Source organism: Panthera onca, chromosome B3 (assembly GCF_046562875.1).
Source record: "Panthera onca isolate mPanOnc1 chromosome B3, mPanOnc1 haplotype 2, whole genome shotgun sequence".
Classification (NCBI taxonomy): Eukaryota; Metazoa; Chordata; class Mammalia; order Carnivora; family Felidae; genus Panthera; species Panthera onca.
The window spans coordinates 147,822,376-147,894,464 of record NC_138344.1 but is presented as its reverse complement, the minus strand read 5'-3'; the positions used below and the strand labels follow the sequence as shown (position 1 = coordinate 147,894,464).

At 41.2% G+C, this 72,089-nt stretch overlaps 1 pseudogene; it reads left to right on the top strand.

The window, feature by feature from the left end:
* Positions 1-21,675: 21,675 nt before the first annotated feature.
* LOC145715523 (immunoglobulin heavy variable 3-74 pseudogene) lies at positions 21,676-63,292 on the top strand (annotated as a pseudogene).
* The last annotated feature ends 8,797 nt before the right edge of the window (positions 63,293-72,089 follow it).

The following is a 72,089-nucleotide window of genomic DNA, read 5'->3' as shown; positions in this document are numbered from 1 at the left end:
ATTGACCCTGAAGATGGTGCTACAATTTATGCACAGAAGTTCCAGGGCAGACTCACTCTGACGGCAGACACATCCACAAACACAGCCTACATGGAGCCAAGCAGTCTGAGGTCTGCAGACAGAGCCATGTATTACTGTGCAAGGACACAGTGAGGCGTTGTCAGTGTGAGCCCAGACACAAACCGCCCTGTAGAAGAAGATCAGGACCACCAGGGTGTGCACACTATGCACGATTCTGTTTGTGGTCCCAGGAGAAGGTGCAGATAGAGGTTGCTGGAAGGTTTTATGCCATGGCCTGGGGATTCCTCTCCATATAGCATTTTCCCCCAACAAGCCTCTCTGGACACATGATTCTGTGATTACATACTTTTGTCTGGTTTACAAGTTTGTTTGACTAAGAAAACTATACTTACATGAACAAGAGATAGAGTCTCTTACAATTGCTTACCCTTGTACCAAATATCAATGGTTTACACATATCCTGAAGCACATCAACTGAACATTTACAGGAGTCCCAGGTGTGCTCACGTTGCAGCTGGGACCACAGGATCCCATAGCTCCTCGTTATCGTCACCATGCTCTTGTCCCAGTCAAACACCATGACACTTCATTCATGTCACTTTGGTTCTCAGGACTTTATATGTGTTACAACTTTCTTCAAATACTTGAAACTACAAGAGAAAAAGCATCTACATGTATTAGTCAGGATAATCCTGAGGAACAGAACACATAGCACATTGGCTTACATGACTAAATAGGCTGAGATGTCCCATGATATACTATCACATTCTGGATACCCAGTAAAGTCAGTGGTGTAATTCTCATCTGACCCCAAACTAGTGTCAAGTCTGAGAACATGGGGACCTGATGGTTTAACTTTCATTCCAAGGGCAAGAGGAAGCCAATGTTACAGCTCAAGCAGGCACACAAGAAGTAAAAATGAGAGAATTTGCTTCACTTTTATTTTTATTCTATTCATAACCTTAATGGATTGGGTGATGCCCACTTACCAAGACACCATGGATGCAAATATCAATCTCTTCTTCAAACAACATCACAGACAACCACAGAAAAAATGTTTAATCTAGACACCCATGAACCGGTAAAGATGACACATAAAGTTAATCAGGACATGTCAACCTCCTGTAAACATGGGAATCCACATGCATCTCTTAAATAACACTGATTCTGCATATAAAGAAAATACCAGAGTCATAATTTCACCTTAGATGATACAAGTGTCTTGCATACAACCATAAATACACTATCCCCTTCCCCAGAAGAGGACGTGAAGCTCATGTGTGGTGTTTGTTCTTCTCCCAAGTAACCCATAACTAAAATAAAATGATGCAAAATTAAGAATTCTTACATACAATCATATAAAGTAAGTATATCTTATGTTACTTGGCAAAGAAAACATAGAGGGGAAAAAAAGACAACACAAACATAGTCACAGCTACTGTCCTCATTTCTGTAACCATACAAGAATGAAAACTTGTATTTATAACTACCTTCTTCCTCTACCGAGTATGTATTCTCTTCGCTGTCATCAAGGACCTCAAGTTGATACAGTCCATTACCTGGATGGATGACCAACACCTTCATTCCTGAAGGATCATAACTTGGCCTCATCTTTACAAGCTATTGTCACTTAGTGAGGTAATCATGTTTTCAGAAGGAAATTTCTGTACTCTGTAAAGCCAACTGGCTCAGGGTGGTGTAGAACATGGTAATACTGGTGATTTCCACCTAAAGTGGTGCCTGAAAAATCACACAGAACGACGTGGGAACCATGCTCAAGTTTTTTATTACCCTGTCAACTAATTGCGGGACTCTCCCTATGAAGCCATATGGGCAGATTTAGAGAGAGAAGACAGTGTAGAAGGACTGGGGACCACGGGCACTTGAGGAACTACTTCATGTAACTTTCTTGTGTTTTCAGGATCTCTTCAGACTCTGTCACTTCTTCCAGTTGATGATGGAGTGTGACTATGCATACTTCAGATTATGGCTCAGTTAATCTAATAACATCCCCCCTTAAATATAGACAGTTCAGGATGCCTGGTAACCTAGTGACTGAAGCTTAAACCTATAGTTTCCAGGATCAGGCCAACTATTTCTTAAAAGCCATGATCTGCAGTGAATGATAAGGACTTACTGAAAAATGTTTAGGTCCAACACGGATAATTACCTCTATGGGCCTACCAGAGCTCTTAAAAAAGCATGTGAATCCCAAATAAGAGAGGTGAATAGGAATGTGCTGAGCATCACCTCCCCTACATCCTCCAAGTCCATAATGGTGGCTGTAATCTATGCAGTTTCTCCAGGAATATGGTTAAATAGTGAATGTACTAGTCTCATTAAAGAGGCAAATGTTCTATATAAATATATTTATCCTGATGAAAATAGCATGGCACGTCTTTCTATAATGTGTAATTTAAAAATACTGACAATACCAAATGTCCAGCAAGATGTAGGACAACTATAATTCTCATTCATTTCCAGCTGAAATTTCACCTGGGGAAAAATATACATACGTAGACGATATGATAGTAGAGCCTGAAAAGTCCCAGGGTCTGTCCTCTACAAGCTGGAGCCACAGGAAACATGGTGGAGCAAATTTTTAGGAGTCTGACAGGCTGAGGACCAAAAGAACACATGATGTATTACTCAGTCCAAGAAAAAGAGAAAATAAGATGATATGACCAGCTAAAGCAATGAGGTGGAAAAAAAGGAGAGGGGGTTAATTCCTCCTTCCTCTGCCTTTTCAGGCTCTCAGTGACTTGGATGCTGCTCACCTTCATTGGGGATGGAAGTCTGCTTCACTAAGTCCTTGGATCCCAATGGCAATCTCAACTATGAAATCTCTACTCCTATGGAGAGCCATGGCTTCGGTGCAAAGCAAGTAGACCTCAGCTGTGTCTGTGAGTGCACGTGCCTCTGTACCTGGGAGAAATTGGGTTTCTCTGTCAACTCAGGTTTCTGATGAGTACAAAAAAAATGTGTCTCATTTTTTAATAACCTCCATATTTTCTGCTTACAAAGATAGTTTGATAAAATCCTTATGCTTTATATGTTCAAGCTCAGACTTGAAGTCTGGTATTTTATTTCAGAATATTCTCAATTATTTTTCCTCTTATTCTGATCCAATGGACCTATGTACTCAATTGTTATTTTAGTGTGCAACATCCATTGATATTATATAATTATCATATTATTTTGCAGTAAGTGAGGGTTGGCATTTGAAATCCTACCCACAATCTCGTTTGCAAGTGGCTTAGAGAGGAAAGTACAGGCAATGGGACACGGAATTCAAACTGGGAGTCTGGGATACTCCCAAGACAAGAACTGCATGAACATTTTTAACACCGCTCTATGTCTCAGTGCAGTGGACATGGGTGCATTTTCGATGGTGTTGATGCACATGATCTCTTCAAGGATGGAAACTGCTGAATCTGGAGACAGAAGTCCTGTGCTCATTTTGCAGGGTCATATGGACTGATCTGAGTAAAGCAAATATCGAAGTTGATCAGAAGTGCAACTTAAAATTGAATTCCTCCATCTGGGCATTTTCTCTAAGTCTGTGCCTTCACCTGTGTGTTAGAAAATTCTGCTTTGTTTCCTGCTCCTGAAAGAAATGGCTTTTTGAGGAAGAGTTAATAAAGTGTCCAGGGCTGGTGCTTCAGGGAGTGTCTCAGGGTGTTAAATTTTCGCTGTTCTTTCCTTCAGACCAGTTATCATCAGAGGCTCTCCTTGCCTACAGAAAGCAGTGTTTTGTTCTTAGCCAGAATGTGGTGTGACTTCACTAGGTGTTCTCTGCTCTTTCTTGTTAAATTAGACTGACACCACCTCTACCAGAACTGAAGCCCTGCACACTCTCTTGTCAGGAGATGTGCTGTGGGCAGGTGTACAGCCACTCTGGAAAATAGTACGGAAATACCTCAAAAGCTCAAATTAAAACTGCACTGGATTTAGCTGTCACATTGCTGAACATTTAAAAAAGAATGGAAAAATGATAATTCAAAGGTATTAATGGATTCCGATGAGTATAGCAGCATGATATACAAGAGCAAAAATAACCCATATATATGATGGAATGGAATATTACTCAGGCTTAAAAAAGAATGAAATCTTTCCATTTACAATGGTGTAGGTGGAACTGAAGAGCTTTATACTAAGTGAAACAAGTTGTTCAGGAAAAGACAAACACCATATGATTTCACTCATTGTGGAATTCCAGAAAGAAAACAAATGAGCAGAGCGAGTACAAAAAGACAGAGAGACCATGAAACAGACTCATAACTATAGAGGACAAGCTTATGGTTACCAGAGGGAAGGTGGATAAGGAATGAAAGAAATAGGTGATGGGGATTAAGGAGTCCACTAGTGATGAACACCAGGTGTTGTATGGGAGCGTTGAATCACTGTTTCATACAACTAAAACTAATATTACATTGTATCTTAAATAACTGGAATGTAAATTTAAAAATTTTAAAAAGGACTGCAAAGGGGCGCCTGGGTGGCTTGGTCGGTTAAGCGTCCAACTTCGGCTCAGGTCATGATCTCACGGTCCGTGAGTTCGAGCCCCGCGTCGGGATCTGGGCTGACAGCTCAGAGCCTGGAGCCTGTTTCAGATTCTGTGTCTCCCTCTCTCTCTGCCCCTCCCCTGTTCATGCTCTGTCTCTGTCTCAAAAATAAATAAACGTTAAAAAAATTTTTTAAAAAAAGGACTGCAAGCTTAAACCACTTTCATTGTCTTAAACTACACAGCGTCACAGTGAAAGATTTTTCTAGTTTAAAATTCTTTTTTACTGTTTATCTATTTTTTGACAAGGAGAGAGAGAGAGTTCAAATAGGGGAGGGGCTGAGAGAGAGAGGGACACAGAGCATCAGAAGCATGCTCCAGACTCCAAGCTGCCAGCACAGAGCACAATGTGGGGCTTGAACCCACGAATCGTGTGGTCATGTCCTGAGCCGAAGTCAGACATTTAACTGACTGAGCCACTCAGGCACCCCAGAAGATTTTTCTATTAAATAAAGCTGATATCATTCAGGGGTTACTAATTACCACATCCATGAAACCGGATAGTTACTAAACTATCAATAATGGAAATTCTTTGCCTTGTAGTCTATAAGGTGACTGAGAATGTGAAATATAACAAATCCTTAGATTTTTAAGGTTTTTACAGCTTGTTTTGTATGGTTTGGGAGTAGATTGCCCATTTTTAAATTCCCCTTTTCCACTATTTATTTGCTTTATCTTAAGTTTTGCTGAACTGGCCTTTTCTTTATTTTCTATGTGAGGGGAAAAAGAATATAAAATTGTAATCATTAAAATATTATATTTATCACAACTCAAATTAATTAAATCAGTAACACCAAGAAACTCATGAAAGGTTCAGATGGTATCCTATGAGGAGCAGAGCTAAGGTACGTTCCTGAGGCACTGAGCCAGTGTGCCTCAGAGCACACTGTGCTTTCTCTTCTATGAAAGAGACATGATGCTTACTGCACATAATAATGGGTGGAAGCAGCAGAGGAATGACTAAGTGATATAGAAGATAAAATTATGGAAAATAAGGAATCAGAAAAGAGAGGGTAAACTAACTTCTTGAGTTATGGATGTAGACTTGGAGAACTCAGCCACTCTGTACAGTGTAGTAAAATTCCTTTCATAGGAGTCCCAAAAGAAGAGAGGGAAAAAGGGACAGAAGGTTTATTTGTGCAAATTGTAGCTGAAAGTTGCCCTAACCCAAGGAAGGAAATGAGCATCCAAATCCAGAAGGCACAGAGAACTCCTAACAAAATCAACAAAAGCAAGCCATTACCAAGATAAATCATAGAAAAATGACATAATATAAAGATAAAGGAAAAATCCTAAAAGCAGCAAGAGAAAAGAAGTCCCTAAGAAGGGAAGGCAAATAAGGTTAGTTCCATTCACAGAAACTTACCAAGAGAGAAGGGAGTGTCATCATACATTCAATGTGCTGAATGGGAAAAAATAGGCAAGCAAAAATACTGTATCCAGGACGTTTGTCATTGAGAAGAAGGAGAGATAAAGAGCTTCCCAGACAAACAAAATCTAAAGGAGTCTGTGACCCCTAATCCAACCCTGCAAGAAATACTAAAGGAGACTCTTTGAGTGGGAAGGAAAGACCAAAAGCAACAAACACTAGAAAGGAACAGAGAAAATCTCCAGAAGAAAAAATTACTTTACAGAAACATTGTGATAACACAATTACACTAATATCACATCTTTCAGTAATCACTGTGAATGTAAATGAACTAAAAAGTCCAGTCAAAAGACACAGGGTATCAGAATGGATTAAAAAAACAAGATCCATGTATATTCTGCCTGTAAAAGACTCCTTTGAGACCTAGAGATACCTGTTGATTGAAAGTGAGGGGTTGCAGAACAATTTATCATGCTACTGGACATAAAAAGAAAGCGATAGTACCATATTCATATCAGGAAACCTAGATTTAAAATACAAAGACTGCAAAAAGAGATGATGAAGGGCATAATATCATAAAGTGGTCTATCCAACAAGAAGCACTAACAAGTGTAAATATTTATGACCACAAATTGGGGCACTGAAATATGTAAAGCAATTAATGACATAAAAAAACTCATTGATAATAATACACTAGTAGTAGGGGACTTTCACACCCCACTTACAACAATGAACAGATCGTGCAAGAAGAAAATCAAGAAGGAAAAAATGGCTTTGAATGACACACATCCAGATGGACTTAACAGATATATTCAAAACATTCCATCTTAAAGCAGCAGGATACATTCTTGTCGAGTGCGCATGGAACATTCTCCAGAATAGATCACACACTGGGTCATAAATCAGCCCCTACAAGTACAAAAAGATTGAGACTATGGCATGCATATTTTCAGATCAGAACACTATGAAACTTGGAGTCGACCACAAGGAAAAATTTGGAAACACCACTGATAGTTGGAGTAAAAGACCATTGTACTGGAGAATAAAGCGGTTAACCAGGAAACTAAAGAAGAAATAAAAATACATGGAAGCAAATGAAAATGTTAGCGTTGACGGTCCAAATCCTGTGGGATGCAGCAAAAGCAGATTTAAGATGGAAGTATATAGCAGTACAGGCCTAACACGATAAAAATAAAATTTTAAACACACAACCACTTTACACCTAAAGAAGCTAGAAAAGGAAGAGCAAATGAAGCCTAAAGTCAGACAAGGAGAGTAAACAATCATAGAGTACCTATAAATGGCATAGAGAGAAACAAAAACAGTAGAACAGATCAATGAAACTTTTAGGTTGCTTTCTGAAAGAATGAATAAAATTGAAGTTCCGGGGCCAGATAATTCAAACAGAAAAGAAAAAGGACCCAAAGAGACAAAATCATGAATTTTGGGACAGATCACAACCAACACCAGAAATACAATCAATTATAAGAGAATATTATGAAAAACCATATAGCAACCAATTAGGCCGTCTGGAAAAAATGAATAAATTCCTAGAAACATGTAAACTACCAAAATTTCAACAGGAAGAATTAGAAAAGGAGACTTACAGAGCAATTGCCCAGGTGAACATGGATGCAAAAATTATCAACAACATACTTACAACTTGAATCCAACAGTACATTAAAAGAATCATTTACCAGGATGAAGTCGGATTTATTCCTGGGGTGCAAGGATGGATCAATATTAACAATCAATCAAAGTTATACACCATATCAATAATAGGATAAGACCCAAATGATCCTTTCAATAAATGCAGAGAAGCATTTGATAAACTACACTATCTTTTCTTGATAAAAACCATCAAGCAAGTAAAGATAGATGGAAAATTCTTCAACAACATAAAGGCCATATACAAAACACGCACTGTTAACATCATCCTCAATGGGGAAACACTGAGTGCTCTCCACATATGGTCAGGAACATGACAGGGATATCCACTGTCACTAATTTTGTTCAAAGTAGTACTAGAAGGCTTAGCCTCTGCAATCAAACAATGAAAAGAAATAAAAGGCATAGACATTTGAAATGAATAAGTCAAACTTTCACTCTTTGTAGATTACATGATACTCTATGGGGAAAATCCAAAAGATTCCACTAAAAGAACTCTAGGGCTGATACAAAATTCAGAAAAGTTGTAGGATACAAAGACACATCAAGTAACTGGCACTATTTCCATACACCAAACATGAAGCAGAAAAGAGAGGCATTAAGGAATCAGTCCCATTTACAATTGCACCAAAAATCATAACATACCTAGGAATAAACCTAACCAAAGATGTTAAAGATCTGTATGCTAAAACTATAGAAAGCATATGAAGCAAATTACACAAGACACAAAGGAAGAGCATTCCATGGTCATGGATTGGGAAACAAATATTGTTCAAATATCAGTACTACCCAAAGCAATCTACACATTCAATGTGATCCTTACCAAAATAACACCTGCATTCTTCACAGAGAAAGAACAAAGAATTTTAAAATTTGTATAAAACCAGAAAATTCCGAATAGGCAGAGCAATGTTGAAAAAGAAATCCAAAGCTGGAGACATCACAATTCTAGACTTCAAGCTGTATTACGAAGCTGTAATCATCAAGAAAGCATGGTACTGGCACAAAAATAGACATATACATGAATGGGACAGAGTAGAGAACCAGATTTTCTGAACAGTCTGTTCAGAAAATGGTTCTGGGAAAACTGGATAGTAACATGAGGAAGGTTGAATCTGGAACACTTGCCTACAACAAACACAAAAATATATTCAAAATGGATGAAAAACCTAAATGTAAGACCAAAAAACATCAACATCTATAAGAGAAAACAGGCAGAAACCTCTTTGACCTCTACCTTGGCAACTTCTTAATAGACATGCCTCTAGAGGCAAGGAAAACAAAAGCAAAAAATGAACTATTGGGACCTCATCAAGATAAAAAGCTTCTGCACAGCGAAGGAAACAATCAACAACACTAAGTGGCAACTGACAGAGGAGTGAATATATTTTAAAATGACATACGCGGTAAAATTTAGTATCCAAAATCTATAAGAACTTGACAAACCCAGAAGAACAAATATCCAGTGAATGGTCAAAAGACATGAGCAGACACTTTTCCAAAGAAAACATCTGGATGGCTAAGAGACACATGAAAAGATGCTCAACATCACTCATCATTGGGGAAATACAATTCAAAACCATGATAAGATACCACCTCACACCTGTCAGAATGACTAAAATGAACAATTCAGGAAAGAACAGATATTGCCAAGGATGTGGAGAAAGAGGAATCCTCCTATACTCTTGGTGGGAACGCAAAGTGGTTTGACCACACTGGAGAAGAGTTTAAAAATTTAAAATAGAATTACCTTATGTCCCACAAATCTCTCTACAAGGTATATACACAACGGATACAAAAATTCGGATTCAAATGGTTAAACGGGTGATGGCGATTATGTAGGTCACTTGTTGTGATGCGCACTGGGTGTTTTTTTTTTTTTTCAATATATGAAATTTATTGTCAAATTCGTTTCCATACAACACTCAGTGCTCATCCCAAAAGGTGCCCTCCTCAATACCCATCACCCACCCTAACCTCCCTCCCACACCCCATCAACCCTCAGTTTGTTCTCAGTTTTTAAGAGTCTCTTATGCATTGGCTCTCTCCCACTCTAACTTCTATTTTTTCCTTCCACTCCCCCATGGGTTTCTGTTAAATTTCTCAGGATCCACATAAGAGTGAAAACATATGTATCTGTCTTTCTCTGTATGGCTTATTTCACTTAGCATAAACCTCTCCAGTTCCATCCATGTTGCTACAAAGGGCCATATTTCATTCTTTCTCATTGCCACGTAGTACTCCATTGTGTATATAAACCACAATTTCTTTATCCATTCATCAGTTGATAGACATTTAGGCTCTTTCCCTAATTTGGCTATTGTTGAGAGTGCTGATACAAACATTGGGGTACAAGTGCCCCTATGCATCAGTACTCCTGCATCCCTTGGGTAAATTCCTAGCAGTGCTACTGCTGGGTCATAGGGTAGGTCTATTTTTATTTTTTGAGGAACCTCCACACTGTTTTCCAGAGTGGCTGCACCAATTTGCATTCCCACCAAAAGTGCAAGAGGGTTCCCGTTTCTCCTCATCCTCTCCAGCATCTATAGTCTCCTGATTTGTTCATTTTGGCCACTCTGACTGGCGTGAGGTGATATCTGAGTGTGGTTTTGATTTGTATTTCCCTGATGAGGAGCGATGTTGAGGATCTTTTCATGTGCCTGTTGGCCATCCGGATGTCTTCTTAGAGAAGTGTCTATTCATGTTTTCTGCCCATTTCTTCACTGGGTTATCTGTTTTTCAGGTGTGGAGTTTGGTGAGCTCTTTATATATTTTGGATACTAGCCCTTTGTCTGATATGTCATTTGCAAATATCTTTTCCCATTCCGTTGGTTGCCTTTTAGTTTTGTTGGTTGTTTCCTTTGCTGTGCAGAAGCTTTTTATCTTCATAAGGTCCCAGTAGTTCATTTTTGCTTTTAATTCCCTTGCCTTTGGGGATGTGTCGAGTAAGAAACTGCTACGGCTGAGGTCAGAGAGGTCTTTTCCTGTTTTCTCCTCTAGGGTTTTAATGGTTTCCTGTCTCACATTCAGGTCCTTTATCCATTTTGAGTTTACTTTTGTAAATGGTGTAAGTGGTCTAGTTTCAATCTTCTGTATGTTGCTGTCCAGGTCTCCCAGCACCATTTGCTAAAGAGACTGTCTTTTTCCATTGGATGTTCTTTCCTGCTTTGTCAAAGATTAGTTGGGCATATGTTTCTGGGTCTAGTACTGGGGTTTCTCTTCTATTCCATTGGTCTATGTGTCTGTTTTTGTGCCAATACCATGCTGTCTTGATGATTACAGCTTTGTAGTAGAAGCTAAAGTCTGGGATTGTGATGCCTCCTGCTTTGGTCTTCTTCTTCAAAATTACTTTGGCCATTCGGGGCCTTTCGTGGTTCCATATAAATTTTAGGATTGCTTGTTCTAGTTTCGAGAAGAATGCTGATGCAATTTTGATTGGGATTGCATTGAATGTGTAGATTGCTTTGGGTAGTATTGACATTTTGACAATATTTATTCCTCCAATCCATGAGCACAGAATGCTTTTCCATTTCTTTATATCTTCTTCAATTTCCTTCATAAGCTTTCTATAGTTTTCAGCATACAGATCTTTTACATCTTTGGTTAGTTTTATCCCTAGGTATTTTATGCTTCTTGGCGCAATTGTGAATGGGATCAGTTTCTTTATTTGTCTTTCTGTTGCTTCATTATTAGTGTATAAGAATGCAACTGACTTCTGTACATTTATTTTCTATCCTGCAACTTTGTTAAATTCAAGTATCAGTTCTAGCAGTCTTCTGGTGGAGTCTATCGGATTTTCCATGTATAATATCATGTGTTCTGCAAAAGTGAAAGCTTAACTTCATCTTTGCCAATTTTGATGCCTTTGATTTCCTTTTGTCGTCTGATTGCTGATCCTAGAACTTCCAACACTGTGTTAAACAACAGCAGTGAGAGTGTGCATACCTGTCGTGTTCCTGATCTCAGGGAAAAAGCTCTCAGTTTTTCCCCATTGAGGATAATGTTAGCTGTGGACATTTCATAAATGGCTTTTAAGATCTTTAAGTATGTTCCTTCTATCCCGACTTTCTCGAGGGTTTTTATTAAGAAACGTTGCTGGATTTTGTCAAAGGCCTTTTCTGCATCGATTGACAGGATCATATGGTTCTTATCTTTACTTTTATTAATGTGATGTATCACATTGATTGATTTGCGAATGTTGACCCAGCCCTGCAGCCCAGGAATGAATCCCACTTGATCATGGTGAATAATTCTTTTTATATGCTGTTGAATTTGATTTGCTAGTATCTTATTGAGAATTTTTGCATCCATGTTCATCAGGGATATTGGCCTGTAGTTCTCTTGTTTTACTGGGTCTCTGGTTTAGGAATCAAAGTAATACTGGCTTCATAGAATGAGTCTGGAAGTTTTCCTTCCCTTTCTATTTTTTGAAATAACTTGAGAAGGATAGGTATTATCTCTGCTTTAAACGTCTGGTAGAACTCCCCTGGGAAGCCATCGGGTCCTGGACTCTTCTTTGTTGGGAGATTTTTGATGACTGATTCAATTTCTTCGCTGGTTATGGGTCGTTCAAGCTTTCTATTTCCTCCTGATTGAGTTTTGGAAGCGTGTGTGGCTGTTTAGGGATTTGTCCCATTCTTTCAGGTTGTCCAGTTTGTTGGCATATAATTTTTCATAGAATTCCCTGATAGTTGCTTGTATCTCTGAGGGATTAGTTGTAATAATTCCATTTTCATTCATGATGTTGTCTATTTGGGTCCTCTCCCTTTTCTTTTTGAGAAGCCTGGCTAGAGGTTTATCAATTTTGTTTATTTTTTCAAAAAAACCAACTCTTGGTTTCGTTGATCGGTTCTACAGTTTTTTTAGATTCTATATTGTTTATTTCTGCTCTGATCTTTATTATTTCTCTTCTGCTGGGTCTAGGCTGTATTTTCTGTTCTGCTTCTATTTCCTTTATGTGTGCTGTTAGATTTTGTATTGGGGAGTTTTCTTGTTTCTTGAGATAGGCCTGGATTGCAATGTATTTTCCTCTCAGGACTGCCTTCACTGCATCCCAAAGCGTTTGGATTGTTGTATTTTCATTTTCATTTGTTTCCATATATTTTTTTTATTTCTTCTCTAATTGCCTGGATGACCCATTCATTCTTTAGTAGGGTTTTCTTTAACCTCCATGCTTTTGGAGGTTTTTCAGACTTTTTCCTGTGGTTGATTTCAAGCTTCATAGCATTGTGGTCTGAAAGTATGCATGGTATGATTTCAATTCTTCTATACTTATGAAGGGCTGTTTTGTGACCCAGTATGTGATCTATCTTGGAGATGGTTCCATGTGCACTCAAGAAGAAAGTATATTCTGTTGATTTGGGATGCAGAGTTCTAAATATATCTGTCAAGTCTATCGTATCCAATGTATCATTCAGGGCCCTTGTTTCTTTATTGACCGTGTGTCTAGATGATCTATCCATTTCTGTAAGTGGAGTGTTAAAGTTCCCTGCATTTGCCACATTCTTATCAGTAAGGTTGCTTATGTTTGTGAGTAATTGTTTTATATATTTGGGGGCTCCTGTATTTGGTGCATAGACATTTATAATTGTTAGCTCTTCCTGATGGATAGACCCTCTGATTATTATATAATGCCCTTCTTCTTCTCTTGTTACAGCCTTTAATTTAAAGTCTAGATTGTCTGATATAAGTATGGCTACTCCAGCTTTCTTTTGACTTCCAGTGGCATGATAAATTGTTCTCCATCCCCTCACTCTCAATCTGAAGGTATCTTCAGGTCTAAAATGAGTCTCTTGTAGACAGAAAATAGATGGGTCTTGTTTTTTTATCCATTCTGATACCCTATGTCTTCTGGTTGGCACATTTAGTCCATTTACTTTCAGTGTTATTATAGAAAGATATGGGTTTAGAGTCATTGTGATGTCCATAGGTTTCATGCTTGTAGTGATGTCTCTGGTACTTTGTCTCACAGGATCCCCCTCAGGATCTCTTGTAGGGCTGGTTTAGTGGTGACGAATTCCTTCAGTTTTTGTTTGTTTGGGAAGACCTTTATCTCTCCTTCTATTCTAAATGACAGACTTGCTGGATAAAGGATTCTCGGCTGCATATTTTTTCTGTTCATCACATGGAAAATCTCCTGCCATTCCTTTCTGGCCTGCCAAGTTTTAGTGGAGAGATCGGTCACGAGTCTTATAGGTCTCCCTTTATATGTTAGAGCACGTTTATCCCTAGCTGCTTTCAGAATTTTCTCTTTATCTTTGTATGTTGCCAGTTTCACTATGATATGTCATGCAGAAGATCGATTCAAGTTACATCTGAAGGGAGTTCTCTGTGCCTCTTGGATTTCAATGCCTTTTTCCTTCCCCAGATCAGGGACGTTCTCAGCTATTATTTCTTCAAGTATACCTTCAGCACCTTTACCTCTCTTTTCCTCCTCTGGAATACCAATTACGTGTATATTATTTCTCATTAGTGCATCACTTAGTTCTCTAATTTTCCCCTCATACTCCTGGATTTTTTTATCACTCTTTTTCTCAGCTTCTTCTTTTTCCATAATTTTATCTTCTGGTTCACCTATTCTCTCCTCTGCCTCTTCAATTTGAGCCGTAGTTGACTTCATTTTATTTTGCATCTCGTTGATAGCAATTTTTAGCTCCTCCTGGCTGTTCCTTAGTCCCTTGATCTCTGTAGCAAGAGATTCTCTGCTGTCCTTTATACTGTTTCCAAGCCCAGTGATTAATTTTATGACTACTATTCTAAATTCACTTTCTGTTATATTGTTTAAATCATTTTTGATCAGTTTGTTAGCTGTTGTTATTTCCTGGACATTTTTCTGAGGGGAATTCTTACGTTTCGTCATTTTGGATAGTCCCTGGAGTGGTGCAGGGCTGCTGGGCACTTCCCCTGTGCTGTCTTGAATAACTCGCATTGGTGGGCAGGGCTGCAGTCAGACCTGATGTCTGCCTACAGCCCACCGCTGGGGCCACAGTCAGACTGGTGTGTGCCTTCTCTTCCCCTCTCCTAGGGGCGGGATTCACTGTGGGGTGGCGTGGCCCGTCTGGGCTACTTGCACACTGCCAGGCTTGTGGTGCCTGGGATCTGGTATATTAGCTGTGGTGGATCAGCAAGGTACACAGGGGTGGGAGGGGCAGGATCAGCTCACTTTTCCTTCAGAGATCTGCTTTGGGAGGGGCCCTGAGGCACCAGGAGGGAGTCAGACTCACCGGAGGGACAGATGCTCAGAAGCACAGCATTGGGTGTTTGCGCGGTACAAGCAAGTTCCCTGCCAGGAACTAGTTCCCTTTGGGATTTTTGCTGGGGGATGGGCGAGGGAGATGGCGCTGGCGAGCGCCTTTGTTCCCCGCCAAGCTGAGCTCTGTGGTCTGGGGCTCAACAACTCTCCCTCCCGTTGTCCTCCAGCCCTCCTGTTCTCCGAGCATAGCTGTTAGCTTATAACCTGCCAGATGTCAAGTCCCGCTTGCTGTCGGAACACACTCCCTCTGGCCCCTCTGCTTTTGCAAGCCAAACTCGGGGGCTCTGCTTGGCTGGCGGGTGTCCACCCCGGCTCCCTCCCGCCAGTCCGTGGAGCGTGCACCACCTCTCCACCCTTCCTACCCTCTTCCGTGGGACTCTCGTCTGCGCTTGGCTCTGGAGACTCCATTCTGCTAGTCTTCTGGAGGTTTTCTTGGTTATTTAGGCAGGTGTAGGTGGAATCTAAGTGATCAGCAGGATGCGCGGTGAGCCCAGCGTCCTCCTATGCAGCCATCTTCCCAGGATCCCGCACTGGGTGTTAATGTATGTGATGAATCACTAAAATTTATTTCTGAAACTAAAACTACACTACATGTTAACTAACAAAGATGTAAATAAATACAATCTTCAGATATTAAAACACAGGGGGAGAAAAAGGAAAGGGACAAATTTTGTTACACATGGTCATAAATAATGGGATCTAGGGCAGTGAGTCTAACTACTTGCATTTACCCATTTTATCCCTAACTGGTAGTGGACATTAATTAACAAACATACTCATGATTCCCAATGTTGGTGCCACGTGAGTTGGAATTCAAACCCCAGCTGCCCTTCCCAGCTCCTCTGTGACCACATCTCATGGGCAGTCTGTCTAGACAGCTGGCATCTATGTATTGCCTGTGTGTAGACGTTCTTGCTCCTGGAACAGGCCCATTCACCCAGGTCTGCTGGGTACTCAGAAAGCACAGACTAGTGTCAGCTGGCATTCCTTGTACTTCCCATTCCTCACTAGGGAACAAGCTCAGCCTTGAGGATGCATGGTTACCATGTGCTGTTCCACTGGTCTACACCACCTGACACCACCCATGTATTCAAGTACTTGCTTCTGAAGGGAATTTTCAAACATATGACAATTTCACTAGTGATTTACACCAAAAAATAATTGGAACCAAGTGCAGGCACAATATCGGATTTTAGCAGCATGATAAGGGGAACTTTGCTTTCATTCTTAGAAGACAGAGAAGAGGTTTATACCAGAGACAAGGTCACAAGGACCCATCCTCCGAGAACCAGCAGAGGACCATTGCCTTACTGAGAGAGGGTACATTTCACATACAATAGGAGCTGTGAATGTATAACATCTGGAAGGAGTGACCTCAGAGGGTGGAGGGGCCACAGGGGTGGACGGAACTTCACTTTACCCTCAGGTGAGGGACATCCCGAGTCATGTCACTTGTCCACAATACTGTCAGCTTAGGGTGGCTATGGTTCTGGTCTTACATCCCAGAGCCCAGTTTGTAGGGCTGCCTCCGACCTCCACTGGCTAGTGTCCAACATAGTCCAATCAAGGCTGCAGAAAACAGGATGTATGTCAGCCCCAGAAGTCCTCTCTTAATGGCATTGACTCCTTTATGTGTCTATCCTTGCTGTTATCTGTCTTTCTTCATGTTTCATTCCTTACTGTTTCTCTTCACATCACAGCATTTTGGGGACATCCATGCATATCCACCTGGGTTCGGTTAGACACTCAGATCCAGAGGGAGACTTGAACTTCATGCAAGAAAGTGTCTGTGCCTGGTGATGAGGGGTTTCATCCCACAATTCTCAAGGTATTCCCTCCCACAGATGTGCTGTCTTCAGGACGCACTCATTCATCTTCAGTTCTGAGATGGACATTTTGTGACTGCCCATCTGTGTCCTGAACTGCATCCCCAGACTCATACACATGGCAGTAATATCAATGTCTCAAAATTAATCTAATGTGAGAAGTCCCTTTGGCCACATAAGTTATTCTACACAGGTTCAAGAATGACATAGACGAACACAGTCCACACTGATATCAGGGAAAGTTCACCTCCATCCCACGTGACACTCACATTACCACACCCCCAAATCCTCCAATATGTCAAATCATTACATATTAAGTCAAGTCCAAAACGTGCCTAAATTTCACTACATCAAAAAACCCAAATCTAACCATGTAGCTTGGGTAGGGTGAGACCGTGGTACCTTCCATCCTGGGGTGAAACCCTCTCCATCAGCCGAACTGCATTTGTAGAAAACCATTTTTGTTCTTCTGAATGCTTCTGCATGGTAACCATAACATAACAGGTACTGACATTCCTATGCCAGAAGAAATACAGTGTAATTTAGAAGTGCATCACCAACAAGAAACAATTTGATTATCAATCTGGGGAAACCCGTTAGGTTCAAAGACAGAATGCTCTGAATCTCAGACTCCAACTTGTCTCTGGGATTGACACTTCCTTTTTTCTTAAAGGTGGTGCATGTCTAAAGCTGAGCACATTTATCCCAGTTTCATGAAAGTAGAATTTCTGAGCCCAAAACTCTTTCTTTTGTTCTCTCGATTATCAAATGAAAAGTTCTTCTGACTCTTGACAGCTGATAAGGATGACTATTCAAGATTGTTGCTCACCAATGATTAAAGGAAATATAACTATATATTTATAGGCAAGGAGCAGAGTGAGGGGTTCAAAGATGGGAAATATGTAGGAGGAGGCATCCTGTGAACAGAAGGGTCTGCAGTGCTCATGATGGAAGGGTCTCACCCTTGCATGTTGCATAAATGGGGAGGGGAATAAAGGAGTCACTGTATCTCTCCAGGGGTCTCTGAAACAACAGGAGCACGGGGACCACTAGGGGGCAATCACAACCACCAGGTGGAACTCAGAAACCAGGGAGCTCATGATCCAGGACAAGAGATTGGTTGAAGGCTGGTCTCCTCTGGAGGGTTTTCATCCAGGCTCTTCACACTGCTTCTGAAATGAATACCGCAAAGAGTTTGTAAAAGCTGTGGAAACACACAAGTGTCCTCCCTGTTTGGAATAAACCATGATAACAGGAATACACAAACTTTCCCAGGGTCAGGCACTGGGATAAATATATCCTTGATCATTCTCACATTAACAAGAGTTTAGAAGAAGAATAATCTCCATTTAATAGAATAAGAAATATTTTTAATTAACATCACCCTTCCTGATCTCAGATGTTTTGCCTTCAACATATTTTAATACTAACCTGCACAATGGTGGTATACTGATTCTTACCTCAAGTGTTTGGGTGCATATGTGAAAGTAAGGATTATCATGGGTACTTATAATCACTCCATCAAAATCACAAATTAATAAATCACAATGTCCTGAAAGATTGTGACATCAAACACTGCCCCATCCCTTACACCTGCCAAGGGTCACTGGCTTCTTGAGGATTCTATTGCAAAATTTACTATATTGTCAAAGGACATCTGTATGCTGATTAAACCCTCCCATCCCTGAAACTGTAACTGGGAGAAGAGCCCCAGCCCCTAAGTGTTCACATTCAGTGATCAGAAAAGAACACAGACATCTCACCATGGAGTTTGGGTTCACTTTGGTTTTCCGTGGTTCTATTTTAAACAGTAATTCATGATGAACAAGAAACACAGACTATGTTAGTGCATATGAGAGAAACAGTGGATGTGTGACATTTTCCTGACTTGTATCTGTAGATTTCTTGTGTGACGTGCAGATGGTGGAGTCTGGGGGAGACCTGATGAAGCCTGGCAGGGGAGGGTGTCCCTGAGACTCTCCTGTGAAGTCTCTAGATTCACCTTCAGTAGCTAATTGATGAGGTGGGTTTGCCAGACTCCAGGGAAGGGGCTGAATGGGGGTCTACATATCTGTATGGTATAAGATAAGGACCAAATGTCATTATTTTACTCACTGGAATTCAAAACCATTTGTGAAAGAGGCCATTTTTTCGCTAATTTTAATTCTATGAAATCTCATGGAGGATTTGCTGACTGCATCCAGACACATTTCACTCTGGTCTCTGTAATCTGCTCCACTGGTCTGTGTGTCTGACTCTGTGCCAGCAGAACAGTGTTATAGACAATGCACCTCTGCAATATACTTAGAAAGAAGGATGTGTGCTGTCTCCAGGTTTGTTCTTCTTTCTCAGGATTGTTTTCTCACTTCTGTGTGCTTTGTGGTACCATATAAATAAGAATTTCCCAGATACATTCATTGGCATTTTTATTAACTCAACTAATATTAGAAAGTACTAAATTTATATTACCAATAAAAATGTGTATAAAAATATTACTGCACCTGCAAAAAAAAAAAAAGAAATTATTAGAACAGATAAAAGGAATAAAGAGTGTAATAATAAAAAAAATTAACAAATTGAAATTGATATCTGGAAAGCTAAATGCAATTGAAAAAGCATCTCTACTAGTAAAATGGTAAAACTCAAACAAATACAATCAGAATTAAGGAGGGGACATAACTGATACCAAAGAAGTGAAAACAATAACAGAAAATTCCTAGATAATTATAGACCCATTATTAGAAAACTAAGGGCAACTACGCAATTTCTAGAGTTATACAATCCATAAGACTGTACATGAAGAAATAGAAAATTAACAGAATGAAAACAAATAAAATTCAATCTATAATCTAATCATACCCCATCCCAAAAGAAAAAAGTCAGCTTACTAACAGAGGGCTTTATCTATGAATTGTATCAAAATATAAAGGAGATTTAATGCCAATACCTCCCAGACTCTTACCAAACACTGAAAAGAAAGGAATATGCCTCAATTCATCTACAAGACCACCTTACTATGCTGCAAAATCGAATGACACCGTAAGAAGAGAAACTAAAGGCCAATATCTCAGATGGACATACATGCAAAACTCCTAGCATAGTGAATGCAACAGCACAATGAAAGGGTCATATGTGACAATGCAGTCACATCTGTTGATCATCTATATCATCATCTATTGATACATATAAAACTAGACAAAATTCAACAAATTTTCATTATTAAAAAATCTTAGCAACTGAGGGAAAGAAAGAAATAACCTCCATAAAATCGTGGCCATAGATGAAAAGCCCACAACTGACAGCATATTTAACAGTGAAAAACTGAAGCTTTTCCTGTCACATTAGGAGCCGGGCAAGGATGCTCATTCCCAACATAGGTATTCCACATGGTAACATGAAGACCAGTAAAATATGGCACCCAATGTATGTCATCTTGTCACGTTGCTTATTTGGAGGAAAGTCACTTGAGTAACAGCTAGTCTAAGGAAACTGTGACCCTCCTTTGTCCCCTTGAAAGCAGGAAATAAATCTCCCCTGGGAAACTTCCTTCCCCTTTACCAGAATGGGAGAATGATCCTTAGCACCAGAAATGGGAACTTAGCACCAAGAAGGCTGTGCAAACAAGCCTTGTTAATTCCTCACTAATTGACTTGCCCAAACCCAAATCTCTGTCTTGTTAACTCTTTGCAAATCCATTGCTTTTTATTCTAAAAGGCGCAAGTGCCAACTACTTTCTTCATTATCTGGGTGTCATATTATTAGGAAGCTTGTGCACATGCAAAATGAAATTTATTCTCTTCTGTAGATCTGTCTTATGTCAAATGAATCCTTAGACCAGACAAAGAACACAGAAGCAAAGAAGGAAAAACTTTCTGCTCCTACAAGTTGAAGATGTACCCATAAAAATTAGGTAAGAAAATGAAATGAAGACATGTAAATCAGTAAGAAGAAAATTATTTGTTTGAGAATCACACGAACTTACATATAGTGAAACCTTAGAAACTCCACAAAAAAAGTATTAGAACTAATAAACTCAGGAAAAGTTCAGGACACAAATCAACATACAAAAATATGTTATATTTCCACACACCAAAAACATAGTACATGAAAAAAAATAACAAAATCACACAATTGAAAATGGCACAGAATGGAGCACCTGTGTGGCTCAATCCATTAAGTGCTTACTGTTGATTTTGGCTCGGGTCATGATCTCATGGTTCCTGAGTTTAATTCTGAGGCAGGGTCTGCAATGATTGTGCAGAGCCTGCTTGGGATTCTCAGTCCCCTTCTCTCTCTCTCTGATCTCTCTCTCCTTCTCTCTGTCACACAAAAATAAACACACATTAAAATTCTATGGCACAAAATAAAGTGTTTAGGATTAAATTTCACTAAAAAGTAAAATAGCATATCAAACATGACGTGCTGGGTGAAAGACATGTAAAATGGCAAACACAGATGAAAAGATACCTGTGTTCACAGACTAGAATTATTTATACTATCACAGCACCTTCTGCAAGAAATCATCTAGAAGTGCCTCTCAAACACTGGTTTTAAATTTGAAGCAAATCTGGGGCGCCTGGGTGGCTCAGTCGGTTGAGCGGCCGACTTCGGCTCAGGTCATGATCTCACGGTCCGTGAGTTCGAGCCCCGCGTCGGGCTCTGTGCTGACCGCTCAGAGCCTGGAGCCTGTTTCAGATTCTGTGTCTCCCTCTCTCTCTGACCCTCCCCCGTTCATGCTCTCTCTCTGTCTCAAAAATAAATAAATGTTAAAAAAAAAAAATTAAAAAAAAATAAATAAATTTGAAGCAAATCTAAGTCTGGAGCCTGATATATAGTCATAGGATATGCAAATAGGGCGCTCCCTGTGCTGATTAAACCAGTCCAGCTCCATCCCTGCAGCTGGGAGAGGAGCCCCAGCCCCGGGAGTCCCAGGTGTTCCCATTCTGTGACCTGGACAGAACACAGACACCTCACCATGGAGTTTCTGCTTGCCTGGGTTTTCCTGGTTGCCCTTTTAAGAGGTAATTCATGGTGAACAAGAGACACTGAGTATATGAGTGGATATGAGGGAGACCAGTGGATGTATGACAGTTTCCTGATGAAGATGTCTTGTGTCTGCAGGTGTCCAGTGTGACGTGCAGCTGGTGGAGTCTGGAGGGGACCTGGTGAAGCCTGGAGGGTCTCTGAGACTCACATGTGTGGCCTCTGGATTCACCTTCAGTAGCAACAGCATGAACTGGGTCCGCCAGGCTCCAGGAAAGGGGCTGCAATGGGTCGCATATATTAATACTGATGGATGTAGCACAAGCTACGCAGACTCCGTGAAGGGCCGATTCACCATCTCCAGAGACAAATCCAAGAACACGCTTTATCTGCAGATGAACAACCTGAAGACTGAGGACACGGCCACATATTACTGTGCAAGACACACGGTGAGGGGACCTCACTGGGAGCCCAGACACAAACCTCCCTGCAGGAGGGGATCAGCACCACCAGGGGGTGCACACTATGCACAATTCTGGTTTGTGTTCCCAGGAGCAGGTGCAGATGGAGGTTACAGGCAGATTTCCTGTCAGGGTCTGGGGCTTCCTCTCCACACAGCAGTTTCCCCAGGGAGCCTCCTTGGACACAGGATTCTGTGTTTACCTACTAACTCTCTGAATTAGCAACTGTGTTGTCATAGGAAAACTACCCTAACATGCACAAAAACACAGTTGTTTGCATTGCTTACTCCTGTCCCTCAATATGAGTGAATTGCAGATATCCTGAGGCACAACAGCTGAACCTTTACAGGAGGCCCAGATGCACTCCCTGTGCAGCCAGGACCACAAGTTCCCCATACCTTCACCGAGCCCTTGTCCCAATCAAACAACCTGATACTTCCCTCCTGACACTTGCTACTCAGGACTTTAAATGAGCTACAGCTTTATTCAATTCCTCTCAACAAGAGTTAAATCATCTCCATGTATTAGTCAGGATTTTCCTGAGTAACAGAACCAAATCACATTGGTTTCCATGACTAAATAGGTCGTGAAGTCCCATGATCCAGGATTTCCTGGAGACTCAGGAAAACCAGTGGTGTAATTCTCATCTGATTCTGAACTAGTGTCTAGTCTCAGAAGATGGAGACCTGATGATATAACTCTGAGAACAAGGGCCAGAGGGGACCACTCTTCCAGTTAAAACAAGCACATGGGAAGTAAAAATGAGGGAATTCTTCCTTCCTCTGCATCGTATTCTACTAAGAACTATAATGGAATGGGTGATGCCGAGGCAGAAAGAAACCATGGATGGAAATGTGAATCTCTTCTGGAAACACATCACAGACATACACGGAAACAGTGGTTAATCTGGGCACCCATGACGCAGTCAAAATGACACATAAAGGTAATCAGACAATTCAACCTCCTGTAAATGTGGAGTTCAAAGACTAAATATTTAGAAGACCATGCCAGCACTGAGGTGGAGACTGGTGGGCAGGGCAGTGCTCCTGTGAAGAAGGAGGGCAGAGGCCCATGGGTGCACTGTGGTCAAAGGATCTCCTGGATCGCATGGGGAGAGACAGTCCCCTTCTGTGAGTGCATTTGGGAGAGGGGGCATTGCTTCTCATGGGACACAAGAGCTGACAGGTACCATTGCACTGCCCTGGTCATTAGCATTGGAGCCTCTGCTGAGAGCAGCTAACTGGACGCTGCCTTCTTGTTATTCCTCACCATGAACTCCAAGACCCTAGTGTTCATGTAACTGCCCTTCTGGGATAACCAGCTCCAGGCACAGCACAGTGAAACCCTCTCCTAGAGGATCAGTGGGGTCCCTGTCATATTGAGTTCATACAGTTTGGAGTTTCAAACCCAGCTAGAGCTCCTGAGATAAAACATAAGAGCCCTGTGCCACCAGGTGGGCCAATGGTTTGGACAAGGACAGGGTGAAGGCTGTGTTCTGATGGAAGCCTGGGACCCACGAGTACAGATCATTCTCTCTGTGTGAGGGCTTCCTGAACAGGGGCGGCTGGGAACTCCAACGCATGGACTAGAGTGGAAGCTGATGCCAATATTTCCTCCCACCAATCATCATGGACAGAGTTCAGTGAACAGCACAGCACCCCTAGCAGAAGCTGAGCCACTGACACCAAGATCCACCCCCCTTCCCTTCCTCAGGTGCTTCCTTACTAGGGAAAGAGTGCCCAGAACCCAGACCAGCACCGCGCCCCTCCCCTCAAAGACCACTATATACCCCCACAGGCACCAAGTCTACTGACTATATAGTGAGGCAAACCTTCACCTCTAGGGGATATAGGAATTAGCCTCTTTTAACAGGCAGAACAAACTCACCTAGTTAAAACTCACAACATTATGGACAAAGTTGAAAAACTCACCACTAGAGGCAAGGAGAAACTCTGGAGAGGTCTGACCTGAGGGACAGAGCAGCCAATACATGACAGCACAGAGCCCACAGCACATGCAAGAAATGCTTCCAGAAAAGACAGGTCCTCAACAGTATGTAAACATTTCTCAATAAAGACACTACTCTAGAAGCAGAAAACATAACAGGATTTTCTGAAAACTTAAGAAAGCAGAAACATAGAAATACAGAGTGATGGAAGAATTCATTCCAAAAGAAAAACGATAAAACGTCATTGCCAGGTATATAATTAAAACACATATAACGAATATGCCTCAAACACAATTTTTTAAAACTATCATAAGTAAACAAAAATTTAAAAAATATCATAAGTAAACAGAATTTTTTAAAAAATCATCATAAGGATACTAGCTGCGTTTGAAGAAAGCATACAAGACAGGAGGATACCCTGTCTGCATATAGAAAAGACTTAAAAACTTCTCAGGCTGAAACTTTACAAATGCTAGAAGCGAGATGTGAAACTGATTGTATATAATGACCTCAGGTGGAAAGAAGCAGATGAATGAGTAAGTGACATAGAAGATAAAATTATGGGGGAAATGAAACAGGAAAGAAGAGGAAATTTAAATATTGCATCACAAACTTATACTGACAGAACTGAGCAACTCCATAAAGTGTAATAAAATTCTTTTCAAAGGAGTCCCAGAGGAAGACAAGAGGGAGAAAAAAGGGGAGAAGTTTTATCTGAATGCATTATAGTGGAAAACGTCAACAAACCGGGAAGGAAATAGTCATCCACATTTATGAGTCACAGAGAACTCCCATTAAAATAAAAACAAAGTAGCCAACACGGAGACATATCACAGTAAACTTAGCAAAATATACATATAAAGAAAAACACTAAAAGCAGCAAGTCAAAAGAAGTCTCTAACTAAAACGGGAAGACATAAAAGATTATGGCAGATGTCTCCACAGAAACCCGCAGGCAAGAAAGGAGTGGCATGATATCCTAAACATGCCCAATTCAAAAATGATGCAGCCAAGAATACTTACCCATCAAGGCTCTCATTCAGATACAAGGAGAGATAGAATTTCCCAAACAAAAACCGAAAGAGTTCGTGACCTCTAAACCAGCCCTTTGAGAAATATTAAATGGGACTCTTTGAGTGGGATAGGAAGACAAAAGAAACAAAGACTAGAAATAAGCAGAGAAAATCTCCAGAAACAGTGTCTTTAGAGGTAACACAATGGCAGTAAGTTTATATCTATCAATAATCACTGTGAATGTAAAAGGGCAACATGTTCCAATCAAAAGACATAGGAAAAGAGAATGGATAAAAAAATACAAGACCTTCTATGCACTGCATGCAATAGACTCATCTTCAACCCAAGCACCAGTAGATTGAATTTGAGGGGAGAGACAGCAATTTATCATGCTAACGGACGTCAAAAGAAAGTTGTAGTAACATACACGTATGACACTAACTAGATTTTAACCAAAATCTGTTACAAGAGATGAGGAAGGCAGTATATCATCATAAACTGGTCTATCCAACGAGAAGATGTAAAGATTTAAATCTTTATATGCTAAAATTTTAACCAGTGATATATATAAATCAGTTAATAATAAACATAAACTAATTGATAATAATACAATAATAACAATAATAAAAATAGAGAACTTTAACACTCCACTTACAACAATGGACACATCATCTAAGCTGAAAATCAATAAGGAAACAAAGGCTTAGGAAGACACACTGGACCAAATGGGCTTAACAGATATATTCAGAACATTCCATTCTAAACAAAAGAATATACATTCCTTTTGAGTGCACATAGAACATTCCCCAGAACAGATCACATTCTATGTCACAAATCAGTCCTGCACAAGACAAAAAGACTGACATAATACCAAGGATTTTTTCATACCAGGACACTATGAAACTTGAAGTCAACCACAAGAAATCCTTCGGCAACACCACTAATACATGAAGTTAAATACATTGTAGTAAAGAATGTATGAGATTTTCAGGAAATTAAGGAAACAGTAAAAAAATACATGGAAGCAAATGAAAACGGAAACATGCCAGTGTCACACCATCTGGATGCAGCAAAAGTGGTTGGAAGAGGGAAATATATAGCAATACAAGCCAAACTCAAGAAAGAAGAAAAATCTCAAACACACAACCATGTTACACCTAAACGAGCTAGGAAATGAACAGAAAATGAACCCTGAAGCCAGCAGAAGGTAAATAAAGAAGACTAGACCAGAAATAAATGATAAAGAAGCAAACAAACAAAAACAGTACAACAGATCAATAAAACTATAAGCTGGTTTTTGGAAGAATAAAAATGATAAACCGAGGCCATACTTAGCAAAAGCAAAAGAGAAAGGACTAAGTAAATATTTTTAATATGAAATGTATTGTCAAATTGGTTTCCATACAACACCCAGTGCTCATCCCAACAGGTGCCTTCCTCAATACCCATCACCCACCCACCCCTCTCTCCCAACCCCCCATAAACCCTCATTTGTTCTCAGTTTTTAGGAGTCTCTTATGTTTTGGATCCCTCCCTAACCATTTTTTTCCTTCCCCTCTCCCATGGTCTTCTGTTAACTTTCTCAGGATCCACATAAGAATGAAAACATATGGAATCTTTCCTTCTCTGTATGACTTATTTCACTTAGCATAACACTCCTGATTCCATCCACGTTGCTACAAAAGGCCATATTTCATTCGTTCTCATTGCCACGTAGTATTCCATTGTGTATATAAACCACAATTTCTTTATCCATTTGTCAGTTGATGGACATTTAGGCTCTTTCCATAATTTAACTATTGTTGAGAGTGCTGCTATAAACATTGGGGTACAAGTGTCCCTATGCATCAGTACTCCTGTATCCCTTGGGTAAATTCCTAGCAGTGCTATTGCTGGGTCATAGGGTAGGTCTATTTTTAATTTTTTGAGGAACCTCCACACTGTTTTCCATAGTGGCTGCACCAGTTTGCATTCCCACCAACATTGCAAGAGGGTTCCCGTTTCTCCACATCCTCCCCAGCATCTATGGTCTCCTGTTTTGTTCATTTTAGCCACTTTGACTGGCATGAGGTGATATCTGAGTGTGGTTTTGATTTGTATTTCCTGATGAGGAGCAACGTTGAGCATCTTTTCATGTGCCTGATGGTCATCTGGATGTCTTTAGAGAAGTATCTATTCATGTTTTCTGCCCATTTCTTCACTGGGTTATTTGTGTTTTGGGTGTGGAGTTTGGTGAGCTCTTTATAGATTTTGAATACTAGCCCTTTGTCTGATATGTCTCTTGCAAATATCTTTTCCCATTCCGTTGGTTGCCTTTTAGTTTTGTTGGTTGTTTCCTTTGCTGTGCAGAAGCTTTTTATCTTCATGAAGTCCCAATAGTTCATTTTTGCCTTTAATTCCCTTGCCTTTGGGGATGTGTCAAGTAAGAAATTGCTGCGGCTGAGGTCAGAGAGGTTTTTCCCTGCTTTCTTCCATAGGGTTTTGATGATTTCCTGTCTCACACTCAGGTCCTTTATCCATTTTGAGTTTGCTTTTGTGAATGGTGTAAGAAAGTGGTCTCGTTTCATCCTTCTGCAAGTTGCTGTCCAGTTCTCCCAGCACCATTTGTTAAAGAGACTGTCTTTTTTCCATTGGATATTCCTTCCTGATTTGCCAAAGATTAGTTGGCCATACTTTTGTGGGTCTAGTTCTGGGGTTTCTATTCTATTCCATTGGTCTATGTGTCTATTTTTGTGCCAATATCATGCTGTCTTGATGATTACAGCTTTGTAGTAGAGGCTAAAGTCTGGGATTGTGATGCCTCCTGCTTTGGTCTTCTTCAAAATTACTTTGGCTATTTGGGGCCTTTTGTGATTCCATACAAATTTTAGGATTGCTTGTTCTAGCTTTGAGAAGAATGCTGGTGCAATTTTGATTGGGATTGCATTGAATGATATCTTCTTCAATTTACTTCATAAGCTTTCGATTGTTTTCAGCATACAGGTCTTGTACATCTTTGGTTAGGTTTATTCCTAGGTATTTTATGTTTCTTGGTGCAATTGTGAATGGGATCAGTTTCTTTATTTGTCTTCTGTTGCTTCATTATTAGTGCATTAAGAATGCAACTGATATCTGTACATTAATTTTGTATCCTGAGACTTTACTGAATTCATGTATCAGTTCTAGTAGACTTTTGGTGGAGTCCATCGGGTTTTCCATGTATAATATCACATTATCTGCAAAAAGGGAAAGCTTAAATTCATCTTTTCCAATTTTGATGCCTTTGATTTCCTTTTGTTGTCTGATTGCTGATGCTAGGACTTCCAACACTCTGTTAAACAACAGCGGTGAGAGTGGACATCCCTGTCGTGTTGCTGATCTCAGGGAGAAAGCTCTCAGTTTTTCCCCATTGAGGATGATATCAGCTGTGGGCTTTTCATAAATGGCTTTTATGATCTTTAAGTATGTTCCTTCTATCCTGAATTTCTCGAGGGTTTTTATTAAGAAACCTTGCTGAATGTTGTCAAATGCTTTTTCTGCATCGATTGACAGGATCATATGGTTCTTATCTTTTCTTTTATTAATGTGATGTATCACATTGATTGATTTGAGAATGTTGAACCAGCACTGCAGCCCAGGAATGAATCCCACTTAATCATGGTGAATAATTATTTTTATATGCTGTTGAATTCGATTTGCTAGTATCTTATTGAGAATTTTTGCATCCATATTCATCAGGGATATTGGGCTGTAGTTGTCTTTGTTGCTGGGTCTCTTTCTGGTTTAGGAATCAAAGTAATGCTGGCTACATCGAACGAGTCTGGAAGTTTTCCTTCCCTTTCTATTTTTTGGAAAACTTGAGAAGGATAGGTATTATCTCTGCTTTAAATGTCTGGTAGAATTCCCCAGGGAAGGCATCTGATCCTAGACTCTTATTTGTTGGGAGATTTTTGATAACTTATTCAATTTCTTCGCTGGTTATGGGTCTGTTCAAGCTTTCTATTTCTTCCTGGTTGGGGTTTGGAAGTGTGTGGGTGCTTAGGAATTTGTCCATTTCTTCCAGGTTGTCCAGTTTGTTGGCATATAATTTTTCATAGTATTCCCTGTTAATTGCTTGTATTTCTGAGAGATTGGTTGTAATAATTCCATTTTCATTCATGATATTATCTATTTGTGTCCTCTCCCTTTTCTTTTTGAGAAGCCTGGCTAGAGGTTTATCAATTTTGTTTATTTTTTCAAAAAACCCACTCTTGGTTTCGTTGATCTGCTCTACAGTTTTTTTTAGATTCTATATTGTTTATTTATGCTCTGATCTTTATTATTTCTCTTCTTCTGCTGGGTTTAGGCTGCCTTTGCTGTTCTGCTTCTATTTACTTTATTTGTGCTGTTAGATTCTGTATTTGGGAGTTTTCTTGTTTCTTGAGATAGGCCTGGATTGCAATGTATTTTCCTCTCAGGACTGCCTTCGCTGCATCCCAAAGCGTTTGGATTGTTGTATTTTCATTTTCATTTGTTTCCATATATTTTTTATTTCTTCTCTAATTGCCTGGTTGACCCATTCATTCTTTAGTAGAGTGTTCTTTAACCTCCATGCTTTTGGAGATTTTCCAGACTTTTTCTTGTGGTTGATTTCAAGCTTCATCACATTGCGGTCTGAAAGTATGCATGGTATGATTTCAATTCTAGTATACTTATGAAGGGCTGTTTTGTGACCCCAGTATGTGATCTATCTTGGAGAAGGTTCCATGTGCACTCGATAAGAAAGTATATTCTGTTGATTTGGGATGCAGAGTTCTAAATATATCTGTCAAGTCCATCTTATCCAATGTATCATTCAGGGCCCTTGTTTCTTTCTTGATCCTGTGTCTAGATGATCTATCCACTGTTGTAAGTGGAGTATTAAAGTTCCCTGCAATTACCACATTCTTATCAAGAAGGTTGCTTGTGTTCGTGATTAATTGTTTTATATATTTGGGGGCTCCCATATTCGGCACATAGACATTTATAATTGTTAGCTCTTCCTGATGGATAGAGCCTGTAATTATTATATACTGCCCTTCTTCATCTCTTGTTACAGCCTTTAATGTAAAGTCTAGTTTGATATAAGTATGGCTACTCCAGCTTTCTTTTGACTTCCAGTGGCATGATAGATAGTTCTCCATCCCCTCACTTTCAATCTGAAGGAATCCTCAGGTCTAAAATGAGTCTCTTGTAGGCAGTAAATAGATAGGTCTTGTTTGTTTGTTTGTTTGTTTATCCATTCTGATACCCTATGTCTTTTGGTTGGCGCATTTAATCCATTTACATTCAGTGTTATTATAGAAAGATATGGATTTAGAGTCATTGTGATATCTGTAGGTTTCATGCTTGTAATGATGTCTCTGGTACTTTGCCTCACAGGATCCCCCCCGCCCCAGGATCTCTTGTAGAGCTGGTTTAGTGGTGATGAATTCCTTCAGTTTTTGTTTGTTTGGGAAGACCTTTATCTCTCCTTCTATTCTAAATGACAGACTTGCTGGATTAAGGATTCTCGGCTGCATTTTTTTTTTTTGTCTGTTCATCACATTGAAGATTTCCTGCCATTCCTTTCTGGCCTGCCAAGTTTCAGTAGACAGATCCGTCATGAGACTCATCAGTCTCCCTTTATATGTTAGAGCATGTTTATCCCTAGCTGCTTTCAGAATTCTCTCTTTATCCTTGTATTTTTCCAGTTTCACTATGATATGTCATGCAGAAGATCGATTCAAGTTACGTCTGAAGGGAGTTCTCTGTGCCTCTTGGATTTCAATGCCTTTTTGCTTCCCCAGTTCAGGGAAGTTCTCAGCTATGATCTTTAAGTACACCTTCAACACCTTTCCCTCTCTCTTCCTCCTCTGGAATACCAATTATGCGTATATTATTTCATTTAATTATGTCATTTAGTTCTCTAAGTATCCCCTCATACTCCTGGATTTTTTTATCTCTCTTATTCTTAGCTTCTTCTTTTCCATAATTTTATCTTCTAATTCACTTATTCTCTCCTCTGCCTCTTCAACACGAGCTGTGGTTGCCTCCATTTTATTTTGCATCTTATTTATAGCATTTTCTAGCTCCTCCTGACTGTTTTTTAGTTACTTGATCTCAGTAGTAATAGATTCTCTGCTGTCCTCTATTTTTTTAAAACCCAGCGTTTAATTTTATGACTATTATATTAAATTCATTTTCTGCTATATTGCTTAAATCGTTTTTGATCAGTTCATTAGCTGTCGCTACTTCCTGGGGTTTTTATTCAGGAGAATTCTTCTGTTTCATCATTTTGGACAGTCCCTGGAGTGGCAGGAAACTGCAGGGCTCTTCCTCTGTGCTATCTGGTGTAACTTGCGTTGGTGGGTGAGGCTGCAGTCAGACATGATGTCTGGCCCCAGCCCACTGCTGGAGCCACAGTCAGATTGGAGTGTACTTTATCTTCCCCTCTCCCAGGGGCAGTACTCACTGTGGAGTGGTGTGGTCTCTGTCTGGGCAACTTGCACACTGCCAGGCTTGTGGTGCTGCTTCGATGGGATCTGGCGTATTAACTGGGTTGGATCCGCAAGGTGTACAGGGGCGGGAGGGGCAGGCTCAGCTTGCTTTGCCTTCCGTGGTCCACTTCAGGAGGGGCCCTGTGGCACCAGGAGGGAAGAAGACCCATTGGAGGGATGGATCCACAGAAGCACAGTGTTCAGTGTTTGCAAGGTGCAAGCACCTCGTGCTGGGAACTGGTTCCTTTTGGGATTTTGTCTGGGGGATGGGAAAGGGAGATGGCGCTTCCCTGCACCTTTGTTCTCTACCAAGCAGAGCTCTGTCCTCTGGGGCTCAATAACTCTCCCTCCCATTGTCCTTTAGCCCTCCAGTTCTCCAATCAGAGCTGTTGACTTATAACATTCCAGATGTTAAGCCCCGCTGGCTGTCAGAACACACTCCGTCCAGCCCCTCCGCTTTTGCAAGCCAGATTCTGGGGCTCTGTCTTGCTGGGTGGGCTGGCTGCCCCTCCAGTGCCCTGGCACCCTCCAGCCAGTTTGTGTAGTGTGCACCACCTCTCCGCCCTTCTTACCCTCTTCCGTGGGCTTCTCATCTATTCTTGGCTCCGGAGACTCAATTCTGCTAGTCTTCTTGTGGTTTTCTGGGTAAATTAGGCAGATGTGGGTGGAATCTAAGCGATCAGCAGGACACAGTGATCCCAGCATCCTCCTACGCTGCCATATTCCTCCAGGACTAAGTAAATATAATCACAAATTTGAGAGGAGAGATCACAACTAACACCAGAGAAATACAATTATAAAAAAATATTTTGGAATTTATATTCCAAAAAATTGGTCAATCTGAAAGATATGGATAAATTCCTAGAAAGATATAAACTAAACTGAAAAAGGGAGAAATAGAAAACCTGAACAGACTGAAAGGAGCAAAGAAATTGAATCAGTTGGGGCGCCTGGGTGGCGCAGTCGGTTAAGCGTCCGACTTCAGCCAGGTCACGATCTCGCGGTCCGTGAGTTCGAGCCCCGCGTCAGGCTCTGGGCTGATGGCTCAGAGCCTGGAGCCTGTTTCTGATTCTGTGTCTCCCTCTCTCTCTGCCCCTCCCCCGTTCATGCTCTGTCTCTCTCTGTCCCAAAAATAAATAAAACACGTTGAAAAAAAAAAAAAAAAAAGAAATTGAATCAGTAATCAAAAACCTACTCACACACAAAAGTCAAGAGCCAGATGGCTTCACAGGTGAATTCTACCAGATATTTAAAGAAGAGTGTAAGTATTCTATTTAAGTAGAATAGAATATTCTAGTCTTCTCAAACTGTTCCAAATAATAGAAACGGAAAGAAAACTTCCAAACTCATTCTATAAGGCTAGTATGATCATGGTTCCAAACCAGATTAAACCCAACTAAAAACGAGACTTACAGGCCATTAGCCCTAATAAGCATGGATGCAACAATTCTCAAGAAAATACTTTCCAATCGAATCCAACAATACATTAAAAGTATCACTTACCATGATAGGGTGGAATTTACTCCTTGGCTGCAAGAGTGTTTCAATATTCACAAATAAATCACTGTAATACATCACAGTAATAAGAGAAAGGATAAAAACTATATGACCTTCTCAATAGATGCAAAAAATAATAATAACTTTTGACAAAGTAAAACATCCTTTCTTGATAAACACCCTCAACAAGGGATAGAGGAAACATACCTCAACACCATAAAGTCCATATATGAAAGCCCCACAGCTAATATCTTCACAGGGAAAACAAATTTCCTCTACTGTCAGGAACACAAGAGGAATCCCCACTCTCATAATTCTACTTAACGTATTCCTGGAAGCTTTATCCACACAAACAGACAACAAAAAGAAACAAGGACATTCAAATTGGAAAGGAAGAAGTCAAACTTTCACTCTTCACAGATAACATGACACTCTACATAGAAAACCCAAGACTCCACCAAAACATGGCAAGAACTGATACACCAATTCAGCAAAGTCACAAGATACAAAATCAACATACAGAATTCTATTGCATTTCTGTACAGCAATCATGAAGAAACCGAAAGCAAATAAAAAAAAATCCATCCCGTTTAATGTTGTATGAAAAATAATCGGGTACCTAAAGAGTTCAAAGATCTATACTCTGAAAACTATATAACATGATGAAAGAAACTGAGGATGACAGAAAGAAATGGAAACACAGTCAATGTTAAGGATTGAAGGAGCAAGTATTGTTGACATGTCTATGCTACACAAAGAAACAGGAGACTTCGTGATTCAAGACTCCATGCTATATTACAAAGCAGTAGTCATCAAGACAGTATGCTACAAGCACAAAAGAGACACACATATCAATAGAACAGAATAGCAAGCCCAGATATGGACTCACAAATGTATGGTCACCTCATCTTGGCTGAAACAGGAAAGAGTATGTAATGGAAAAAAGACAATTTTGTCAACAAATGGTGTTGGGCATACTGGACCAGAGGATATAGAAGAATGAAACCGAGTCACTTTCTTACCCCATACACAAAAATAAATTCAAAATGGGTGAAATACCTAAATGTGAGACAAGAGACCATCAAAATCCTAGAGGAGAACTCAGGCAGCAACTTCTTTGACATCAGACATCGCAACTTCTTACTTGACGCATCTCAGAAGGCAAAGGAAACAATAGCAAACATGAACAACTGGGGCCTCATCAAAAGAAAAAGCTTCTGCGCTAAAGAAACAATCAACTAAACTAAAAGGCAACCTACAGAATTGAAAAAGGTATTTGCAAATGACAAATCTCATAAAGGCTTACCATCGAAAATCTATAAAGAACGTATCAAACTCAACACCCAAAATACAACTAATCCAGTAAAGAAATGGGCAGAAGACATGAGGAGACACTTTTCCAAACGAAGCATCCAGATAGCTAACCGACACACAAAAAGATGCTCAACATCACACATCATCAGGGAAATACAAATCAAAATTACAATGAGAAACAACTTCAAACTGTCAAAAAGTCTAAAACTAACAACTTGGAAACAAGACATATTGATGAGGCTGAGGAGAAAAAAAAACATTTTTATACTCTTGGTGGAAATGCAAAGTGTGGCCATTCCAGAAAAGAGTTCAAAAACTTAAAAATGAAACTACCTTACACTCCAGCAATTGCTCAATGAGGTATTCACCCAAAGGATACAAAAATTATGATTTGAGGAGGTACATGCACCCCAATGTTTACAGCAGCATTACCAATGAGAGCCAAAGTGAGGAAAGAGACCAAAAGTCCACCGAGTGATGAATGTGCTATATGTATAGACTAGAATATTAGTCAGAAATAAGAATGAAATCTTGCCAGTTGCAAAGATGTTGATGCAACTAGAGGGTATCATGGTAAGTGAAGTAAGTCAGTCAAAGAAAGACAAACACCATATGATTTCCTCACATGGGGAATTTAAGAAACACAACAAATGAACATAGGGGGAGGGGAAAAAGAGCAAGAAAAACATAAAAGACTGCAAGGTTAGAGAACAAACTAAGGGTTGCTGGAGGTCAGGTGTGTGGGGGATGGGATAATGGGTGAGGGGGATTAAGTAGGCCATGTGTTGTGATGGGTACTGGGTGTTAATGTAAGTTGTTTTTATTTATTTATTTATTAATATATGAAATTTAATGTCAAATTGATTTTCATACAATACCCAGTGCTCATCCCAAAAGGTGCCCTCCTCAATACCCATCACCCACCCTAACCTCCCTCCCACCCCCCATCAACCCTCAGTTTGTTATCAGTTTTTAACAGTCTCCTATGCTTTAGCTCTCTCCCACTCTAACCTCTTTTTTTTTTTTTCCTTCCCCTCCCCCATGGGTTTCTGTTACGTTTCTCAGGATCCACATAAGAGTGAAACCATATGGTATCTGTCTTTCTCTGTATGGCTTATTTCACTTAGCATCACACTCTCCAGTTCCATCCACGTTGCTACAAAAGGCCATATTTCATTTTTTCTCATTGCCACGTAGTATTCCATTGTGTATATAAACCACAATTTCTTTATCCATTCATCAGTTGATAGACATTTAGGCTCTTTCCATAATTTGGCTATTGTTGAGAGTGCTGCTATAAACATTGGGGTACAAGTGCCCCTATGCATCAGTACTCCTGTATCCCTTGGATAAATACCTAGCAGTGCTATTACTGGGTCATAGGGTAGGTCTATTTTTAATTTTCTGAGGAACCTCCACACTGCTTTCCAGAGTGGCTGCACCAATTTGCATTCCCACCAAAAGTGCAAGAGGGTTCCTGTTTCTCCACATCCTCTCCAGCATCTATAGTCTCCTGATTTGTTCATTTTGGCCACTCTGACTGGCGTGAGGTGGTATCTGAGTGTGGTTTTGATTTGTATTTCCCTGATAAGGAGCGACGTTGAGCATCTTTTCATGTGCCTGTTGGCCATCCAGATGTCTTCTTTAGAGAAGTGTCTATTCATGTTTTCTGCCCATTTCTTCACTGGGTTATTTGTTTTTCGGGTGTGGAGTTTGATGGGCTCTTTATAGATTTTGGATACTAGCCCTTCGTCCGATGTGTCATTTGCAAATATCTTTTCCCATTCCGTTGGTTGCCTTTTAGTTTTGTTGGTTGTTTCCTTTGCTGTGCAGAAGCTTTTTATCTTCATAAGGTCCCAGTAATTCACTTTTGCTTTTAATTCCCTTGCCTTTGGGGATGTGCCGAGTAAGAGATTGCTACGGCTGAGGTCAGAGAGGTCTTTTCCTGCTTTCTCCTCTAAGGTTTTGATGGATTCCTGTCTCACATTCAGGTCCTTTATCCATTTTGAGTTTATTTTTGTGAATGGTGTGAGAAAGTGGTCTAGTTTCAACCTTCTGCATGTTGCTGTCCAGTTCTCCCAGCACCATTTGTAAAAGAGACTGTCTTTTTTCCATTGGATGTTCTTTCCTGCTTTGTCAAAGATGAGTTGGCCATACGTTTGTGGGTCTAGTTCTGGGGTTTCTATTCTATTCCATTGGTCTATGTGTCTGTTTTTATGCCAATACCATGCTGTCTTGATGATGACAGCTTTGTAGTAGAGGCTAAAGTCTGGGATTGTGATGCCTCCTGCTTTGGTCTTCTTCTTCAAAATTACTTTGGCTATTTGGGGCCTTTTGTGGTTCCATATGAATTTTAGGATTGCTTGTTCTAGTTTCGAGAAGAATGCTGGTGCAATTTTGATTGGGATTGCACTGAATGTGTAGATAGCTTTGGGTAGTATTGACATTTTGACAATATTAATTCTTCCAATCCATGAGCAGGGAATGTCTTTCCATTTCTTTATATCTTCTTCAATTTCCTTCATAAGGTTTCTATAGTTTTCAACATACAGATCTTTTACACCTTTGGTTAGATTTATTCCTAGGTATTTTATGCTTCTTGGTGCAATTGTGAATGGGATCAGTTTCTTTACTTGTCTTTCTGTTGCTTCATTGTTAGTGTATAAGAATGCAACTGATTTCTGTATATTGATTTTGTATCCTGCAACTTTGCTGAATTCATGTATCAGTTCTAGCAGACTTTTGGTGGAGTCTATCGGATTTTCCATGTATAATATCATGTCATCTGCAAAAAGCGAAAGCTTGACTTCATCTTTGCCAATTTTGATGCCTTTGATTTCCTTTTGTTGTCTGATTGCTGATGCTAGAACTTCCAGCACTATATTAAACAACAGCGGTGAGAGTGGGCATCCCTGTCGTGTTCCTGATCTCAGGGAAAAAGCTCTCAGTTTTTCCCCGTTGAGGATGATGTTAGCTGTGGGCTTTTCATAAATGGCTTTTATGATCTTTAAGTATGTTCTTTCTATCCCGACTTTCTCAAGGGTTTTTATTAATAAAGTGTGCTGCATTTTGTCAAAGGCCTTTTCTGCATCGACTGACAGGATCATATGGTTCTTCTCTTTTTTTTTGTTAATGTGATGTATCACGTTGATCGATTTGCGAATGTTGAACCAGCCCTGCATCCCAGGGATGAATCCCACTTGATCATGGTGAATAATTCTTTTTATATGCTGTTGAATTCGATTTGCTAGTATCTTATTGAGAATTTTTGCATCCATATTCATCAGAGATATTGGCCTGTAGTTCTCTTGTTTTACTGGGTCTCTGTCTGGTTTAGCAATCAAAGTAATACTGGCTTCATAGAATGAGTCTGGAAGTTTTCCTTCCCTTTCTATTTCTTGGAATAGCTTGAGAAGGATAGGTATTATCTCTGCTTTAAACGTCTGGTAGAACTCCCCTGGGAAGCCATCTGGTCCTGGACTCTTCTTTGTTGGGAGCTTTTGATAACCGATTCAATTTCTTCACTGGTTATGGGTCTGTTCAAGCTTTCTATTTCCTCCTGATTGAGTTTTGGAAGAGTGTGGGTGTTTAGGAATTTGTCCATTTCTTCCAGGTTGTCTAATTTGTTGGCATATAATTTTTCATAATATTCCCTGATAATTGTTTGTATCTCTGAGGGATTGGTTGTAATCATTCCATTTTCATTCATGATTTTATCTATTTGGGTCATCTCCCTTTTCTTTTTGAGAAGCCTGGCTAGAGGTTTGTCAATTTTGTTTATTTTTTCAAAAAACCAACTCTTGGTTTTTTGCCTCCTCCGCTTTTTCCTGCCAGACTCGGGGGCTCTGCTTGACCAGGGAGCCGCCCCTCTGCCCCGGCTCCCTCCTGCCAGTCCGTGGAGCGCGCACCGCCTCGCCGCCCTTCCTACCCTCTTCCGTGGGCCTCTTGTCTGCGCTTGGCTCTGGAGACTCCGTTCTGCTAATCCTCTGGCGGTTTTCTGGGTTCTTTAGGCAGGTGTAGGTGGAATCTAAGTGATCAGCAGGATGCGCGGTGAGCCCAGCGTCCTCCTATGCCGCCATCTTCCGGAACTCCCTCAAGATTTTTCCTAATGTAAGTTTTGAATCAGTAAATTCTACTAATGAAATTAATATCACCCAATATGTTAACTAATCAAAATTTAAGCACAAATTTAAAAATTAAAAAAGTGAAAAAAAAGGAAGGGATAAATGTTGTCACAAATTGTCATGAACATGGAATCTAAGGTAGTGAGTCTAACTTCCTGAATTTACCCATTTTCTCCCTAACTGGTAGTGGACATTAATTAATATATGCATGAATGTTCACAGCAGTGCCAGGTGGGCTGGAATTCAAACCACAGCTGCCCTTCCCAACTCCTCTGTGCCCATATCTTGTGGGCTGCTTGTCCAGAAACCTGCACAAGAACCCAGGCTGGGCCTCAGCAGGGACCCACATCTGCAGAACTGGAAAGTCTGGAGAGATTACCCTTCCTGCCAGCCTGTGGGTTTCTTTCCCTGACCTTGTGTCTCAGCTCCCTTGTCTTCCTTTCCCTTCTCTTTTATAAAGGACCATGCCCCCTGTTAGTGGTGCATGAAACTGAGTGGCTATCTTTTCTATAAACATTCAATATGACAGATCACTTACATGGGAACCAAAGAAAAAAACCCACCAATATGGTTCAGCCTGTCTTACAGGCTCCTATCACCCAATGTGGCAGAGTACAAATAAACCTAAATATGCATTTAGTGAAACACTGTATAGCATGTTGGAAAAGCATTAGGGGATGAGAAGGCTGGAAGAATTCCAGAAATGCAGATATGAACTCCCCTTTGAAGGAGGAAGAAAAATCACACTCCCAAACATGCAAGAGTAAAATAATTTTAGGAAATAGTTTCAGGAAATGATATAACATTGCAGTGTGTTCTATTCATGAAGTGTCTGACAGTGACAATGCACAACATGAATTTTCAGGGTTTTACATAGAATTGTGAAGGGAAAATCCTGTGTCAAGAACTAGGTTGTGTGCACAGAGCTCAATGGCTCCTGAGACATAGAGAAAGCCCAACACCTGGAAAGGTAAACTCGTTTTTTGACCCCAGGAGCACATCTATCAAATATTATGAGCAATCTGGCCAAAGAGACACAGCACAGCATCTCTTATGAAATTTGAAGTTCAATTACAGCATGACAACAGAATTGTCCACATATTTATGAAAAAACCATGCCATGAAAATGAGTTACTGGATTCTATAAACTTAACAACAAACAACAAAACACTAAGTCACCAGAGACCAATTAGAGAACAAGTCAACACTGAGAGGAACCAGAAAAAAACAAAACAAACAAAAAAAAAAAAACAAAAAAACAAGACTTTCATTTACATTGTAAATCAAGAAATAAGTCGGGTGCCTGGGTGATTCAGTCACTATAAGCATCTACTTCAGCTCAGGTCGTGATGTCAGGGTTCATGGGTTTGAGCATCATGTCAGGATCTCTGCTGACAGCTCAGAGCCTGGAGCCTGCTTCAGATTCTGTGTCTCCTTCTCTCTGCCTCTCACCCTTCTGTCTCTCTCTCTCGAGAATAAATATTTCAAAACAGACATTAGGCACAAGCAATCAATCATCATTAAAACCAAAATTATAGCTCAGAACACAAGACCCATAAAAAATGGTATAATTACACTTTGTGAAAATCAGATACGTTTTTCTGCCCACAGGACAATCAATGGCAGTAAGACAAGTTACAGAGGAAGAGACAATATTCACAAATTGCATAACCACCAAGGGACCTGCATCTGGAATATGCTAAGAACCCTCAACAGTCAATAGGAAGAAAGGAAACACCCTCTATAAAACAATCACAGCCTTGCGTAGTAAACATCCCATCCTAGAGGTTGTAGACACATTAGGTATAGACTGGAGAAGACTCTTCACACCATCGACTGTCAAGGAAATTCAAATCAAGAATGCAATAGATGCCCTATGCACTCATCCTGAGGGCTCAGGTATAAAAGGAACCCTGGCAACACCATCCAGGTGAGCATCCAGCACACGTGGGGCCTCAAACACTGCAGGTAGGAATGAAAAAAAAACACCAGCTCTGGAAAACCTTTGGCTGTTGCTTATGAAATTATACATGGATGACTTAACATGTAACCTGGAAATACCACTCCCAAGTGTTTGCTCCAGAATGAACCCATGCTCAGAAAATAAATGTTTTCTAAATATTTATAGCAACCTTCTTAGTGTTATAAGCTAAGAATAAGTCAAAAGTCTTTCTAAATATAAAGGAATAAACAAAGTTTGAAACTTACATCGATGGGATGCTTTGCCACAGAAATGTGACGCTATTGATGCAGAATTGAAACTGGGAGAACCTCAAAGACATGATGTGAGGGAAGGGAAGTAGTCTCAAAGACAACAGAGGTGCTGTGGCCTGAGACATTCACACAGCCAGCCTAGGTGTGACAGCATAAGTGACAGTGTTTGGTTGGTCTATATCTCTTTCTGCCCCACCCCCACATGATAAGTTCCTCTGCTTCATGTTGAATGCTGTGCTACGTTGAACAATACTCTGATGTATGGAGTCTCCACAGACTGAACCCCACAACCTCTGACTCCTCTGAATGGAGAGTTACTGAGACCAGGATCTGATATGTGTTCTGACAGCAGCTGTTCCCTCCATTGTCCCTGGCTCTTGTTGTCTCCTGCAGGTGAGGAGAAGTAGGTTAGGAATCCTCCACTGAAGCCATTTGTCTTCTGCACCTGACTCTCCCACAACATGAGGCCCAGACCTTCCTCACACTCAGCTGGAAATGAACTCAGTTGTACCGGAACAGATTTGCACCTTGGTTTAGCAGATTGCTCCAGCTCCCCCCTGCCCTGGGCAAACTCTGTAGCTACAGGTGGGGACAAACTGAGGGCTCAGTTTAGGGGTGGGCGGCAGCTGCACTTCTTTGAGGCTTGCTTGTCCTGGTGGCATGAGACTCCTGACATATAAGTCAGGACTTGCGTGACCAGGCTCCCAGCATCCCTAGTGGACTGTGCCCAGGGCAAAGCTCCATCCTGGGAGAGGGGCTGCATACAATGAGTGAGTCCCACATCTCGGTGGCACCTGTAGGGGCTTGGCCTCAACAGCACACAGACTGGGGTCACTGACATCCTGTCCCTCTGGGAAAGAGTCCTCTGAAAGAGCTGGGCACTGGGAACACTGTGTATTGGCTACAACAGTCTGGAGGGGAGGTTGCAGCCAGGCTCAGTGGCACACGCCTATAGTCCCAGCTCCTTTCACTGGAGTTTCCATTTGCCGAGCTGGGGTGGGGAAGGAAAATAACATACCTTAGCTCAAAACTCTAGCTGTTCCTTGTGGCAGTATATTTTTTGGAATAAATGCTTCCTCGTGGGCTGTATGCCAACAAGGCCATTTGTAGACACTTTAAATACATTGATTTTTTTATTCAAATTCAAGTTAGTTAACATGCAATATTAGATTCATGTGTAAAATATCGTGATTCAACATTCCCATACAAAACCCAGTGCTCATTATGAGTGCACCCCTTCATCCCCATCACCTACTTCCCCCAACCCTCCATCCACCTTCCCTCTGGTAACCATAAGTTTGTTTTGTATAGGTAAGAGTCTGATTGGTGTGCTTACATGTTCCATGGGTTAAGGCCACGACTCTTGATTTGGGCTCACATCTTGCTTTCATGGTTCCTGAGATCAAGCCCCACATTTGTTCCTGCACTGACACCACAGAAACTGCTTGGGATTCTCCTTCCCTCTTCTTCTGCCCCTCCTCCCATTCTCTCAAAATAAACAAATAAACATTGAAAAAATAGTCTATTTCTTGGTTTGACTCTTCTCTCTTATTTTTCCCTTTGCTCATTTGTTGTTTCCTAAATTCTACATATGAATGAAATCATATATTTTTCTTTCTCTGGTATATTTCATTTTTTTCCAATCAAAGATTGTGCTGGCTTTATCTTATTTAATTCAACAAGCGAGGGACTCAGTAACGTACAATGCGGTCCAGAGGAATGTGGACGAGTAAGAAATTAAATCTAGTGAGCAATGGCACTTAGGAAAAACTCCTTAGAAGAGGTGAATTAAGCTAAGCTTTCCCTCCTCCTGTTTATTGAGATTTACTCAACACATAGCACTGTATAAGTTTCAGGTGTTCAGTATAATGATGTGACTTACATATATTGTGAAATGATTACCATAGTGAGTTTAGTTAATGTCCATCATCCATAGGTTAAGCAGAAAAGTAAGAGAAAATAATGTTTCTTTCCTTTGTGATGGAAACTCTTAGGATTTACTCAATTCATTAACTTTCACACATACCACACAGCAGTGTTCAGTAGTCACCATGTTGTCCATTACATTCCTAGTATTTACTTATTTTCTAACTTGGAGTTTGTCCCTTTGACCACCTTCATCTGATCCCCTCCCCTACCTCTGGTAACCACCTATGTGATCTTTTTTCTTTGTTTAAGATGAAATTTATCGTCAAATTGGTTTCCATACAACACTCAGTGCTCATCCCAACAGGTGCCCTTCTCAATGCCCAGCCCCCAATTTCCCTTCCTTCCCTCCCCCCCAATCAACTCTCAGTTTATTCTCAGTTTTTAAGCATCTCTCGTGGTTTGCCTCCTTCCCTCTCTGTAACTCTTTCTCCCCTTCCCTTCCCCATACTCTTCTGTTAAGTTTCTCAGGAATCACATAAGAGTAACTACATATTGTATTTGTCTTTCTCTGTACGACCATGTCACTTAGCATAACACTCTCCAGTTCCATCCACGTTGCTACAAAAGGCCATATTTCATTCTTTCTCATTGCCAAGTGCTATTCCATTGTGTATATAAACCACAACTTCTTTATCCATTCATCAGTTGATGGACACTTAGGCTCTTTCCATGATTTGGCTATTGTTGAAAGTGCTGCTATAAACATTGGGGTGCAAGTGCCCCTATGTCTCAGCTCTCCTGCATCCCTTGGGTAAATTCCTAGCAGTGTTATTGCAGGTTCATAGGGTAGATCTATTTTTAAGTTTTTGAGGAACCTCCACACTGTTTTCCAGAGTGGCTGCACCAGTTTGCATTGCCACCATCAGTGCAAGAGGGTTCCCATTTCTCCACATCCTCACCAGCATCTAAAGTCTACTTATTTGTTCATTTTAGCCTTTCTGACGTGCATGAGGTGCTATCTCAGTGTGGTTTTGATTTGTATTTCCCTGATGAGGAGTGACATTGAGCATCTTTTCATGTGCCTGTTAGCCATCTGGATGTCTTCTTTAGAGAAGTTCTCTGATTATTTCAGGTAGCATAAATTTCTCTAGCTCCAACTGTGTTATAACAAATGACAAAATGTCATTCCTTGTGGGCCTGAGAAATATTCCTGTGTGTGTGTGTGTGTGTGTGTGTGTGTGTAGATATATCACATATTTTTTACCCATTCATAAATCAAACAGCACACTTGGGCTGTCTCCATAGCTGGGCTGTTTTTGATAGACCTGCTATAAACATAGAGGCACAAATCCCTTAAATTAGTATTTTTGTATCCCTTGGGTAAATACCTAGTAGTGCAATTCCTCAATCATAAAGTAGTTATACTTTTAGCTTTTGGAGGAACCTCCGTACTGTTTTCCAGATTGGCTGCACCAGTTTGCATCCCACCAGCAGTGCAAAAGGGATCTTCTTTCTCTATATTCTCACCAACACCAACAATTCTTGTGCTGTTGAGTTTAGCCTTTCTGACCAGTGTGAGTTGATATTTCATTGTAGTTTGGATTTACATTTCCCTGTGGAGGAGTGATGTGGACCATCTTTTCATGTGTTTATTGACAATCTGTAGGTCGCATCTGGAAAAAATGTTTATTCATGTCTTCTGCCCATTTTTTAACAGGATTATTCACTTCTGGAGTTGAATTTTATACTATATATAGAAATCCTGAAAAACTCCACCAAAAAAAAACCCCACTAGAACTGATACAATAAACCAGTAAATTTGCAGCATAGAAAATCAACATACACAAATTTGTTACATTTTGATACAACAATAATGAAGCAGGAGAAAGAGAAATCAGGGAATTGATTCCATATACAATTACACCAAAAATCACAAGATACCTAGAAATAAACCTAACTAAATAGTTAAAAGATCTTCACTCTGAAAAATCTGGGACATTTATGGAAGAAATTGAAGAAGACAAAAAGAAATGGAAAAATATTCAAAGTACATGGATTAAAAGAAAAACATTGTTAAAATGTTGATACTACCCAAAGCAATCTAGACATTCAATGCAAGTAATTCAATGCAAATATCCGTGTCTAATAATGCCAGCATTCTTCACAGAGCTAGAACCAATAATTCTAAAATTATCATGGTAGGGACACCTGGGTGGCTCAGTTGGCTAAGCGTCTGACTTCAGCTCAGGTCATTATCTCACAGTCTTTGAGTTCGAGCCCCGCATTGGACTCTGTGCTGACAGCTCAGAGCCTGGATCCTGCTTCAGATTCTGTGTCTCCCTCTCTCTCTGCCCCTCCCCTGCTCATGCTGTCTCTCTCTGTGTCAGCAATAAATAAAAACATCTAAAAAATAAAATTATCATGGAACCACAAAAGACCCTGAATCCACAAAGCAATCCTGAAAAAGAAAAAAAATGGAGGCATCACAATTCTGGATTTAAAGCTATATTACAATGCTATAGTCATCAAGACAGTATAGTACCTGCATAAAAATAGACACACGGATTCATATAACAGATTGGAAAACCCAGAAATAGACCCATAACTATATGGTCAACTAATCTTCGACAAAGCAGGAAACAGTATGAAATGGAAAAATGACAGTCCCTTCAACAAATAGTGTTGAGAAAACTGGACAGAAACATGACACTGTAATTAAACTGGACCACTTTTTACAATATACACAAAAATAAACTGAAAATGGATGAAAGACCTGAATGTGAGAAGGGAAACCATCAAAATCCTAGAGGAGAACACAGGAACCAACTTCTTTGACCTTGGCCAGAGCAACTTCTTACTAGACATGTGCCCAGAGGCACGGGAAACAATAGCAAAAATGAACTATTGGGACCTCATCAAGATAAACAGGTTCTACACAGCAATGAAACAATCAACAAAACTAAAAGGCAACTGACAAATGGGGCAAGATATTTGAAAATGACATATCACATAAAGGGTTAGTATTCAAAATCTATAAAGAACTTATCAAACTCAACACTGAAAAAAACAAATAATCTATCATGTAAATCCATCATATAAATAATATGGACTATGACTTGGCAATGAAAAAGAATGAAATCTTACCATTTACAACTATGTGGGTGGAACAAGGGGGTATTATGCTAAGTGAAATGAGTCAGTCTAAGACAAAAACCATATGACTTTACTCATATAAGGTGTTTAAGAGACAAAACAGATGAACATAACGGAAGGAAAACAAAAATAATATAAAAACAGGGAGGGGGACAAAACAGAAGACACTCATAAATATGAAGAACAAATTGAGGGTTACTGGAGGGGTTGTGGGAGGAGGAATGGGCTAAATGGGTAAGGGGCACTAAGGAATCTACTCCTGAAATCATTGTTGCATTATATGCTAACTAATTTGGATATAAATTTTAAAAAATAAAAAACAAACATGTTAATGAAAAAAAAAGAGAAGAAAATTACCTCCACATGATCATGGCCACTATGAAAGCCCACATCTGACAGCATATTGAACAGTAAAATATTAAAACCATTCCTGCCACATCAGGAGCCGGGCAATGATGATCACCCCCAACATGAGTATTCTACATGATAACGTGAAGAATAAACATGTTGCCTCAAACCATATCATCATGTCACATTGCTGATTTGGATGAAAGTCACATGAGAAACAGCCAGTCCAAGGACATCACCCTCCTTTGTCCCTTCACATCAGGAAATAAATCTCCCTTGGGAAAACTTCCTTCCCTGTACCAGGAGGGGAGAACCATCCTTAGCACCACAATAAGAAACACAGGGACAAGAAGGCTGTGAAAACAAACCTAGTTACTTGTTGACAAATTAAATACCCCAAACCCACACCTTTGCCTTAACTCTTGCCAAATCCAATGTTTTGTTGTCTGAAAGTCACAAGTGCCACCTGCTTTGTTCATTCTCTGGGTGTCATATCATTAGGAAGGCCATGCACTTGCAAAATGAAATTTATCCTCCCCTTTAGATCAGTCTCATGTCAATTGAATCCTTATACCAAGTGAAAACCCAGAAGAAGGGAAAAGCATTCTTCTCCTACATCTGGAAGAAGTACCTACAAACTATGGCAATAAAAAGAAATAAAAGACATTTAAATCAGTAAGGAGGAAGGAAAATTACTTGTTTGCAGATGACATTGATCTTAAACTTAACAAAACCCTAGAGATATCACAAAAATTATTAGAACCAGTTTTTTTTAAATGAGGAAAAGTGCAGGATGTACAATGAACAAAGAAAGTAAATAAAAATAAACCACCTGTGATTCTACACACCAGCATGGAAATACATGCAAAATAAATAACAAAATTATACAAGCGAAAATGGCACAGAATAAAGTATTTTGGGTTAAACTTCAAAAAGTATGTAAAATACTTGTAGAGTGAAAATGATCTATGTTGATGAAAGACCTGTAAAAATGCACACAGGACTGCAAATACACCTGTACTCACTGAATACAATTATTCAAATTGTCACAGCACCATCTACACAAACTAAACTACAAGTGCGTCCCTAACCCTGTTGTTCACTTTTAAAGAAGCAAATCTAAGACTGGAGCTTGATATATATGTCAGAGGACATGCAAATGGGGTCCTCTCTGTGCTGATAAAACCAGCCCATCCCAGACTCTGCCGCTAGGAGAGGAGCCTCAGCCCCGGGAGTCCCAGGTGTTCCCATTCTCTGATCAGGACAGAACAGACACCTCACCATAGAGTTTGTGCTTGGCTGGGTGTTCCTGGTTGCTCTTTTAAAAGGTAATTCATGGTGAACAGGAAACACTGAGTATGTGAGCGGGTATGAGTGAGAACCAGTGGATGTGTGACAGTTTCCTGACCAACATGTCTTGTGTCTGCAGGTGTCCAGTGTGACGTGCAGCTGGTGGAGTCTGGGGGAGACCTGGTGAAGCCTAGGGGGTCCCTGAGACTCACCTGTGTAGCCTCTGAATTCACCTTCAGTAGCTCTTGGATGAGCTGGGTCCGCCAGGCTCCAGGAAAGGGGCTGCAATGGGTCGCATATATTAATACTGATGGAAGTAGTACAAGCTATGCAGACTCCGTGAAGGGCCAATTCACCATCTCCAGAGACAATGCCAAGAACACGTTGTATCTGCAGATGAACAGCCTGAAGACCGAGGACACGGCCACATATTACTGTGCAAGAGACACGGTGAGGGGACCTCACTGGGAGCCCACACAGAAACCTCCCTGCAGGAGGGGATCAGCACTACCAGGGGGCGCACACTATGCAAAATTCTGCTTTGTGTTCCCAGGAGCAGGTGCAGATAGAGGTTACAGGCAGGTTTCCTGTCAGGGTCTGGGGCTTCCTCTCCACACAGCAGTTTCCCCAGGGAGCCTCTCTGGACACAGGATTCTGTGCTTACCTATTAACTCACTGAATTAGCAACTGTGTTGTCATAGGAAAACTACCCTAACATGCACATATACACAGTTGTTTGCACTTTCTTCCTCCGGTGCTGAACATGAGTGAATTACAGATTTCTTGAGGCACAACAGCTGAACCTTTACAGGAGTCTCAGATCCTCTCCCTGTGCAGCCAGGACCACAAGATCCCACAGTTCCCCTTTATCTTCACCCAGCAGTTGTCCCAATCAAACGACCTGAAACTTCCCTCCTGGCACTTGCTACTCAGGACTTTAAATGAGCTACAGCTTTATTCAATTCCTCTGAAGAAGAGATAATTCATCTCCATGTATTAGTCAGGATTCTCCCGAGCAACAGAGACCAAAGAAACTGGTTTACATGACTAAATACATTGATAAGCCCCACATTCCACTCTCACATGCTGGAGACCCAGGAAAACCAGTGGTGTAATTCTCATCTGATTCTTAACTAGTGTCTAGTCTCAGAACGTGGAGAGCTGATGACATAACTCTCAGAAAAAGGGACAGAGGAAACCAATGTTCCAATTCAAACAGGCACATGGGAAGTAAAACTGAGGGAATTCCTCCTCCCTCTGCATCAGATTTTATTCATAACCTTAATGGAATGGGTGATGCCCAGGCAGACAGAAACCATGGATATAACTGCCAGTCTCTTCTGGAACACATCACAGACATACACAGAAACAGTGGGGAGTCTGGGCACCCATGATGCAGTCAAAGTGACACATAAATGTAATCATGACATTTCAACCTCCTGTAAATGTGCAGTTCAAAGACTGAAGATTTAGAAGTCCATGCCATGACTGGCATGGAGCCTGGTGGGCATAGCTGTGCTTCTGTGGAGAAGGAGGGCAGAGTCGCATAGGGAGAATTGTGGTCTGAGTATCCCCTGGGAGACTTGGGGAGAGACAGTTCCCTTCTCAGGGTGCATTTTGTAAAGGGTGCATTGCCTCTCGTGGAGCAGGAGAGCTGACAGGCACATTGCACTGCTCTGGTCATTAGTATAGGAGCCTCTGCTGAGAGAGCTAACTGAACACTGCCTTCTTGTTGTTCCCCACCACGAACTCCAAGCCCCTAGTGTTCATGCAACTGCCCTTCTGGGATAACCAGCTCTAGCCACAGCACAGTGAAACCCTCTCGCAGAGGATCAGTGGGGCCCCTGTCATATTCAGTTCATACGATTTGGAGTTTTCAAACCCAGCTAGAACTCCTGAGATAAAACCTAAGAGCCATGTACCGCCAGGTGGGCCAATGGTTTGGACACAGACAGGGTGAAGGCAGGGTTCTGACGGAAGCCTGGGACCCACGAGTATAGAATTTTCTCTCTGTGTGAGGGCTTCCTGAACAGTGGTGGCTGGGAACTCCAACACAGGGACTAGAGGGGGAAATGATGTCAATATTTCCTCCCACCAATCAGCATGGACAGAGTTCAGTGAGCAGCACAGCAGCCCCCCGTAGAAGATGAGCCACTGCCACCAAGATCCACCCCCCTTGCCTTCCTCAGGTGCTTCCTTTCTAGGGAAAGAGTGCCTGGAAACCAGACCTGCATTGTGCCCCTTCCTCCAAAGACCACATATACCCCCACAGGCACCAAGTCTACTGACCATATAGTGAGGCATAGCTTCACCTCTAGGGGAAATAGGAATTAACCTCTTTTAACAGGCAGAACAAACTCACCTAGTTAAAACTCACAACACTGTGGACAATGTCTAAACACTCATCACTGGAGACAAGGAGAAACTGCAGAGGACTTAGCTGAGGGACAGAGCAGCCAATACACGACTGCACAGTGCACACAGAATGTGCAACAAATGCTTCCTAAAGTGGCAAGCCCTCAACCGTAATTGAACACTTCTCAATAAAGACACTCCTCTAGGGGTGCCTGGGTGGCTCAGTCGGTTAAGCATCCGACTTCGGCTCAGGTCATGATCTCACAGTTCCTGAATTCAAGCCCCGCGTCGGGCTCTGTGCTGACAGCTCAGAGTCTGGAGCCTGTTTCAGATTCTGTGTCTCCCTCTCTCCTCTGACCACCACCCCCCCCCCCCCGTTCAAGCTCTGTCTCTCTCTGTCTCAAAAATAAATAAACGTTAAAAAAAAGACACTCCTCTAGAAACATAAAACATAACAGGATTTTCTAAAACACTTAACCAAGCGGAGACATAGATATACACCATGATGGAGGTATTCGTCCCAAAAGAAAAAACAATAAAAGGTCATTGCCAGGGATATTATTAAAACACATATAACTAATATGCCTCAAACAGAATTTCTAAAAACTCTTACAAGGAAATAGAATTTTTAAAAACTATCATAAGGATAATAGGTGTGCTTGAGAAAAGCATAGGAGACATGAGGGAAACCCTTACTGCAGAGAGAAAATACCTAAAACCTAGTCATGCTGAAATTTTAAAAATACTGTAACTGAGATGTGAAACTGATTGGATATAATGAACTCAAGGCAGAAAGAAGCAGATGAATGAGTAAGTGACATAGAAGATAAAATTATGGGGGAAATGAAGCAGAAAATAAGAGGAAAATTAAAATATTTCATCACAAACATATACTGAGGGAACTCAGCAACTCCATAATGTGTAATAAAATGCTTTTCAAAGGAGTCCGGGAGAAGAGAGGGAGAAAAGAAGAGGTGTTATCTGAGTGAATTTCCATGGGAAATTCCCAATACTGGGGAAGGAAACAGACATACACATCTAGGAGGCATGGAGAACTCCCATTAAAATAAAAAATGGCAGGCCAACACTGAGACATATCATAGTAAAATTGGCAAAATACACAGAAAAACACAAACCCTATGAGCACCAAGACAAATGACGTCGCTAACTAAAGAGGGAAGATAAAAGAAATGATTATGGAAGATGTATCCACAGAAACCTTCAGGCAAGAAAGGAATGGCATGATATCCACAACATGCTCAATTGAAAATTATGCATCTAAGAATACTTTATCCAGTAAGACTGTCATTCGGATACTAGAAGAGATATAAGTTCCCAGAAAGGTAAAAACCAAAGGAGTTCATGGTGTCTAAACAAGCCCTGCAATAAATATTAAAGGGGACTCTTTGAGTGGTAAAGGAAGACTAAAAGAAACAAAGATTAGAAATAAGCAGAGAAAGTCTCTAGGAACAGTGACTTCAGAGGTAACACAATGGCACTAAGTTTATATCTATCAATAATCACTGTGAATGTAAAAGGGAAAAATGGTCCAATCAAAAGACATAAGATATCAAAATGGATTAAAAAAATACAAGACCTTCTGTACACTACCTACAATAGACTCATTTTCAACCTAAAGCAACTGTAGATGGAAAGTGAGGGGAGGGAGAACAATTTATCAGGCTAATGGACGTCAAAAGAAAGGAGTAGTATCATACTCATATCACACTAACTAGATTTTAAACCAAAGTCTGTTACAAGAAATGAGGAAGTCAGTATATCATCATGAAGGTGTATATACAGCGAAAAGATATAAAGCTTTAAATATTTATACACCAATATATAAATCAATTGATAAGAAATATTAAAAAACTTATTGATAATAATACAAGAATAATAATAGAGAACTTCAACACTCCATCTACCGAAATGGACACATTACCTAAGCCAAAATTAATAAGGAAACAATGGCTTAGAAAGACACACCTGACCAAATGGACTTAACAGATATTCAGAACATTCCACCCTAAAGCAACAGAACACTCATTCTTTTTGACTGCACATGCAACATTCTCCACAACAGATCACATACTATGTCATAAATCAGCTCATTACAAGTTCAAAAAGACTGAGATCATACATGCACATTTTCATACCGAACAACACTATGAAACGTGAAGTCAATCACAAGAAAAACTTTGGCAACACCACAAATACGTAAGGTTAAAGAGCATTGTGGTAAAAAATGAATGAGATTTTCAGGAAATTAAAGAAGCAATAAAAAATACATAGATGCAAATTAAAATGAAAACATGCCAGTGCCCCATCTGGATGCAGCAAAAGTGGTTGGAAGAGGGAAATATATAGCAATACAGGCCAAACTCAAGAAAGAAGAAAAATCTCAAACACACAACCACTTCACAACTAAAGAAGCTAGAAAATGAACAGCAAATGAACCCTAAAGCCAGCAGAAGGTAAATAAAAAACATTAGAGCACACAAATGATAAAGAAACAAACAAAACATTAGACAGATCAATGAAAATATAAGTTGGTTTTTGGAATCATAAATAAAAATGATAAACCCAAGGCCAGATTTGCCAAAAACAAAAGAGAAAGGACTAAGTAAATATAACCACAAATTTAAGACGAGAGATCACAACTAATAACACAGAAATACAATTAGAAGAAAATATTTTGGAAATTTATATGCCAACAAACTGGTCAATCTGGAAGAACTGGATAAATTCCTACAGTAATGTAAACTACAGTAACTGAAATAGGAAGAAACAGAAAACCTGAACTGACTGATAATGAACAAAGCAATTGATCCGTAATCAAAACTCTACTGAAACACAAAAAACCAGGCTTCACAAGTGAATTCTACCTGATATTTAAAGAAGAGTGTAAATAATCTATTTAAGTAGCATAGAATATTCTAGCCTTCTCAAACTGTTCCAAATAATAGAAATGGAAAGAAAACTTCCAAACTCATTCTATAAGAACAGTATGACCATGGTTGTAAAACAAATAAAACCCCACTAAAAAGGAGACTTAAAAGCCACTAGCCCTAATGAGCATGGATGCAACAATTATCAAGAAAATAATTGCAACTTGAATCCAAAAATACGTTAAAATTATCATTTACCACGATCAGGTGGGATTCATTCCTTGGTTGTAAGGGTGGTTCAATATTCTCAAATGACTCAATGTCATACAACACATCGATAAGATAAAGGATAAAAACTATATGATCCTCTCAATAGATGTAAAAAAAAGCATTTGACAAAGTACAGCAACCTTTCTTAATAAAAACCCTCAACAAGGCATAGAGGAAACATACCTAACATCATAAAGACCATATATGAAAACCCCACAGGTACTATCCACAGGAGGGAAAAAAAACCTTTTCCTCTACTGTCAGGAACACAAGAGAGATGCTCACTCCCATCACTCTACTTAACATAGCACTGGAAGTCTTATCCTCACAAACAGACAACAAAAAGAAATAAAGGCATTCAAATTGGCAAGAAAGAAGTCAAACGTTCACTCTTCACAATGACATGACACTCTATATAGAAAACCCAAGAATCCACCAAAATATTGCAAGCGCTGATACACAAATTCAGCAAAGTAACAATATGCAAAATCAACATGCAAAAATCTGTTGCATTTGTATATAGTAATAATGTAGAAACAGAAAGACAAATCCAAAAAAATTCCATCCCCTTTACAATTGCACCAAAAATAATAGGATAACTAAAGGGGTAAAAGATCTATACTCTGAAAAATACAAACACGATGAAAGAACTGAGGATGACACAAATAAATGGAAACACAGTCAATGTTCAGGATTGAAGGAGCAAGTATTCTTGACATGTCTATGCTACACAAAGAAACAGGAGACTTTATGATTGCAGACTTCATGCTATATTACAAAGCAGTAGTCATCAAGACAGTATGCTACAAGCACAAAAGAGACACAGATCAATAGAACAGACTAGTAAGCCCAGATATGGACTCACACATGTATGGTCACCTCATCTTGAATGAAATAAGAAAGACTATGTAATGAAAAAAAAAAAGTCTCCTCAATGAAGGGTGTTGGGAAAACTGGACCAGAACATGCAGAAGAATGAAACCGAGTCACTTACCCCATACACAAAAATAAATTCAAAATGGGTGAAAGACCTAAATGTGAGACAGGAGACCATCAAAATCCTAGAGGAGAACTCAGGCAGCAACTTCTTTGACATTGGACATTGCAACTTCTTACTAGACGCATCTCAGAAGGCAAAGGAAACAATAGCAATCATTAACAACTGGGGCCTCATCAAAATAAAAAGCTTCTGCACAACTAAAGAAACAATCAACTACTCTAAAAGTCAACCTACAGAATTGAAAAAGGTATTTGCAAATGATATATCTCATAAAACCTTACTATCCAAAATCTATAGAGAACATATCAAACTCAGCATCCAAAATACAAACAATCCAGTGAAGAATTGGGCAGCAGACATGACTAGACACTTTTCCAAACAAAGCATCCAGATGGCTAATGAAAAATACTCATCATCACTCAACATCAGGGAAATACAAATCAAAACTATGAGATAGGACCTCACAACTCTCAGAATGGCTAAAATTAACAACTCAGGAAACAACAGATATTGATGAGGATGAGGAGAAAAGGGAACGCTTTTATACTCTTGGTGGGAATGCAAAGGCGTGTGGCCATTCCAGAAAACACTTTAAATACTTAAAACTGAAACTACCTTGTACTCCAGTAATTGCTCTACTAGGTATTCACCCAAAGGATACAAAAATTCTGATTTGAGGAGGCACACGCACCCCAATGTTTATAGCAGCATTAACAATGAGAGCCAAAGTGAGGAGAGAGACCAAAAGTCCACCGAGTGATGAATGTGCTATATGTATAGATTAGAATATTATTCAGTCATAAAAAAGAATGAAATCTTGCCATTTACAAAGATGTTGATGCAGTTAGAGGATATCATGCTAAGTGACATAAGGCACTCCAAGAAAGACAAGCATGATATTATTTCCTTATATGGGGAATTTAAGAAACACAGCAGATGAACATAGGGGAAAGGGAAAAAAGGGCAAAAAAATATAAAAGACTCTAAGGTTAGAGAACGAATTGAGGGTTGCTGAAGGACAAGGGTGTAGGGGATGCTTTAATGGATGATGGGGATTAAGTAGGCCACGTGTTCTGATGGGTACTGGATGTGAATGTGGGTGATGAATCAGTGAATTCTACTACTGAAATTAATATCACACAGTATGTAATCTAATAAAAATTTAAACACAAACTTAAAAAGTTAGAAAAATGGAAAAAAAGGAAGTCAGAAACATTGTCACAAATTGTCGTGAACATGGAATCTAAGGTAGTGAGTCTAACTTCTTGCATTTATTCATTTTATCCCTAACTGCTAGTGGACATGAATTAACATACTCATGACTTTTACAGTGGTTCCAGGTGGGCTGGAATTCAAATCACAGCTGCCCTTCCAAACTCCACTGTGCTGACACCCCATGGGCAGCTTGTCCAGACACCTGCACAAGAGCCCAGGTTGGACCACAGCAGGGACCCTCATCTGCAAAACTGGAAAGTGTGGAGAGATGACCATTCCTGCCAGGCTCCGGGTTTCCTCCCGCCACTTTGCTGGCTCCGCTCCCTTATATTCCTTTCCCTTCTCTTTGAAAAGAAGCATGTCCCCTGATTGTGGTGCATAAAAGTGAGGGGCTATGTGTTCTATAAATGTTCAATATGACCGATCACTTACATGGGGACAAATAAAAACCCATATGGTGCAGCCTGTCTCATGGGCTCCTATCACCCAAAGTGGCAGAGTACAAATAAACCTAAATATGCTTTTAGTAAAACACTGTACAGCACGTTGCAAAAGCATTAGGAGATGAGAAGCCTGGAATAATTCCACAAATGCTGTATGAGCTCCCCTTGGAAGGAAGAAGAAATCTTATACTCCCAAACATGCAAAACAAAAAAATAATTTCAGGAAATGATAAAATAGTTTCATGTGTTCTATTCATGAAGTGTCTGACAGTGACAATGCACAGAATGAATTGTCAGCGTTTCTCATAGAATTGTGAAGGAAACATCTTGAGTCACGAACTTACTTGTGTGCACAGAGCTCAATGGCTCCTGACACATATAGAAACCCCAAAACCTGGAAAGGTTAACATGTTTTTTGACCGCGGAGCACATCGATCAAATCTGATGAAAAATCTGGCCAAAAAGACACACACAGAATCTCTTGTGAAACTTGAATTCAATTTCAGGATGAGAACAGAATTTCCATATATTATGAAAAAACCATGCCATGAAAATTAGTTACTACACACTATAAACTTAAAAGCAAACAACAGAGACCAGAGACCAATTAGCGAACAAGTCAGCATTGAGAGAAACAAGAAAAAAAAAAAAAGATTTTAGTTATATTGTAAATCAAGAAATTAGTGGGGTGCCTGCATGGCTCAGTCAGTTAAGCATCTGACTTCAGCTCAGTTCAAAATCTCACGGTTCATGGGTTTGAGCACCGTGTCAGTTTCTATGCTTACAGCTTGGAGCCTGGAGCCTGCTTCTGATTGTGTCTCCCTCTCTCTGCCTCTCGCCAACTTGCACTCTCTCTCTCTCTGTGTCAAGAATAAACATTAAAAATAATATCAGTCACAAGCAATCAATCATTATGAAAACCAAAATTATACCTAAGAACCAAAGGCCCATAAAACGAAATACGATAAATGGGCTTTGTGAAAAACAAATAATTTTTTTCTGAACACGTGACAATCAATAGTAGTAAGACAAGTTACAGAGGAAAAGACAATATTCAAAAATTGCATAACCGCCAAAGGACTTGCATCCTGAATACGCTAAGAACCCTCAACAGTCAATAGGAAGAAAGGAAACAACCCTCTACAAAACAAGCAGAGCCTTCCGTAGTAAAAATCCCATCCTAGAGGTTATAGACACATTAGGTAAGGACAGGAAAAGACTCTTCACTCCATCGACTGTCAAGGAAATTCAAATCAAGAATGCAATAGATGCCCTATGCACTCATCCTGAGGGCTCAGTTATGAAAGGAACACTGGCAACACCATCCAGGTGAGCATTCAGCACACGTGGGGCCTCAAACACTGCAGGTAGGAATGAAAAAGGAACACCAGCTCTGGAAAACCATTGGCTGTTGCTTATGAAATTATACATGGATGAGTTAACATGTAACCTGGAAATACCACTCCCGAGTGTCTGCTCCAGAGTTAAATCCCATGCTCACAAAATAAATGGTGTGTAAATATTTATAGCATCTTAGTGTTAGAAGCTAGGAATAAGGCAAAAGTCTTTCTAAATAAAAAGGAATAAACCAGGTATGAAACTTCCATCAATGGGATGTTTTGCCACAGAAATGTGACGCTATTGATGCAGAATTGAAACTAGGAGAACCTCAAAGACATGATATGAGGGAAGGGAAGTCGTCTCAAAGACTACAGAGGTGATGTGGCCTGGGCCATTCACACAGCCAGCCCAGGGTGACAGTGTTTGGCTGGGTTTCTTTATCTGTTTCTGCCCAACATTCACATGATAAGTTCCTCTGCCTCATGTTGAATGCTGTCCTGCGCTCAACAATGCTCTCATGTTTCAACTCTCCACAGACTAAACCCTACAACCTCGGACTCCTCTGAATGGAGAGTTGTTGAGGCCATAATCTGACATGTGTTCTGACAGGAGCTGTTCCCTCCACTGTCCCTGGCTCTGGCTCTCTCCTGCAGGTGAGGAGGAGTAGGTTAGGAATACTCCACTGAAACCATCTGTCTCCTGCACCTGACTCTCCCACAACATGAGGCCCAGAACTTCCTCACCCTCATCTGTAAATGAAGTCAGTTGTACTGGAACAGGTTTGCACCTTGGTTTAGTGGATTGCTCCAGCTCCCCCCTGCCCTGGGCAAAACTCTGCAGCTGCAGGTGGGGACAAAATGAGGGATCAGTTTAGGGGTGAGTGGCAGCTGCACTTCTTTGAGGCTTGCTTGTCCTGGTGGCATGAGACCCCTGCCGTACAAGTCAGGTCTGGGGCGACCAGGCTCCCAACATCCCTAGTGGACTGTGCCCAGGGCAGAGTTTCCATCCTGGGAGTGGGTCTGCAAACAATGAGTGAGTCCCACATCTCAGTGGCACCTGCTGGGGCTTGGCCTCAACAACAAACAGCTTAGGGTCACTGACATCCTGTCCCTCTGGGAAAGAGTCCTCTGAACAGGAGCTGGTCACCAGGAACCCTCTGTATTGGTTGCAACAGTCTGGAGGGGAGGTTGCAGCCAGGCTCAGTGGCACATGCCTATAGCCCCAGCTACTTGCACCGGAGTTTCCATGCTGAGCTGGGGTGGGAAAGGAAAGGCACATACCTTAGCTCAAAATTCTAGCTTTTCTGTCTGTCAGTATACTTTCTGGAATAAATGTTTCTTCATGGGCTGTATGCCAACAAGGCCATTTGCAGACACTGTAAATACATCATTTGAGATTTTATTCATATTACACATAGTAAACATTCAATGTAGTATTACTTTCAGGCGTAAAATATAGTGATTCAACATTTCCATACAACACCCAGTGCTCATTATTAGTGCAGCCCTCCAACCCCATCACCTACTTCCCCAAACCTCCTCCCACCTTACCTCTGGTATCCATAAGTTTGTTTTGTATAGGTAAGAATCTGTTTTTTTGGGTGTATATGTTCCATGGGTTAAGCCTAAGACTCTTGATTTGGGTTCATGTCTTGATTTCATGGATCCTGAGATCAAGCCTCATTTTGGTTTCTGCACTGACAGCAAAGAGACTGATTGGGATTCTCCTTCTTGCTTCCTCTGCTCCTCCCCCCATTCTACCTCAACATAAATTTAAAAATCATTGAAAAAAGTTTATTTCTTGGTGTAGCTCTTCTCTCTTATTTGTCCCATTTCCCATTTAAAGTTTCTTAAATTCTACATATGAATGAAATCATATAGTTGTCTTTCTCTCACTTGTTTCAGTTAGCATAATACACTCTAACTCCATCCATATCATTACAAATAGCAAATGTCATTCCTTTCAGGGCTGAGAAACATTCCAGTGTATGAGTATGAGTGTGTGTGTGTGTGTGTGTGTGTGTGTGTGTGTGTGTATGTGTGTGTGTGTGCGTGTGTGTGTAGATATACCACATATACTTTATCCATTTATGAGTTAATGCTTACTTGGACTGTTTCCATAGCTGGTCTGTTTTTGATAGGGCTGCTATAAATATAGAGTTGTAATCCCCTTTAAATTAGTATTTTTGTATCCTTTGGGTAAATACCTAGTAGTTCAATTGATCAATCATAAGGTAGTTATATTTTTAGCATTTTGAGGAATGTCCATGCTGTTTTCCAGACAAGCTGCACCAGTTTCCATTCCCACAAGCAGTGCAAAAGTGTTCCTCTTTTTCTGTATCCTCACAAACACCTGTTGTTCCTTGTGTAGTTGAGTTTAGTCATTCTGACAGGAGTGAGTTGATATTTCGTTGTAGTTTTGATTTATATTTCCCTGATGATGAGTGATGTTGAGCATCATTTCATGTGTTTATTGGCCAATGTATGTTGCATTTTGGAAAGTCTATTCATGTCTTCTGCTCATTTTTTAATAGGATTATTCATTTTTGGAGTTGAATTTTATACTGTATATAGAAAACTTGAAAAACTCCACCAAAAAAAAAAAAAACCCACTAGAACTGATACAATAAACCAGTAAAGCTGCAGCATACAAAACCAACATACAGAAATTTGTGCATTTCGATACAACAATAATGAAGCAGGAGAAAGAGAAATCAAGGAATTTATCCCATTTACAATTACACCAAAAACCATAAGATACCTAGAAATAACCCTAACTAAAGAGTTACAAGAGCTTTACTCTGAAAAACCTGTGATATTTATGGTACAAATTGAAGAAGACACAAAGAAATTGAAAAATATTCCATGCACATGGATTAAAACAAAAAACATTGTTAAAAGGTTGATACTACCCAAAGCAATCTAGACATTCAATGCAAATAATTCAATGTAAATATCCCTGTCAACTAATACAAGCATTCCTCACAGAGCTAAAACAAATAATTCTAAAATTATCATGGAGCCACAAAAGACCTTGAACACCCAAAGCGAGCCTAAAAAAGAAAACAATGGAGGCATCACAATTCTGGATTTCAAGCTATATTACAATGCTGTAGTCATCAAGACAGTACGGCCCTGGCACAAAAAGAGACACATAGATTAATGGAACGGAGTAGAAACCCATGAATGGACACATAACAATATGGTCAACTAATCTTCGACAAAACAGGAAACAGTATCAAATGGAAAAATGACAGTCCCTTCAACAAATGGTGTTGGGAAAACTGGACAGCAACAGGAAACTCTAATGGAACCGGACCACTTTCTTACAATATACACAAAAACAAATTCAAAATGGATGAAAGACCTAAATGTGAGACAGGAAACCATCAAAATCCTAGAAGAAAACACAGGCACCAAACTCTTTGAGCACGGTCAGAACAACTTCTTACTGGACATATCCCAGATGCAAGGAAAACAAAAGCAAAAATGAACTATTGGGACCTCAAGATAAACAGCTTCTGTACAGCAAAGACACAATCAAAAAAACTAAAAGGCAACTGACAAAATAGGAGAAGATATTTGCAAATGGCATATCAGATAAAGGCTTAGTATCCAAAATCTATAAAGAACTTCTCAAACTCGACACTGAAAAAAACAAATAATCTGGTGAAGAAATGGTCAGAAGACATGAATAGACATTTTTCAAAGAAGACTTCCAGATGGCGAAAAGACACTTGTAATGAGGCTCATTGTCACTCCTCGTCAGGGAACATAAATCAAAACCACAATGAGATAACACCTCACAGGTGTTATCAGGATGGCTAAAATTAACATGATGGGAATGCAAGCTGGTGCAGCCATTCTGGAAAATAGTGTGGAGATTCCTGAAAAAAATTAAAAATAGAACTATCCTGTGATCGAGCAATTGTTTTACTAGGTATTTATCCAAAGGATACCAAAATGCTGATTCGAAGGGGCACATGGACCCCAATGTTTATAGCAGCCCTATCAACAACAAGCAAATTGTGGGAGAGCCCAAATATCCATCAGGAGATGAACGCACAAAGAAGAGGTGGTAAATATATACAATGGAATATTACTCAGCCATCAAAAAGAATGAAATCTTGCCATTTACCACAATGTGTGTGGAACAACAACGTATTAACCTAAGTGAAATAAGTCAGTAAGAAAAAGTCAAATATCATATGATTTCATTCATATGTGGAATATAAGAAACACAACATAGGAGAAGGAAAAATAAAATAAGAGAAAAACAGAGAGGGAAGAAACAGGAAGAGACTTAAAAAGAGAAAACAAACTGAGGGGAAGTGGGGAAGTTGGGCTAAAAGGGAGATAGGCATTAAGGAGGGCACTTGTTGAAATGAGAACTGGGTGTTATATGTACGTGATGAATCACTAAATTCTACACCTGAAATCAATACTACACTGTAGGTTAACACACTTAAATTTAAATTAAAAATATTACAAGAAAATTAAATACATACATATATGAACTCTTGGGAGTACCTCAAAATAGCAAATTCTGCACAGTGAAGGAAACAATAAACAAAACTAAAGGCAACCTATGGAATGGAAGAGGCTATTTGTAAATGGCATATCCCCAGGGTTAGGATCCAAAGTATGTACATTTTTAAAAATTATTTTCACTTATCAGTACAGAGTGTGTGTCCATGCATACTTTGTGTGAGAAGCAAAACTCGTGTATTGTGGTAAGATCTCACTGAAACGAGATCCACCCTCTTCACTAAATTTTAACAGTACAATATAATGTTGTTAACTACACATGTAATATTGTGGAGAAGACCTCTAGAACTTAGTCCTCTTGCATAACAGAAAATCACACCCCTTGATACCTAACCCTCATTGCGCCTCGCTGCCAGCCCCTGGCAACTGCCACTCCACTCTGTTTTATTTTTATCAAAACCCAATTTCAGCTACCTGTTGCTGGAAAGGTCAACGTTCAAAGTTTTAGTTTTGGTAGGAAAGGAATTTGAGCTTTATGCACAAGGCCAGACACTGGTGAGAATGCAGACTCCTGTCCAAAAGCCAACTCTGAGGTTTCTCCCTGATGCAGGGGGTTTTAAAGGAGTAGAACATATTTAATCAAACAAGGGAGTTCCATGGTTGATAACGTCTTTTGATCATGTGCAGACTCCACGGTGCAAGCTGCCAAAGTTACCTCAACTCCCTGGCATCTCCAGCTGAGGAGGGAACCACACATGCATGGGGGGAGACTGCCAGAGGCCAGGAAAGAACCCCAATAAGGGATTAGAGTGGAAAAACCGTGGGGCTCACACATGGTCAGAAGTACTTTCTGTTCTCCACAGCTGGCATAAAAAAAATACTAAAATACAACCTTGTACTTCACCAATCATGACAGAATACTGGGAAATGTTTCCTCAGTAAACTCAGAGGAAGCTTCAAACCAAAAACCAAAAGAATCAAATGGCTTGAAAACTAAGGTCTAACAAGAATGAGACATGAAAAACGACAAAGCTATTTTTTTAGTCACCTATAAAGGTAAAATTGACAATGTCCACCTCCACATCCCAAGGAAGTAGGAAGCATTGGTCTCCATAATGAGGAAAAGCAGTCGTCCATAGAAAGTGACCCAGCAGTACCACAGGACATGGAATTGGAAGAGAAATTCAGGGTGTTAAAATTTCATATCCCATATTCACTCGCTAGATTAAAGGTGGAATGTGTTGAATAGAGCCATGTCTCTGTTCCAAGTCCTTACTATGTCCATGTGAGCACGCTTGAACTGGCTCACCTGCTTCTCCCACATCCACCCCAGCTGAAATGTTGTGCAGGGTCACACAATGCCACACCATGGGACTGTTACTTACCCCACAAGTGGATCCCAGGTGCAGGGTGTTGGCCACCCGGTGCAGCCCTCTGTTCTGTCAGATGGCCTAGACCTCACTTTGCTGAGGATCCTCCATTTATACACTCTCACTGGCAGATGTCCCTGAACAGGGGCATGAGGGTGGCAGAGGGCCAGGTCACCTTGAGGGTGTCCCTCTTTCAGTTTGCATTCTGGGAAGTGCTGGTTCCTGTCAAGGGTTCTCAAGGTTGCCCCTCATGGCTCTACATTTCCTTCAGGTGGTAATTACAAAGAAGGAGCTGCACAATGGCAAGGGCATTCAGATGACTGGTTGGCTGTCCTGTAGCCTGTGTTTTGGGGACAAAAGACACGTTATCCACATGTGGCCAAGGAAACCCTTTAGGTCCAGACATCTGCTGATGATCACTCAGGATGATCAGGGAGACTTGCAGATGGACTACCCCTCCATGCCTCCAGACTGTTACTACCTCGGCTACCTGGAGGAGATTCCTCTTTCCATGGTCACCATGGACACTTGATATCAGGGCCTTGAAGGTATCATGAAGTTGGATGACCTTGCCTATGAAATCAGACGCATCAGCGATTCCCAACATTTGAACACTTTGTTTCTCAGATAGTGGCAGACACCAATGCAATGGGACCTACTTATAACCTGGGATATAAGGAGGATAGGGACCCCTGTTCCTCAAGCAAATGCCAGTGCAGTGCTCAGGATCTCTAGTAAGTTGTAGTCATCCCATCACGGAATTTTGCTCTCAGTTCCAAAACAATATATAGTGTGTTCAACCACGGGTCAAAATGTGCCCAATTCCTAATAAGGCTAGTTAGCTTAATTTACTCATTGTTTCATGGGATTCATGTAAGTTACTATATTGGTTTCATGATAATTTACAATGAGAGAGATCCAGCTAACATGGGCAAATATGTGTTGCATCAGAGTCCTTTTTTTTTCGATACTATGAGTCCAAGGGTTTTCGAATTCTTAAACCACATTCATCCTTAGTTGCAATTCGAAATGGATCCCATGAAGTTAATTTCAGTAGAGTTGTATCTAGTATATGCCATCCACAAAGCCTCATCATGATGGGTTATTTAGGCAGATATTACTTACTCTTGTCTGTCATAGCAACACATCAGATTGCAAAAAATATAGGTTTTTGGGTTGACACTGATGAATATGCTTGCCAGAAAAGGTCGAACTGCATTAGGACCCAATTCTCTTGTATAGCTGAAGCTTTCAGGAAGTGTTCCCTCATTCATATGCAGCACAAAATGAGTGGCAGATTAGGCAAGTGCCTCTTCAACATCTAAATGGTGCATTGAAATAAAAGCCTGACCCACAATCATTTTGGAAACTACTTAGCTGACCCAGGCAAGCATTGTGACTGCAGCTCCTTAGAGCAGTGCTATAGCAATCTATGCTGTATGAGTGATTGAATCCCTGGGGACAAATGTAATACAGGGAGAAGCTATACAAACTGCACCTATTTTGATGCTGAGACACTTGGCAGGCCAATCCAAAATATATGTGATCTTCCAGAGTCCTGACGTGGGGTGTCCTTGGCGTACCCTGATGACTTCCATATGCAAGATGGAACCCCGTGCACTGAAGAGGGCTGCTGCTATCATGGGAACTGCACTGACCTCACTGTGCACTGCCAAGAAATCTTTGCAAAAACTCTGGAAAGGTGAAGATATCTGCTATGCCAAAAATCAAAAAAGCAGCCGATATGGACACTGCAGAAGACCCCGGGGAATTCAACGCTGAACGCTGTTCCCACACAGACGTGCCGTGTGGAAGGCTGCAGTGTAGGATTGACACACATCTCCTTCAGCTACAAGAACATGTTGGATTCCATCCATCTGAGATCTCAGGGTTCTAGTGTTTGCGGCTGATTTCTCATAGTAGCACAGGAACAATCGAGATTGGTCATGTGAGAGCTGGTACACCCTATGCTTCTGGAAAGCTCTGTCAGGACACCTACTGCACTGGCAGTGTGGCTCAGCTGAATTATGACTGTATCCCAGAGAAATGCAGTCACAGAGGGTCATGCGACAATAACAGGAACTGCCATTGCCACATAAGCTGGGACCCTGCATGGTGCACTGGACGAGGCACTGGTGGGAGGACAGACATTGGACCCCTCCAAGAAGAATGCGGCCAGTGAGGCAAAGTCATGAATCCCTGTTATATCTCAGAGCGGTTTTTGGTCCCATTTAAGCCATAATAGCTGCATTCCTTGTGGTGTCCCACAAATGTCAAATTATCAAACCCGAGAAAATTAAGGGACTGATTGTCGCTGACGACAATCCATAATTAGCCTCCTGACTGCTGAACAACTATAGACAACCCAACTGGCACATGTGTGAAAATACAGTAATGAGGCTGCAGAGCTGACATCCACGTTTCGGGGGTCTCCAGGAGACACAGGGGTCCACAGGCACATCACGGCTCTGACACACATCTCTCATGGCTCACTGACCACAACGCTGAAATAAAACTTAAAAACTGCATGCTTGTGGCCTCTACGTATATATCTAAGCTTCCAAGCGCACAAACCGAGCCCGAGATTATGTGCAGAGGACCTGAGTCAGCATCTGGGCCTTGAACTGAGGTATATGCTTCCAGAATTAGGAGACGTTCACACAAGCTCTTTCAGGGACAAACTCATGAGTTGTCTCCAAAACTGTGCGGTTGCACACTGAACATTTTCTCATTCTCCAGGTAATCTGTCTTCCCCCAGTCCCAATGTGGGTTCAGGATAATGGAGGGCTACGAACCACCCACACTGCCTGTTCCACACTGGGGTGTCTGTGGGCTGTGAGGGAAGGGGACTGGCATTAGGTTCCACCTAGCATGAGCTGTGCCTCCCTGGAGAGCAAATTTCCAAATGTGGGAGACTGCGACCATGAGGTTTAAAGGAGCACCAAATGAAATGAATAAGAAAGGTAGGCACAAGTGCCTATGGATGACTCTGGCATCCAGTTGGAGCCCGATGAATGTGAATCCCTGCTCTCTTTCTCTTGCCTACTTTGCAGTGAGTTTAACCTTAGATAAGGATCTGCATAGGATTCCCACTTTGGTTTGCTGAGAGCCTTCTCGAATAACCACACAGAGGTAAGCCTGTGAAAACTTAGGGACTTCAGCCCCATCCATTCTCAAGTAATCAGGTACTTGCTACCCTGTTTTCTATGTCCTGATCACTGGGACTGTAGAAAGGAGGCCTGCCCTTCCCAAGGTCCTTGTGTACCCTAGCTTCTGGGCCCTGTGAGTCATAAATCCTGTGCCTCCATTTCCTTTGTTGGGGGTGCACTGAAACCGCACCTTGAGTCAGGAGAGCCCCATGCATCTCACGTATCCAAAGCCAGAGCTCAGATGCCTAGGGAGCCACCTGTCCACCCCCTGAGCAATGGCTCTTCCCTACTCCTTCAGCAGGATACAGTCTACATGTTCTTAATTTTGTACAACAGCTGGGGTCCCCAACACATTTGTCCCCAGGGATGGGATTGGGGGCCTAGGTGGTGCCCTCCAACAATGTGTTAGCACTGAGAAAGGCTCACTCGTTCCTCTCCCCCACATCTCAGCTGCTCTGGGAAGGAGCTGGAGCTTGCCGGTGGTCTGTAGCTTTGCTTTGGGCTGATGCCAGGTGTTGCCAGAAACCCCCACCCTAAGTTACCAATGCCATAAAAGGTCAGACTCCCTGCAGAGACCAACAATCAGGCACCATCCTGGGATTCCAGAGGTGTGTATTTCCTACTCATCTCCAAGTGAGATATTGCTGGACACCGAAGACCATATGCCTAGATTAGTGTCGAAGAAGACGCCAGCTGCTGGGTCCACTGTGTTGCAGCCAGTACCCTGGTGTTGTGTTTGCTTAGCCATGCCTACCTAGTGACAGAGGCAACTCTACCAGGAGCATCATGTCTCCCTGGGCGGAGGACATGACCAAGGCAACCTCCCCCTACTGGCTGCATTCCTCACTGCTGCTGACAATGGCTCCCTATTTAACAGGTGTTGTGGGGGACGCCTCAGTGTGGGAGGCCTCAGCACGTGTGTCTGGGAAGAGCTAACTTCTATCCCAGGTCCTCCCTGTCAAGACCACTACACCAACATATCCACGGACCAGTGTGAAAGTGAAAAATGGTGACAGGCACTACACCATCATTAAAATGCAAGGTTTCCTGGAATAACTTGTCCAAAGGGAGGGAGACAAGGACATTGATTGGCTCTAGTGGGTCTTCACAATTGGCTCCAAGCTGCTGCTTTAAGCGCTTGACATACTACAGCTGTCTGGATTGGTCCAAGTCCCCCAGATTCATAAGTCACTGAAAAGCTCAAGGTATCAACGGCCTGTTTACTTAGAGACAACCTATGGAGCCTCCAGTCTTTGCACTGTATCAAAAGGCTATGACAATCACCCCAAGGCACATGGCAAGAGACACACACCAAGGAAAAAGGGTAAGGCTCAGAGGAAGAGGCTCCCTAGGGCCCCAGAGCCCAAAGAGGTAGGAAGAAAGAAGCTCTGATTCTCCGGACTTGGATTTTTATGGCACGACAGCACAGGCCCACTGGGAGAGGTCAAGCCCAGGTGATGCAATCCAACTCTAAGATAGAATGAGGACAATTCAATGGGCGTGGGTTTTGGGTTTTGTTTTGTTTTGTTTTGTTTTTGCCTTATGTCATGCGCCCATGAGCCCTTGTCCATTTCCACCTGGAGGAGAGGCACTTGACAACAGAATCTAAGGAGTTCTTCTTGAAGGACCACTCTGATCTTAAGCCTTGTGCCAATACAATTCATGGAAATACCAGCTGTAGTGTAGCAGGCATTAGCATGCATGCCATAGTCAGATGTGAAAAGGAGAATTTTCAAGAAGCCCAAGACTTCTTTGCTGCAAATGCTGACGGGGTCAGCACCTCCATAGATAGGAGCCCACAGGAAGGTCCCAGCAGTGCCCCATTCAAGGGGTGGAACTTCAACCCAGATCTCTTGCTCTAGAGATGATGCCCACACTTCTCTTAATGCACAGCTCTGAGAAGAGGGTTCCCTAGTGACTTAATCTCAGGACAGCCTGAACACAAGTCAGAAACTTTGATCAGACTCTTTGGGATCTTCAAGAGAATGCTGTTCCTACCTTTAGGGTGGGTGCCATCACTTCTCTGGACATGACAGCCCTGTTGGCGGGGATCTGGGATCCCAGTGGGTGGGGAGATGCCAAGGCCCCTGCCTAGGGACCTGGAGGTTTGTGGTGTATGTCCTTCCTCCTGGGACAACTGCCTGTACACTTCTGTAATTACCCTGTAGGACACAGACACAGACAACACTGTATTTCTCTCATTGACCCTGAAGCCAAGGTACAGTGCTTCCCAGGAACCCCTCCAAATATAAGTGTGGTGCCCTTTAGCTTACTATGTATAAAGGGAGGGATAGTAGAAAGGTCTCAACATCCCTTTGATGTCACTATTGGAAGAATCTTTACCGAACCTCTTTTAGCAATGGTGGCCCCTTTGACCCTGCATTGTCTTGTTAATGATGTGGATGCCCTCACATGCCATCAAGGCCAGTGGGAACAAACCCAGTGTCTGGCTTTCCTGATGGGAGCTACATATCAGGAGTCTGTAGGGCTGCAAATTGCACCCCCCTACATCCAATTAAGACAGCATATGCACATCAATATTGTGTGCAATAGAGGACTGAGTAATTGCACCCCATAATTCAAGATTTACTGAAGGAGGGGGGACATTAAACACACCATTTCTCCTTTCAGTCTGCCCACTTGACGGGCATTAAAGCCCCCTCCTAACAGGTGGCGCTTTACACTTGACTACTGAAATGTAAATGCCCAGCTCTCCATAAGATGGTTCAGATTCCCAAGACTGTCTAAGGAGTTGAGGGCATCTAAAGGGCCACAGGGGAGACTCTGTCATGACTGAGCTAGCCAGTATGTCCCATTCAGCATCGATGACCAAGGAGTCCCAGCCACAGTCTGCTCTCAACCCTGCTGCCTTGGGAATTCCTAACAGGCCAAAGAGTGCCAAGATGTTAGGCTGACCAGCTCATGTAGAGCCTGTCATGAGTTCCCACTGGTCTGGGCAATTGAGGGTCACTGTCACTGGTCAATTATCATGCATTCCTGAAAGTTTGTGAGACATGGGAGGCCTGCAGTCCTTCAGCAGCTATAAGGTGGGTTTTGTCACCTGACTGAGCTACTCCAGATTTTCGGTCTACTCTCATATGACTTGTGCTGTTAGGAAGCCTTACCTGGAAGTGGCTGAGCTATGCCAGTTGATGCACAGGTAGTCTGAGTGCCAATGAAACAATTTGGGATCTGAAAAGTGTTTGTGCCATGGGGGTTATGCTGGAGCACCTTGTGACCAACTGGCACCAGATTTCCTTGCTATGTCACCAAGAGAGAGAACCCAGCACCATGACTGTCTTCATACAAAGGGAAGTATTCTCTCCCAATACTTCACCTGAGCAAAGGACCATCCTGAAGCTTCCATCAAAGTTGTGGTCCCAATCAATGCAGTGGAAGGAAAGGCAGAGTGACATTGTAGTTCTGGTTGTGGATATCACACCCTTCCATTTGTCCATCCACATGGTGCATTCACCTGCTTAAATTGGGAGGAAATAACACTACTTTGGGGGCTTACTTGCTATCCTGATGTCAAAACAATTGACAATAAGACTGATTATTTACTGTAGACGGGACTTGGAAAACTGGTGTAAGGGTCGGTGTCTGACCTGCTGAGATAACTACGCAGGTGAATGGGGCAGATGCAGTCTGAAGACAGACAGCCATAGAGGTTCAGAGGGAGAGCAGGAAATGTAGTCAGTCTTTTGATAGTTGTGGAAAGGGTAGGCTCCATTTTAAAAAGTTTTTTTTTCCTGACAGGAAAGAGCTGGAAAATGAAACTAGGTGGAAATGCAGTTTTTTGATCCATGACCTACTATGTGATGCCATGTGCTTCCGGAGCCTGGGAATTGGCTCTGGGAATCCTTACCAATGGTCATCATGGGGATGGTCATCCACAGTTTTGACAATGGCAATCTGGAACTATTTTGTGCAGCTTGCGTGAATACAGAAGAATCTTTCCCTAATTCTGATGGCAGTGTAGTCAGTTAGGAGTTCGTCATAAGGTCCTTCTCAGCGAGGTGGCACTGGGTGCTCTCTGAAGACCTGATGAGCGTCTCATATTCTGTAGAAAGGGTGGCAAGGCTAGACAGTGGCAGAGGCCATGTTCTTATTGTCTGTGGATGATATGACCCAAGTGCACCTGTTAGTTCTTGGACATGGATATGCATGGAATCAACTTGGCCATATAAGTTATCATAAAGTTCACTCAATCAGTAAATAAAGGGTTAGGGATTCCTTTCTAAAATACTATTGTAAAGGGGGTCAGTCCCTGCCTGATATTTGGAAAATTCCAAATCTCATTAAGGGCCAAGAACAATGATTCTGGATGTTCCAGGCCAGTTTCCAGGTGGATTTTTCCTGAAGGACTTTTGTGTCTAGTTTTTCATGTTCCATATCTGTTCCCCTAATCCACATATCCTCATCGTCCTCTTCTGTGATGATTAAGGATGATGTGTGGTATGACATTCTAATCATCACCCCCAAGTATTTGCAAGTACGTAGTTTGTCTATGTGCTGAAGTGAGTTCCTTGGTCTGGCTAAATCCATAATGGAATGGCAAATGCAGGAACTGTTTCAGGCATTACATTCTTTACCACAGTTGTGGCATTGGCATGTCCAGTCAGACAGCATCAGTCCATCCACCAAACATGCAGCCATTAATCAAAGAGGAAGCCAATTTGTCAAATCCATCTGGAGAGCCCCAGTGGGCAGGGAGAGGCCTGAGGGACTCCCTGGGGCCTGCTGATATTATACAAAACTTGGAGAGATTTACAAGTAGTGCCCTGGGAAATAATTTAGTCAGAGGTTTAGTGGGTGCCTGGGAAGAACCCGCTGTCTCTCAGTTTCTTAATTATCCCATCTGATGGGGTTGGTGCAAGACCAAAGGAGAGAAGAAAGGGGTCTCAGGAGGCCCACTCAACCCCGATGTACACCGCATCTGATCATTATCTGTCCACCTGTCTTTTCCCATTGTGAGGAATTTACATGATAAACAATAGTCCAAGTCAGGGAAAAAGGCAGGCTTCTAAAGTGAAGGAAAGGACAGGGGCCTCTGATCTTGGCTGTGTATTTGAGAGCCTTGTGAGCTCTGTCAGTCGCTGGAGAGATAGTGACAGTCTCCTCACGGTTTGGGCTGGAGAGTGACTGTTAGCAATTTTAGCAGAAAGATCAGTTGCGTATAATAGGGCAGCAATTATAGGCCTGCTGGCAAAATGTCCTCTGTCCTCTGGTACTCATGGCGGTTAGGACCTGTGGGATTTCCAGAGGGTGCCAACAGACCTGAAGACTCCAGGGCATGTCTGGAATGCCTGTGAATAGTGGCAGTCTTTCCCTTTGCAGATGTGCAAGCTTGGGAAAACCTGGGAGCGCAGTGGCTTAGACTGATTTTACAGCAGGCAGAGAGGACGCCTGGAGTACTTCTAGTCGGGACACTGGCCTGAGTGGTTCCTATGTTTCGCCACATACAGAAGCCATCACAAAATAGAACTCAGGGTGGGGCACCTGGGTGGCTCAGTTGGTTAACCTATGGACCTCAGCTCAGGTCATGATCTCACAGTTTGTGAGTTCAAGCCCCACATTGGGCTCTAGACTGACAGCTCAGAGCCTGGAGCCTACTTCAGATTCTATGTCTCCCCCTCTCTCTACCCCTCCCCTGCTCACGCTCTGTGTCTCTCTGTCTCTCAATAAGAAATAAATATTAAAGAAAAAAATTTTTTTACATAGAACTCAGGGTTGACCACCAGATATCCCCGAAACCATTCCTGTAGCTGAGGGCAATCGTGTGGAATGAAGTAGGGTCTCCCCTTTTAAATTTTTTTAATGTTTATTTATTTTTTGAGAGAAAGAGTGTGAGTTGGGAGGATCAGAGAGGGAGGGGGACACAGAATCTGAAGCAGGCTCCGGGCTCTGAGCTGACAGCACAGAACCCGATGCAGGGCTCAAACTCACAAACCTCGAAATCGTGATCTGAGCTGATGTAGGACTCCCATCAACTGAGCCACGCAGGTGCCCTGGGTCTCCCTTTTTAGGGAGGGGAGTGGGATAGCCCAACTTAAACTGTTAACATGACACAAGATGATGGAGGGGTTGGTCAGTGGCCTGCTGGTAGGTAGGTGGTGGGCCTGGAAATTACAAACTTGTCAGAGAGGAAAACAGAGGTGAGTGGGGATCCAAATGTAT